Source organism: Neoarius graeffei, chromosome 17 (genome assembly GCF_027579695.1).
Source record: "Neoarius graeffei isolate fNeoGra1 chromosome 17, fNeoGra1.pri, whole genome shotgun sequence".
In the NCBI taxonomy this organism is placed as follows: Eukaryota; Metazoa; Chordata; class Actinopteri; order Siluriformes; family Ariidae; genus Neoarius; species Neoarius graeffei.
This window is the reverse complement of record NC_083585.1, coordinates 21,328,496-21,385,364: the sequence shown is the minus strand read 5'-3', so window position 1 is coordinate 21,385,364 and position 56,869 is coordinate 21,328,496. Positions and strand designations below refer to the sequence as shown.

The 56,869-nt window shown below is 42.3% G+C and overlaps 1 protein-coding gene across 2 annotated transcripts; it reads right to left on the bottom strand.

The window, feature by feature from the left end:
• Window positions 1–1,950: 1,950 nt before the first annotated feature.
• Window positions 1,951–16,098, bottom strand: ankk1 (ankyrin repeat and kinase domain containing 1). 2 transcript variants are annotated; one of them, XM_060943844.1, is made up of 8 exons: window positions 15,817–16,098; window positions 15,260–15,539; window positions 8,836–8,987; window positions 8,691–8,740; window positions 8,449–8,604; window positions 5,219–5,340; window positions 4,989–5,043; window positions 1,951–4,904 (listed from the first exon to the last, which is right to left on the bottom strand). In XM_060943844.1, exons 1-8 carry the CDS (start codon window positions 16,014–16,016, stop codon window positions 3,652–3,654), a joined length of 2,268 nt encoding a protein of 755 aa, XP_060799827.1. In that variant the 5' UTR covers window positions 16,017–16,098; the 3' UTR covers window positions 1,951–3,651. The 2 variants fall into 2 exon arrangements, with proteins under 2 accessions (XP_060799827.1, XP_060799828.1); XM_060943845.1 differs by having other exon boundaries at window positions 1,952–4,904; window positions 4,989–5,019.
• Between the last annotated feature and the right edge of the window lie 40,771 nt (window positions 16,099–56,869).

The window sequence follows — 56,869 nt, the reverse complement described above, 5'->3', positions numbered from 1 at the left end:
CAGATTTTCACACAAGTCCTAAAAGTAGATAAAGAGAACCCAGTTAAACAAGTGAGACAAAAATATTATACTTGGTCATTTATTTATTGAGGAAAATGATCCAATATTACATATCTGTGAGTGTCAAAAGTATGTGAACCTCTAAGATTAGCAGTTAATTTGAAGGTGAAATTAGAGTCAGGTGTTTTCAATCAATGGGATGACAATCAGGTGTGAGTGGGCACCCTGTTTTATTTCAAGAACAGGGATCTATCAAAGTCTGATCTTCACAACACATGTTTGTGGAAGTGTATCATGGCACGAACGGTCATATTTATGCAGAAATATAGAAAATTCTAAAGGGTTCACAAACTTTCAAGCACCACTGTATTTCCCACATTAATCAATACAAAGTACTTTGTGCCTGCTGCATCTTTCAGTTTTTTTTAATCAACGCTGAATCCTTTCTTCTTTGCCGCTGCCTTTTATGAAATCAAATTTGAGACTTTTGATTTGATTTCTTTCAGTGCGACTGCAATGCATGATGGTTAGTGACCATCAGTTGTACACTACTTTTCACGATGCATTGTGGGATACTATGAGTCCACTATATAGGGTGTAATAATTCTCACTATAAAATCGGACAGCACTACAAAATGGTGAACTCACTATATAGTGAGTAGGGAGGGATTTTGAACACAGGCTTTATTTATCACATGTACACTCAAGCATGGCAAAATTCCTCCTCTGTATTTAATCTATCTGAAGCAGTGAACACATGCAGGCATGAGTACACACACATACCCAGAGCAGGCCAGCATGGTGGTATAGTGGTTAGCACTGTCGCCTCACAGTAAGAAGGTTCTGGGTTTGAGCCCAGCGGCCAATGGGGGCGTTTCTGTGTGGAGTTTGCATGTTCTCCCTGTGTCTGTGAAGGTTAACATGGTTGGGCTGAAGTGCCCTTGAGCAAGGCACCTTACCCCCAACTGCTCCAATGTGCTCATTGCTGACTTGTGTGTGCATGTGTGTTCGCTGCTTCAGATGGGTTAAATGCAGAGAAGACATTTCACTGTGCTTAAGTCTGTGCTTGAGTGTACTTGTGATAAATAAAGGGTTCTTGTCTTGTGGGCAGCTATGCTACAGCACCCAGGGAGCAGTTGGGGGTTAGGTGCCTTGCTATGATGGTCACTTCAGCCATGATACAGATGGAGGGGAAAGTGCTGTTCATTCACTCAACTCCCCTCACTTTCCACCCGTCCATTACCCATAACCACTTATCCTGTACAGGGTCGCAGGCAAGCTGGAGCCTATCCCAGCTGACTATGGGCAAGAGGCCGGGTAGACCCTGTACAAGTCGCCAGGACATTGCAGGGCTGACACAGAGACACAAACAACCATTCACACTCACGGTCAATTTACAGCCTCCAATTAGCTTCCACCAATTATAGGTGGTGGCCAGAGCACCCGGAGGAAACCCACGCAGACACGAGGAGAACATGCAAACTCCACACAGAAAGGCCCCCGTCGGCCACTGGGTTCGAACCCAGAACCTTCTTGCTGTGAGGCAACAGTGCTAACCACTACACCACCATGCCACCCTCCCTTCACGTTATAAAAAACTCACTTTTTCAGAACTCGTGCAAATACATTTGGGTATTTTTGGTGGGAGGTCTGGCATGGGCGGCACGGTGGTGTAGTGGTTAGCGCTGTCGCCTCACAGCAAGAAGGTCCGGGTTCGAGCCCCATGGCCGGCGAGGGCCTTTCTGTGCGGAGTTTGCATGTTCTCCCCATGTCCGCGTGGGTTTCCTCCGGGTGCTCCGGTTTCCCCCACAGTCCAAAGACATGCAGGTTAGGTTAACTGGTGACTCTAAATTGACCGTAGGTGTGAATGTGAGTGTGAATGGTTGTCTGTGTCTATGTGTCGGCCCTGTGATGACCTGGTGACTTGTCCAGGGTGTACCCCGCCTTTCGCCCGTAGTCAGCTGGGATAGGCTCCAGCTTGCCTGCGACCCTGTAGAACAGGATAAAGCGGCTACAGATAATGAGATGAGATGAGAAATTTCTACCTGATTGTGGCTCATTATCATTTAAAAGAACAGAGACTCAAATCAGCCGTTTTGATCAGGGTTGTTTAGCCAGGGTGAGAAGGGAGCTGTGGTGCTTTATCCTTGTGCTATTTTGACCAAAGCATCTCACAGACATTTCATTAAGACCTCAGGGAGCTTTGTCAACTTGTCGAAAAGTGGTATAATATGTCACCTTTAAAATTTTACTGTGGCTCATATTACATTCCTTCCTCCTTTTATACACTACTCCTGCTTTGGGTCTCATTCCAGCACCTTTTCTCTGTACAGCAGCAGCAGGCTGTACATCATGCATAATAGATGCTTGATTTTCCATTAAATGAACAAAAAGAGAACCATTTTATTGATTATTATTATTATTATTATTGTGCATGAATGCTTCTCTGATAAAGCTTTTTTTTTTATTTTTATTTTTTTAATGAGCAAGCCCTACAAAAAATGAATCAGCAGGATTTGTCTTGTACGGGAGCTGCTATGAGTCAGTGTGTATCCCTGCATGTTTCAACATGTTCTCACATTTGATATTAGGAACAGTTTGCTTCATTAGAAAAGCTAAAAAGGGGTAAATGTGTTGTACGATATCGCTCGTATCAACTCACACATTGCCGTTGATCAGAATTTGTTGATTTTTCATTAGTTCAGGTTTACACATTTAACCAGTGCTTTTCTACATCTACAAACTTTTCAGAAAAAAAAAAAAAACAATGCTGTTGTTTAAAGTAGCTTATTGGCTGTCTGTCTAAGAGGAAGTTGAAGAGGGAAGAATGCAGTCAGAGTGATTGTGAACTCTAGTATGTACATACTTTTAAAGGAGAGGAATGTTATGAATGCCAGTCATTCCTTTTCAGAAGAAGAGGTTGTCTCGGTGGATCTGTTCAGAGAGTCCAGTGGATATTTGTTCATGCAACTGTGTCACTACAAAAGTGCTCCGAACTCAGATTCAACTATCAATCAATGCAGCTTAGAGGAAGTGCTAATAGAAGACTTTCTTCAATTATAACGGGTGAGCAGAACCCGAGGAAGGCTTTTTCATCACATTATGAAAATGTCCCTGAACCAAATCAATAGGAATACTTTTAACAACAACAGAAAAAAAAACAGATGCAGAGCTACGCAATCAATATTCAAGATCAATGCAGCCCTTCATCCTCTTCCACTGCCTGTTGGTATTTGCCATTAAGTGTGGATTTGAATGTCTGTCCTGATGATGTTTGTCCTTCAGAGTCGAAGATGACCATGACTTCAATGTGTGGGTGGTGGTTGTGGGTCCGGAGGTGATTGATGAGGCTAATCCGGGCTTTGAAGGTATGCCATGTTGGGTACATGTGGGTAGGTGCTGTAATGGGGGTGGTGATAGTTCAAGCCGTCTGCGCAGCTTGTTTCTTCCGGGCCTCGGCGATGCGTTTCATCTCTGCTGCACATGCGCCACTGGTGAGCTTTGCTTGCCATGCTGGACGATCCTGAGCAAGTGACTCTCAGGAATTGAGATTGATTTCTAGAGTTTTGAGGGACAATTTGAGATTGCCCTTGAAGCATTTCTTCTGCCCCCCAGAATGTCTGTCCTAGCCACCTTGTCTCACCTAGTCTTCTAATGCTTCATTAACTGAATCATCTCCTCATTGTTGGCTTGCCGAGCCAAATCTAATGCTGTGTATCCTTTGCAGTTGACTATGCCCTTATCGGCATCATTCATCAGCAGGGCTTTGACAATCGGGATGCTGTTTGACTGCACAGCCAGATGCAGTGGTGTGTTCTTGGTGTTGTTTTGCACATTGACATTGGCATGCCCAGCAATGAGCAAGAGAACATTGGCAAAGCCGCTGTTATGGCACGCTAAGTGCAGCGGTGTCCAACCTCCATCCTCAGCCACGTTTGGATTGGCGCCAGCGTTTATCAGCACCGAGACAATGTCATCATGTCGGTGGTGGCATGCGAGATGTAACGGCGTCCACCCTCTTTCACCTTGCGCATCCACAGAGCCACCATTCTCCTCCAGAACCAGCAGTGTCTCGGAGTGTCCCCTGAGCGCCGCCAGGTGCATGGGTGTCCAATTCTGCAATGTCCTGACATCAGCATCCTCGCCGTGATTCAGTAGGAGTCTGCAGATGCCTGTGAAGCCTTGGAGGGCTGCATAATGCAGGGCTCTGTAACTATGTTCATCTTTGCACTTCACGTCTGCTGCGCTGGTCACAAGCAGCCGTGCTACCCTGAAGTGACCTTGCTCAGCTGCTAGGTGCAGTGACGTGGTTTGAGCATTATCTGTCCTATTTGGGTCAGCTCCTTTAGCCAGTAAGATCTTGGCTATACGCAGGTGACCATACTCGCACGCCGTGTGGAGTGGCGTCCTTCCAGATAGTTCCTCTTGCTCATCTACATCGTTCAAGCGAGACAGAAGATGGCGCACAACATTCTCATGACCATTTTGAGCAGCAAGGTGAAGAGGCGTCCATCCGTCTTTGTCTTTCACATCAGCTTTGGCTTTGGCATCCAGTAAGAACCGAACAGCCCGGTCATCTCCACTCTGTGAGGCGAAATGCAGCGGCGTCCACAGGTCTTGTTCAGCAAGGTTGACGTCGGCATCACATTCCACAAGCAAGCAACAGATCTTGTGAAACTTATTCAGCAATGCAACAACAAGCGGAGTGTATCCGTTAGCATTCTGGCAGTTCACAGACGCCCCGTGATTTAATACCAGCCTAACGCTTTCAGTGTTGCCACTGGTGACAGCATGGTGAAGGAGTGAGTTGTCGTTTTTGAAGAGCATCGAGACATGTTCCTTCTTTAAGATGTTCTTGAAGGTTTCAAAGTCCTTGCGTTTCAAGCAAGACACAATGTCTTTGTCTGTTAACAAGATGGATACAAAAGATTGTTTTAATCTTTGAAGCAAATTTGAAAGACAGAATGGATTATATTTGAAAAACCAACCTGAATGTCCATCAGGTGTATCCTTTGAGTCCTGGAAGGGCAAAAGTGAATTTTTCTTTATGATAGAGAAAAAATAGAAAGGGAAAAACAAGTCTGAAAAATACATCTATCTGGTCTACAGTGTATTAGGTCTAGACAAGGGAACTTGAAGGAAAGTGGCAGTGATTTAAGTTTAATCCGAGATTCCATGTTTCTGCTGATGGTGCACAACATCTCCAAACATCACTTACTCCACTCTGTAATGCTGACAGAGACTTTTCAATTTTACGTGATCGCTGCTTCATCTCCCTGCCTGGAATCTTGTCTGGGAGTTTCAGGACATCACTTAGAGCTTCAGTCATCCACACTGTCTCTGAAGAAAAACAGATGTCATCCTGCTTTGTCTCAGTTTAACTTTCTAGAAAGTCAGGTCCAATCCTGTGTTAGTGACTTCACTGCATCTGCACTGGTGGTTACTTTAATAGCTCTCATTTCACGTTCATTATGGTACATAATATCTAACTGGCCTTCAGATGAGGTGTAACCGCTGAGCTGCTGGATCATCTTAATCAAACAGTGCTCAACATGAAGCATAAAAGTGTAGTGCTGAGCAAATAACTGTGTTAATCACATTTTAGTAAGCTGATATCCAGGTTTAATTATGTTCAGCTGATTATACTTAACTACGCTGTAATGAGTAAAATCGGATTAAATCATTTTCAGGCATTAAACAGTGATCAAAAGTCCTTCCCACGCCATGTGGCGCATAGGGCGGCGCCAATCTCCGTTTCCGTAGCCCTCAGCCTCTCGCCTATTACATAGCTAGGGTTACAGTGGGGGGCTAGTCCTCTGGTAACCGCGAGAGTTTGACTCCCCACTTGCATCTGTATTGCAGCATGCCTTGCCAGACAGCAGTAGGTACCATTTTTACGGTATGATGGTCTTTGGTATGACCCAACCGTGAGTAGAACTCACGATCGAGAGGCGGACACGCTAACCACTAGGCCACTCACCGGTTATGTATTAAAGGTACATTACATTTTTAAAGCTAGACTGCCTTTCAGATTTTTCAAGTGTAGGTCATAAAAAGAATTTTCCCTGAAACTTAATTATTTTTGTTTAGTGGACCGAAAGCTACTGAATTCGAATCACAGACTTCCAATTTTATTAGTTTAACAGAACAACTAATGAATTTAGGGCCACTTGGTCCTAAATTATCCGCTATTTTTTCCTGCTTCACCATGACCCAATTCAAGATACATCACGTGGTGGGCTTTCCCTGTTCGTGCAAGGCATTGTGGGATACAAATTTGAAACAGTACAGTTTAAATTTAAATATCAGCGCTCAGCGAGCACCTCGGTGTGATCAGCTGTTCGTTTAGCGACAGAATGATGGAACTGTCAGTGCATGCTCAAAGGGAAACCTGCGCATGCGCACACACACGGACTTCCTCTGTCTGCTTGACTGCGCGAAACCAGCGATTTTATGCACATTATTTGCTCGGGAATCCCCTCAAATTAAATAACTTCCCAGCCGCAGAATGGCTTGATATTTTGTGAGATATTACAGAAATAAACATCACAATGACCACATTTCAGAGGGAACTAAATTTCACCAATTTTATGCAATCGAAAGGCCGTCTAGTTTTAATACAAACCATTTGTTTTTCAAGATTAGGTCTCTAACACTAAATAGGTGGGTTCACATTTTAATGTGTTTATTTGTTTGTTTGTTTTTTACTCCTTAAGCCCATTCCTGCCCATTTTCACAAAACTCCACCCCCAGGATCTACAGCATGGTGGCCTGTACAGTGGTGCAGCCAAGGTGGGCCATGAGCCAAAGAACAATTGGTTAGATTTTGATGCAAATCCAGATATATATGTGGATCCAGGATTTGTTTGTCTGTTCCTAACATAACTCAAAAAGTAGTGAACAGATTTTGATGATATTTTGAGGAAAGGTGAACCATGGGCTAAGGAACAATTAATTCAATTTCGATGCAAATCTGAATACGTGGCTTGGTGGAGGTATGCACTCTATCACGTGCCCTTCTAGTTTAGTCATGTTCGACATACAGTATCTTCCAGGATATATACACACAAGTAAGGAATAAAAAATGATATTGCACCTTTAATACAATGGTAAAATCAAATATCTTAAAGAAGAACTGAAGTCATTTTTAAACATGCTTTATTTCTTAATTAACGTATTATTTAATTACGTTTTCGGTTTTAGTAACCTTATATCATGACTCGTACTGGCAACTCATTGCAATTAAATATTACACTTATCGGCCTATTCAGTTTTTCGCCATGTTGAATTTAGTTCGTTTGGTCCACAGCAGGGGCAGCACGGTGGTGTAGTGGTTAGCGCTGTCGCCTCACAGCAAGAAGGTCCAGGTTCGAGCCCCGTGGCCGGTGAGGGCCTTTCTGTGCGGAGTTTGCATGTTCTCCCCGTGTCCGCGTGAGTTTCCTCTGGGTGCTCCGGTTTCCCCCACAGTCCAAAGACATGCAGGTTAGGTTAACTGGTGACTCTAAATTGACCGTAGGTGTGAATGTGAGTGTGAATGGTTGTCTGTGTCTGTGTCAGCCCTGTGATGACCTGGCGACTTGTCCAGGGTGTACCCCGCCTTTCACCTGTAGTCAGCTGGGATAGGCTCCAGCTTGCCTGCGACCCTGTAGAACAGGATAAAGCGGCTAGAGATAATGAGATGAGATGGTCCACGGCAGGCGTCACTTATCCGCACGATCTTCATAAGACTTGTGCAAGACTTTGAAACGTGAAGTGTCAGCCAGATGTCAGTGCCACCATTTTGAAAACTGTTTTCCAAACGAAATATTGCACAAAAACGCGTTTAAATGACGATTCCTGCCTACTTTTTTCAAGCTTTCCTGACTGCTATCAAAACAAACAAAACTTCCAGTTTGATTACGTCAGCATTCGAAAGAGGGCGTGAGCGTCTTTTGACAACATTGGCAGATGTTGGTCACTTTGATTTCCACTATACATTTTACTTCCGTCCTACGATGTCTCACACAGGTCCCAATGAATCTCGTTTACGGCCATTGCTTTGACATATGGGCTGATATATTACAGAGCATATTTCAAACACTCATAACTTGCTCTAGCAATGACAAAATAGCTATCAAAAATGCATTCCTCTATTTAATGAGAGAAATAGAATTTTGAGAATAAAAAAATTTGCCTTCAGTTCTCCTTTAATGAGATTTTTCCCTCAAATTTAATTCAATACTTCACCAAACACAGAATCAAAACAGAGCATGGATAAGATTCAACAATGCTTTCTTTTTTTCTTCTTCGCTGAATCCTATCTCAAAAACAAAATACATTTTAAAAAAGACGTTGAAGGTTACAACCCAAGAATTTTTTTCTCATTGCTCGTGTTTGTGTACTTTGTTTCTGTGAATAATTAATCTGCACATTAGAGTGAATATCAAAGCAAACACAGTCATGTATTACCAGAAAAAGCTGGCCGTTCGCTCAGGTCTTGGTGCCAGCATCGTTGCATGATGCTAATCATCTCCTTATACTCAGGAGGCTTGTCATCTGGGACATTCTCCACACTGGGCCTTTTGCCAGATGTCACTCGAATCAATATTTCAGTCATATTCATTCCTGCATCAAAGAGCAGAAAATTGAGGATCAGTGATACAAAGGTTTACACACAAACACTTTGAGCTGAAATTAGGATGTAGATGTACCACAGTACGGTCTCTTCTGGGTCAGAATCTCCCACATCACGATGGCGAAGCTGTTGTTAAGGAAGAACAGATAGAGTTGTTAGTCAAATGCATAAACACGGTGTGATTTAATGTGATTATATCTGCATGCTGTTCGGCTTCACACCTGTAAACGTCATATTTTAAAGTTGGAGGTTCAGGGTTCTGACTGAAAGTCTCTGGTGGAACGTAGCTAATGTTTCCCCTTTCTGCCAAATGTTCAATGAATGCCATCCTGTCAGAAGAGTCGTCCCATTTGATTATCCCAAAATCTGAAATCTTACAGAAGCAAATCAGCAAATCAATCATTTGTTTCAGGAAATATTCTGCTAAGTCTGTTCTCGTCTCTGTGAATTGGAGATTGTGAGTACAAATGAAGCATCAAATGAAATATAAGCAAACAAACAGTTATATAAAAATAATCAATGACAAGGAGATGTGAGGCCACTTTAAAGATGGACTATTCTGGAATGTCAGCACGTCCCAAAGTGCTTTATTCACCTTGTACCACAGCAAATTACGAACAATTGCTTCTTCTTTTTTTATTTACAGTACCAGTCAAAAGTTTGGACATCTTCTCATTCAATGGTTTTACTTTATGATGGATGTCGTTTCTCTTTACTTAGTTGAGCGGTTCTTGACATAATATGGATTACTACAGTTGTGGAATCGGGCTATTTACTGTACTGTCGCTGTGTCCGAAATCATTCATTACTCACTATACAGTGGACTATATAGTGAGTTCACTACTTTGTATTGCTGTCTGAATGTACAGTGAGAATTATTACATCCTATATAGTGGACTCATACTATCCCAAAATGCATCGTGAAAAGTAGTGTATAACCGATGGTCACTAACCAAGCAATATATACCATCATGCACTGCAGTAACACTGAAAGAAAAATGACAGATGACAGAGAGGAGCACCAGGTACAGCAATGAGAGAATATGTATAAATGTAAGTAAATTTCCATTTGACATTCGATGATCTGTTGAATATTTTTTAATTTTGTTTAACTGTTTTTCATGTAGTAAACTGTATGCATTACGCCATTATGGCAGAAAGCACGGCTAGTGATCATGGATGCATTACATCCATGCTAGCAATCCAGCTCGTTTTCCCTTGTACAGTAAAAAAAAAAGCACAAAAAATACCTTCTACAGTAATTTTACTTTGTATTTATTAAATGTGAGAAATATGCTCAGTATAAAATGTATTTATCACAAAAATACATGCGTGTATTTATTATTTTGAAAACCCACCAGCCAACTGATCCAGCACATTTTAATTGTGCGACAGTAATGAGTATGGGGACCCTCAGCCAGACTAGAAGACTGCAACTTTGCAGGTGACATCGCACTGCTCTCACACACCCAGAAGCACGTCCAGGAAAAGACGAAGAGAGTTGACCAACAAGCAAGTAGCGTTGGACTCAAGATATATCCAGATAAGACAAAAATAATGAAAATGAAGAACAGGACCCCCCTCCTAGAACTGCCACCTTATTGTGGTGGAGGGGTTTGTGTGCTTGAATGATCCTAGGAGCTATGTTGTCGGGGGCATTATGCCCCTGTCAGGGTTTCCCAAGGCAGACAGGTCCTAGGTGACAGGCCAGGCCAAGAGCAGTTCACCAAAACCCCATGGAGAAAAAAACGAGGACCGTGACGTCGCCCGGGATGACGCAGCCGGGGCCCCACCCTGGAGCCAGGCCCGGGGTTGGGGCTCGTATGCGAGCGCTTGGTGGCCGGGCCTTTGCCCATGGGGCCTGGCCGGGCTCAGCCTGAAGAGATGACGTGGGCCCGACCTCCAGTGGGTCCACCACCCACAGAGGTAGCAGTAGGGGACTGGTGCAGTGTGGATTGGGTGGCAGTCGAAGGCAGGGGCCTCGACGACCTGATCCCCGGACACAGCGGCTGGCTGTTGGGACATGGAATGTCACTTCGCTGGGGGGGAAAGAGCCTGAGCTTGTGCGGGAGGTTGAGAGGTACCGGCTAGAGATAGTCGGGCTCACCTCCATGCACAGCTTGGACTCTGGAACCCAGCTCCTCGAGAGGGGCTGGACTCTCCACTTCTCTGGAGTCGCCCGTGGTGAGCGGCGGCGGGCTGGTGTGGGCTTGCTTATAGCTCCCCAGCTCAGCCGCCATGTGTTGGAGTTTACCCCAGTGAATGAGAGGGTCGCCTCTCTGCGCCTTCGGATTGGGGAGAGGGCTCTTGCTGTTGTTTGTGCCTATGGGCCAAATAGCAGTATAGAGTATCCAGCCTTCTTGGAGTCCCTGGGAGAGGTACTGAGGGGTGCTCAGACTGGGGACTCCATTGTGCTACTGGGGGACTTCAATGCTCACGTGGGCGATGACAGTGACACCTGGAGGGGCGTGGTTGGGAGGAACGGCCTCCCCGATCTGAACCCGAGTGGTGTTTTGTTATTGGACTTCTGTGCTAGTCACGGTTTGTCCATAACGAACACCATGTTCGAGCATAGGGGTGTCCATAAGTGCACATGGCACCAGGACACCTTAGGTCAGAGGTCGATGATAGACTTTGTAGTCGTTTCATCTGATCTCCGGCCCTATGTCTTGGACACTTGGGTGAAGAGAGGGGCTGAGCTGTCAACTGATCACCACCTGGTGGTGAGTTGGATCCGCTGGCGGAGGAGGAAGCTGGACAGACCTGGCAGGCCCAAACGTATGGTGAGGGTCTGCTGGGAACGTCTGGCCGAGCACTCTGTTGGGGAGGTCTTTAACTCCCACCTCCGGGAGAGCTTTTCCCAGCTTCCAAGGGAGGCAGGGGACATTGAGTCTGAGTGGACCATGTTCTCTACCTCCATTGTGGACGCAGCTGTTCGGAGCTGTGGCCGCAAGGTCTCTGGTGCCTGTTGTGGCGGCAATCCCCGAACACAGTGGTGGACACCAGAAGTAAGGGATGCCGTCAAGAAGGAGTCCTATCGGGCCATGTTGACCTCCAGGACTCCTGAGGCAGCTGACGGGTATCGGCAGGCCAGGCGTGCTGCATCTCGGGCAGTTGCGGAGGCAAAAACTCGGAACTGGGAGGAGTTCGGGGAGGCCATGGAGAAGGACTATCGGTCAGCCTCGAAGAAATTCTGGCAAACCGTCCGGCGCCTCAGGAGGGGGAAGCAGTACTCTGCCAACACTGTTTACAGTGCGGGTGGGGAGCTGTTGACCTCGACTGGGGACATTGTCGGGCGGTGGAAGGAATACTTTGAGGATCTCCTCAATCCCACCGTCATATCTTCCACTGAGGAGACTGAGGCTGATGACTCAGAGGTGGACTCGTCCATTACCCAAGCCGAAGTCACTGAGGTGGTTTGCAAGCTCCTTGGTGGCAAGGCACCGGGGGTGGATGAGATCTGCCCTGAGTATCTCAAGTCTCTGGATGTTGTGGGGCTGTCTTGGTTGACACGCCTCTGCAACATCGCGTGACGGTCAGGGACAGTGCCTCTGGAGTGGCAGACTGGGGTGGTGGTCCCTCTTTTTAAGAAAGGGGACCGGAGAGTGTGCTCCAATTATAGGGGAATCACACTTCTCAGCCTCCCAGGGAAGGTTTACTCCAGGGTACTGGAGAGGAGAATTCGACCAATAGTCGAACCTCAGATCCAGGAGGAACAATGAGGTTTTCGTCCTGGTCGCGGAACACTGGACCAGCTCTATACCCTTCATAGGGTGCTTGAGGGTTCATGGGAGTTTGCCCAACCAGTCCACATGTGCTTTGTGGATCTGGAGAAGGCATTCGACCGTGTCCCCCGTGGTATTCTGTGGGGGGTGCTTCAGGAGTATGGGGTTCGGGGCTCTTTGCTAAGGGCTATCCGGTCCCTGTACGAACGGAGCAGGAGTCTGGTTTGCATTGCCGGCAGTAAGTCAGACCTGTTCCCAGTGCATGTTGGACTCCGGCAGGGCTGCCCTTTGTCACCGGTTCTGTTCATAATTTTTATGGACAGAATTTCTAGGCGCAGCCAGGGGCCGGAAGGAATCCTGTTTGGGAACCACAGGATTTCATCTTTGCTTTTTGCGGATGATGTTGTCCTGCTGGCTTCTTCAAACCAGGACCTTCAGCATGCACTGGGGCGGTTTGCAGTCGAGTGTGAAGCGGCTGGGATGAGAATCAGCACCTCCAAGTCCGAGGCCATGGTTCTCGACCGGAAAAGCGTGGCTTGCCCTCTCCAGGTTGGTGGAGAAGTCCTGCCTCAAGTGGAGGAGTTTAAGTATCTCTGGATCTTGTTCACGAGTGAGGGAAGGATGGAGCGTGAGATCGACAGGCGGATCGGTGCAGCCTCCGCAGTGATGCAGTCGCTTTACCGGTCCGTCGTGGTGAAGGAGGAGCTGAGCCAAAAGGCGAAGCTCTCAATTTACCAGTCGATCTACGTTCCGACTCTCACCTATGGTCATGAGCTTTGGGTAATGACCGAAAGAACAAGATCGCGGATACAAGCGGCCGAAATGAGTTTCCTTCGCAGGGTGGCTGGGTGCTCCCTTAGAGATAGGGTGAGAAGCACAGTCACTCAGGAGGAGCTCGGAGTAGAGCCGCTGCTCCTCCACATCGAGAGGAATCAGCTGAGGTGGCTTGGGCATCTTTTTCGGATGCCTCCTGGACGCCTCCCTGGGGAGGTGTTCCAGGCATGTCCCCCCGGGAGGAGGCCCCGGGGAAGACCCAGGACACGCTAGAGGGACTATGTCTCTCGGCTGGCCTGGGAACACCTCGGTGTTCTTCCCGAGGAGCTGGCCGAGGTGTCTGGGGAAAGGGAAGTTTGGGCTTCCATGCTTAGACTGCTGCTTCCGTGACCCGGTCCCAGATAAAGCAGAAGAAGACGAGATGAGATGAAGAACAGGACCACAACAAAGACAGATGTACGTGGAAAAGAACTCGAGGAGGTACAGGATTTCAAATATCTTGGCAGCTACATCTCGGCCGACAGCAATATTGAAAAGGAAATTTCTACCAGAATTGGCCTGGCAGCACAAGCCTTCAACAAACTGCGAAACATCTGGAAATCATCATTCCTGCAGTTAAAGACCAAACTGAGGATATATAACTCAAATGTTCACTCGGTCCTCCTGTATGCCGCTGAAACATGGAGAACAAACAAAAATCTTGAGAATCGCCTCAGGGGCTTCGAAGGCAGATGTCTCCGGCGAATCCTTAGAACTCACTGGGAACAGCGAATTACCAACAAAGAAGTGAGCAGACATACAGGAATTACAAATGTAGTAGAGGAGGTGAAATACCAATACTGGAAATGGCTAGGTCAAGTCCTATGCATGAACAACAAGGACAAGTCACCAGGTCATCACAGGGCTGACGCAGAGACAAACAACCATTCATACTCACAGTCAATTTAGAGCCACCAATCATGTCTTTGGGAGAAACCAGAGCACCCAGAAGAAACCCACGCAGACAGCATGCAAACTCCACACAGAAAGGCCCTCGCCGGCCACGAACCCAGGACCTTCTTGTTGTGAAGCAATGGTGCTAACCACTACATCACCATGCCTGGAGAAGGGCCATCGAGGGGGAAATGAAGGCAGCAGGAAAGTCATGGAATGAAATCAGCTGCCTGGCTCAGGATCGAGATGGCTGGAGGCAATTCGTCAGTACCTTATGCTTCAACCAGAGCGAAGAGGACTAAGTAAGTAAGTAAGTAAATAATGGCAAGGTGGAGTAGTGTCCAAAAGTGTTCTTTTTTTTCATTTTACCAATGAGCTCACTATATCGTCCTCTATATAGAATTCCCTAGATAGTGAGTAGGGAGTAGTAAACAAGTGAGCGATTTCGGACACAGCGGACATGTTTATTATTTACTGTTTGACCTCAAACACATGAAGGAGGCAAGAAATTACACTCATTAACTTTTGACGAGGCACACCTGTTAATTGAAAAGCAATTCCATATATGTTCCAGATGTTATTTCATAGTTTTGATGTCTTCAGTATTGTTCTACAATGTAGAAAATAGTCAAAAAACAGGAAAACCTATGAATGAGTAGGTGTGTCCAAACTTTTGACTGGTACTGTGATAATTAACAACACATCACAATTGTTATCCATTTAAGGGTATGTTTAATGTTGTGGAACATCCGCAAATCAAGTTATTATTTCATTATAGCAGCTATTAACCGTCCTTCCTTCATCAGTCTCTCTTTCTCGTCTCTCTTTAAGATTGAAAAGACAAAAATGCAATTTGTCATGTTACCACAACAAAGCCCTGACTCTATCCTCAAGCCTTTCCATAGCTGCAAACTTAAAGTTACAGCTTTACTGTTACAAAGAACCAACACTGAAGACTCCTTCCAAAAATGCTAAATAAACCTGTCCTGACAGAAAGATTCACCTTATCGATAATTATGTTTTTAAATTATGTGGAGCATACACCATAAAAGTCCCTGTGTAACTTGTTGCTATAGAAACAATAAGATATGAGAACAAGAGTATTAATATCAAGCTGGCAGTTCTGTTCAAGCCATGCTGATACAGAAAATTAATCAACACCTCCTGACCAATCGCTGTGAATTCACCAGCACTACTGATTATATTTATGCACCTTAACATGAAGATGATCATCAAGAAGGATGTTGGAGAGCTTCAGGTTCAGATGAAGGAGAGGTGGCTTCATGCTGTGCAGGATGTTCATGCCCATGGTCACCTCATGGATTATCTGGAACTTCTTGGGCCACATAAGAGCATGAGTTGTGAGAAGATTATCCATGGATCCTTTGCTCATGTACTCCATCACCACCGCAGACAGGTCTTTGCACAGCCCGTAAATAGTCATCAAGTATTTAAATTTTATCTTCCTTATTTTGGAGACTTGCAACATGTTCCTGGGAGAAACAGATCACATGATGTAAACTGATCCACATCCAAACAGGAGTGGTGACTGGTAAGTCTGGATCTAACGAAACAAATGCTCTCAAATCGTCTCAACATTCAGAATTTGAAACCATGATGTAAATATAATCGAAAGGTAAATCGACACATTTCTGTCAAGCTTCTTTGTGTCAATATTAAATGAGCTATACAGATAAAACTGAGCTGAATTCAACTGAATGGAAATCATTTGCAGTTTTCAGAGTTATGTCAGTGACTGAACAGCCGTACCTGTAATCAGTGGACGTAAGAAAAGTTTTAATGGCACACTTTTCCCGCCACAGCTTGAGCTTGACTTTGTACACACGGCCAAAGTTGCCTTCAAACACTTTCTCCCAGTCAACTTCAAATTCTTCTTTTTTAAAATATGGAATTCGTTCCTGAGTGATGTAATCGAGACGATCACTTTTCCATGAAGTAGATTCTGCCATTTTAAGGTTTTCTAAAATCCAAATTCTGTAAAATTCTGTAAATATCAATCTTGAGCTGTATCTTCTCTTCAGCAACTTCACAACTACAAACTGGTCTGGGAGTTAGGAGGAGTTTAAGGTGCTGATTATTTGCATAAGAATGTTACTTAGCCGGTTTTTAAGCTGTACAAGTCAGACTGTGTAGATTTCCAGCTTCTGACAAGCCATGACCTGATGGTTAGAGATGTAGCTTTGGGACCAAAAGGTCACTGGTTCAATTCCCTGGACCAGCAAGAATGGCTGTAGTACCCTTGAGGCAAGGCACCTAACCCCAACCTCACCCCCAGGCTGTTCTGGGTGTGTTACAGTATTGAGGTATGTCACGTGACGCCCCGGTGTCCGCCATTTTTAACATCAAGCTACATACTAACGCTGCAGACAGAGAGGGAGAACCGGCTTGAAAAAAAAGTGTTACAGACACCTAGAATAGATTAATTTGCCAGTAAGCACTCTATAAATAACCATGGTGTTTGCTTGTTGTGCTGTGGGCTGCCACAACAGACAGGGACAGCGTGCAGGACGCTCCTTTTACCGGTTTCTAGTGATGGGAATTTCGGCTCTTTTTCGAGAGCCGGCTCTTTTGGCTCTTCTTACTATAAGGAGCCGGCTCTTTCGGCTCCCAAACGGCTCCTGAGATTTTATTTTTGATTTAATTGCTGCAATTAACTAGTTAATTAATTACATTATTTATATTTTATCAATAGGATGTTTTCCATTTTATTTTTTAGTTTTTGTAGCCATTGTAAAGCTTTGTAAAGTATAGCAGTGTAACAATGTTCTAGCTATAGAAATAAAACTTACTTACCAATTAATAAATTATTTTCTCACAAACATAATGCAAAACTGTGTTATATTACCAATATAAAATACACAGCTGATTTTCCCCTCCTCAGGTGCCTCACAGATTCCTCTCCCCTGTGCTCCGCAGCTTTAAGCATTACACCAGTTTTCGTATTTTCGCAGCTGTGAATGACATCAACCAAAAAATGTAGGCGTACACCATGCTACTTTTTTTCCTTTGAATGGTAATAGACAACACAAAGACGCAATCGGACAGCAACTTTTTTTGTGAAAGTCTCTCTCTCTCTCTGAGGCACCTAAGGACAAAAAACTAATTCGGCTCCCCAACTCGGCTCCCACCGAAGAGCCGGCTCCCGTCGTTCACTTCAAAGAGCCGGCACTTTGAACCGGATCGTTCGCGACCGACACATCACTACCGGTTACCTACTGACCCAGACAAGAGGGCCAAATGGATTGCAGCTGTGAAGAGACAGGATTGGGAGCCAACAGAGTACTCCAGACTTTGTAGTGATCATTTCATTTCAGGTCAGTTTATCAGTTAACACAATTTTGATAAAATATATAGCAAAAAGTAAATGGGTCAGTGTTTGTTAACCCATCTGAGCAGTGAAACAAGGCAGTGTTAATTTGTCTAGGGTTGCATGTAGCAGACATCAGACATAAAACTCAATAACAGAGGCTAGAAAGAAACGAGACACAGAAATAAACAGGGAAATTAAGTAAAAAGAAAGAAAGAGAAAAAAAAAGAAAAAAAAAGAGCGCGGATCTCCAAACACATGAGAAGCCTATCTTACGCACATATCACGCGGACTCCACACCTCCACACACGCATCGCGTCTGAAGTCATAACTCATCAGGGGAAATCGTGTCCGCATTGGCATGTTCAAAAAACAGCCTCGCATCAACAATGATACCACACGCAAGAAAAAAAAACACAGTCAGGCTACTCAACAACCAACCTGGCAGCAGCAGTCGTTGTCATGTAAACACAACACTTCGGATATGCAAATGCTTCCCGTTACACACGATCGCTATGTCAATAAACATTATTTTGCCAATATTTTAGAGACCCCCCAACATTTCCCAAATCATGTTTTCAAAGGATCTCATGTCTGTTTCAGGGGATCTCGGATCCCCCGAGTAACAAGACAGTGTTGTGAACATAGCCTACTGTACCTTGTACCGTTTCAAACTGCTGGGGTCATCCTTCATCAAACTGTTGACTTCTGTCGACAACCTTGGCTCCATGCCAAGGCTGGGTACAGTGTTTGTGATAAAAGACAGATCCAATTTAACACGAATCACAGCTTACTTTCTTGTTAAAATGTGCAAAGGTCTCCACCATCTCATACTGCCTTGCACTGAAGGACTTAAGTGTGCCGTCCAAAATGGCTGCATCACGTGACCTGGTCACGTGGGTGAAATACCTCAATAGTGTCTGCAAAATGCCTACAATGTAGTGATTTGAAAAGAGTGGCGAAGTTTATGTGCTCATCCAGGACAAAAAAGATTTGAACTATATCCATAACTTAATTCCATTATTGCCTATATGCTCATAACTGCAAGGTTTACTATATTTTATCAGGAATTGACTGAATCACAGTCAATTCTGGCAAATTTAATTCTACCTTTACCAATTTCATTCATAGTGTTCACACTTTGAGGCAGTTTTTACAAACACCTAACATGTAATTCGCCTCTAAATTTCTGATTTCTGTTAATTATTTTTTTTTTAATCTCCAGACTCCAGACAGACACAGCAGGTTTGTGGTATATCTTTATGAAACTTTCCCTACATAAAATCCTATACATACAGTATTTTGTGTGGATTCCAATAAATGCTTTATTTATTTATTTATTTATTTACTTACTTTTTTTTTTACTATTGAAGATATTTTTACCGTCAGAAATCATCTGAATCAATAAATCCTACTTTGCATTAATTGAGGTATTCCTACTGTCAAAAAATATTGCGACATTCTTATTTAACAAGTTATAATTTTTTTTTTTTCATTTTAGTCATCGGCATTAAATGTTTTAGATCTGAATATTATCGATTTTGGGTGGCACGATGGTGTAGTCGTTAGCACTGTTGCCTCACAGCAAGAAGGTTCTGGATTTGAGCCCAGTGGCTGATGAGGTCCTTTCTGTGTGGAGTTTGCATGTTCTCCCCGTGTCCGTGTGGGTTTCCTCCGGGTGCTCCAGTTTCTCCCACAGTCCAAAGACATGCAGGTTAGGTTAACTGGTGACTCTAAATTGACCGTAGGTGTGAATGTGAAGGTGTGTGAATGGTTGTTTGTCTCTATGTATCAACCCTGCGATGATTTGACGATTTGTCCCGGGTGTACCTTGCCTCTCACCCATAGTCAGCTGGGATAGGCTCCAGCTTGCCCGCGACCCTGTACAGGATAAGCGGTTACATATAATGGATATTTATTGATTTTTGTTTATAAATAGACTGGAGTGGGTTTTTTTTATTATTTCAGGTATTACATTAGATTACATTACATCGCATTGAGCAGACGCTCTTATCCAGAGCAATGTACAGCAAGTGCAAAAGTAAGTGCAATAAGATAAAAAGTGCAATACTTCACTGTTGAAATACCCATACTCAGCAAACAGTCATGGAAAACAATTCAACCATACAAATGAACTGACAAAGTACAACTAAATAGAGAAAAATAAAACTCCAACAGCTAACCCCAGACTGGACAGTACATAGCCTGGGTTGGTTGAGCCTGATATGCAGTATATTATTTGATATTTAGACAAGATCAATATCACCGACAATTTCAAGCTAAAAAAGGAATTTGGATAAGTTTTTAAATAATTTATGCATGTCAGGGTTAACATCATAAATGTTACTTCTTGTTATATTGTCATACAGTGGTGCTTGAAAGTTTGTGAACCCTTTAGAATTTTCTATATTTCTGCATAAATATGACCTAAAACATCATCAGATTTTCACACAAGTCCTAAAAGTAGATAAAGAGAACCCAGTTAAACAAATGAGACAAAAATATTATACTTGGTCATTTATTTATTGAGGAAAATGATCCAATATTACATATCTGTCAGTGGCAAAAGAATGTGAACCTTTGCTTTCAGTATCTGGTGTGACCCCCTTGTGCAGCAATAACTGCAACTAAACGTTTGCGGTAACTGTTGATCAGTCCTGCACACCGGCTTGGAGGAATTTTAGCCCATTCCTCCGTACAGAACAGCTTCAACTCTGGGATGTTGGTGGGTTTCCTCACATGAACTGCTCGCTTCAGGTCCTTCCACAACATTTCCATTGGATTAAGGTCAGGACTTTGACTTGGCCATTCCAAAACATTAACTTTATTCTTCTTTAACCGTTCTTTGGTAGAACGACTTGTGTGCTGAGGGTCGTTGTCTTGCTGCATGACCCACCTTCTCTTGAGATGCAGTTCATGGACAGATGTCCTGACATTTTCCTTTAGAATTCGCTGGTATAATTCAGAATTCATTGTTCCATGAATTGTTCCAATTGTAAGAGAGTTCTATTTTAGTCTCATCCGTCTACAAAACATTTTTCCAATAGCCTTCTGGCTTGTCCGCGTGATCTTTAGCAAACTGCAGATGAGCAGCAATGTTCTTTTTGGAGAGCAGTGGCTTTCCTCTTGCAACCGTGCCATGCACACCATTGTTGTTCAGTGTTCTCCTGGTGATAGACACATGAACATTAGCCAATGTGAGAGAGGCCTTCAGTTGCTTAGAAGTTACCCTGGGGTCCTTTGTGACCTCATCGACTATTACACGCCTTGCTCTTGGAGTGATCTTTGTTGGTCGACCACTCCTGGGGAGGGTAACAATGGTCTTGAATTTCCTCCATTTGTACACAATCTGTCTGACTGTGGATTGGTGGAGTCCAAACTCTTTAGAGATAGTTTTGTAACCTTTTCCAGCCTGATGAGCATCAACAACGCTTTTTCTGAGGTCCTCAGAAATCTCCTTTGTTCGTGCCATGACACACTTCCACAAACATGTGTTGTGAAGATCAGACTTTGATAGATCCCTGTTCTTTAAATAAAACAGGGCACCCACTCACACCTAATTGTCATCCCATTGATTGAAAACACCTGACTCTAATTTCACCTTCACATTAACTGCTAATCCTAGAGGTTCACATACTTTTGCCACTGACAGATATGTAGTATTGGATCATTTTCCTCAACAGATAAATGACCAAGTATAATATTTTGATCTCATTTGTTTAACTGGGTTCTCTTTATCTACTTTTAGGACTTGTGTGAAAATCTGATGATGTTTTAGGTCATATTTATGCAGAAATATAGAAAATTTGAAAGGGTTCACAAACATTCAAGCACCACTGTATCCTCGATTCATTAGGCTTTAGTATGATAAGTGAAATACTGCTGTTCATAATCATTTTGTCATCAAAGACCAGCTTTTTGAGCTGATCATATATCTAGCTGTTGTACACATGAGCTACATGATGCTTTGTTATTTTATTTTACTTACTATTCCACTTTATTTTTAATTTTATTTACTTTTTTTGTTTTAAACTTTAATGCACAAACCTCCGGTTCTCTGTTTTCATTCTGTAAAATGGAATATATCTTGCTGAAGGGGATAACTGTTTGTGATGAGAAAAATTAATAATTCAACAATGTACAGATCTGAGGAATTAGAATTTGTAACGCTGCATGTAGCCACAAATTTCATCTCATCTCATTATCTCTAGCCGCTTTTATCCTGTTCTACAGGGTCGCAGGCGAGCTGGAGCCTATCCCAGCTGACTACGGGTGAAAGGCGGGGTACACCCTGGACAAGTCGCCAGGTCATCACAGGGCTGACACATAGACACAGACAACCATTCACACTCACATTCACACCTACGGTCAATTTAGAGTCACCAGTTAACCTAACCTGCATGTCTTTGGACTGTGGGGGAAACCGGAGCACCCGGAGGAAACCCACGCGGACACGGGGAGAACATGCAAACTCCGCACAGAAAGGCCCTCGCCGGCCACGGGGCTCGAACCCAGACCTTCTTGCTGTGAAGCGACAGTGCTAACCACTACACCACTGTGCCGCCAGCCACAAATTTTTTCCACATATTTAAAAATTTACCATCTTTTTTAATTGCATTAGTATCTTTTAAGCCTGAATTTCAGTTGGCTTGTGACCTTACGATGTGATTGCAAAGGAAATTGAAAATAACACTGGAAGGAGACATTAATATTGTTGTAGCTACAGAGCCCTTCACAATTATTAGCACCCCTTGCAGGCTTGTAGTACTTGAGTCCAGGACTCGGACTCAAGTCTGACTCATGCCCTAATTTTAAGGACTCATGACTTGACTTGGACTTGAGCACTGATGACTCGGACTTGAACTCAGACTCGTACATTGGAGATGACTCAAATTTTTTCTTTATTTTCTGTAACATGCTATAATAATTTGGCATAAGATATTTATATCTACATTAATTTTTATACTAATTTTGTGCAAGAGAATGCACATTCACCTGTTCATACGTCATGTTCAGGAACAAACTAACGTTAATGGCGCTAAAATGCCTGGAGAGACGCCGCTAGGATTGTCCGCTTTGCTTATACAGACTTCTCATGCAGTGGGAAAAAATGCACTGCTGTGTGTTCCATATGTAGAAGAACTATCGAGGAGACGACGGGGACAACCTTGAACTTTAATCATCATTTGGTAAGACTCCACCCAGAGAAGGAAGTGACACACTGTGTTCATTGCTCTGTTGATAGTGGGCGGGGCTTGCTTATTGAGTGATGAACTAGCTAGTGTTAACCCTCTCTCATGTTATTTGCCCTGTTGATAGTGGGCGGGGCTTGTTGAGCGATGAACAAGCTTTTTAATCTGTAGCCTATTAACTAAAATGGGGCAGTCGAGCAGTAACGTTAGTCCAACACAGCAGCAGAGACGCTTTCACATAAAGGCAGCAACAGACACCGTCAAATGGTGCGGTTGGAGTCTTGTTCTCAGACTCGACTCGAAATTTTCTTTAATGACTTGGACTTGGGGCGGCACGGTGGTGTAGTGGTTAGCGCTGTCGCCTCACAGCAAGAAGGTCTGGGTTCGAGCCCCGTGGCCGGCGAGGGCCTTTCTGTGCAGAGTTTGCATGTTCTCCCCGTGTCCGCGTGGGTTTCCTCCGGGTGCTCCAGTTTCCCCCACAGTCCAAAGACATGCAGGTTAGGTTAACTGGTGACTCTAAATTGACCGTAGGTGTGAATGTGAGTGTGAATGGTTGTCTGTGTCTATGTGTCAGCCCTGTGATGACCTGGTGACTTGTCCAGGGTGTACCCCGCCTTTCGACCGTAGTCAGCTGGGATAGGCTCCAGCTTGCCTGTGACCCTGTAGAATGATAAAGCGGCTAGAGATAATGAGATGAGATGAGACTTGGACTTGACTCAGATTTGAACACCGTGGACTTCGTACTGAACTCGGCCTTGAGGTTTAGTGACTTGACTACAACACTGACCCCTTGTAAAGGTTGGCAAAAAGGGTTAGAAAAAATCCACCTTTTGGTGAAGTAGCTTTATCTCACACTGAAGAAATGAGAAAAATCCTATCTTTAATTGACCCTGAATGATTGACTGGATGATCTGGAGAGATTGTGTCAAGAGGAATGGTCTCAGATGCCCTGCTCTGTATCTTCAACCTTATAAAATGTTATAGGAGACTCGGTGCTGTTTTACTGGCAAAGAGAGGTCGTACAAAGTATTAAAAGCAGGGGTGTCAATACTTGTGACAGATGTGTTTTTGTTGAACATAATTCACAGAGTTGCATTTTTCTCATTTTTTTCAGTGTGAGATGAAGCAATTTCACTAAAAGATTTTTTTTTCCTAAACCTTTTAGTGGCCTGATGGTTAGAGAAGCAGCTTTGGGACCAAAAGGTCACCGGTTCAATTCCCTGGACCACCAGGAATGGCTGAAATGCCCTTGAGCAAGGCACTTAACCCCCAACTGCTCCCCAGGCTGCTCTGGGTATGTTGTACGTCGCTCTGGATAAGAGCATGTGCTAATGTAATGAATGCAACTAATCTTCAAAACTAATCATGGCGGGCACTCTACATATTACACTCACCAATCACTTTTTTTTTTTAAGAACACATGTACACCTAATTTTTATAAAATTATCCAATCAGCCAATCATGTTGTAGCGGTGCAATGCATAAAAACAGAGAGATACAAGTGACGAGCTTCAGTCAATGTTCACATCAAAGATCACAGTAAATAACTGAATTTGACCGTGGCGTGGTTGTTGGTGCCAGAAGAGCTGGTTGGAGGATTACAGAAACTGCTGATGTCTTGGGATTTTCACACACACACACACACACACACACTAGAGTTTACACAGAATGGTGCGGGGAAAAAAATAATTCACTGTCACCTCATAGCAAGAAGGTTCTCGGTTCTACTCTGGCAGTTACCCAGAGTGTTTCTTTATGGACTCTACATGTTTCCTCCATGCTTGCATGGTTTCCTCTAGGTGCTCTAGTTTCCTCCTACAGTCCAGAGACATGCAGATTAGGTCAGCTGGCTGCTCTAATTTGCCCATAGTTGTGAATGTGAGTGTGAATGGCTGTCTGTCTCTCTGCGTTACAGACCTGTCCAAGGTGTCCCTCCTTCTCTCCTGAAGTCAGCTGGGATTGGCTCCAGCTCACCCACAACCCTTAATTCTTCGTTTGCATGTGACATCATAGCTAATTATGCATGAGGCTTTGAACTGGAAGTGGGCCATGTTGGAGGATATACACAAACTCACACGGCGCACATTTACTCTAGAAGATTTTCTCGAGAGGTTGTTACGCTCAAGAATTCCTTTTGTTTCTTTGCTATGCTACTCTTTGTGCTGTAATTGGATGTGGGAACAACTCTATTCGAGACAAGAGGATTTAGAAGTTCTTTAGAATCCAGCAATTATAAATAATCAAGGAGAAAAAAAACAAGAGTTGTCTACGGAGGGCGGCATGGTGGTGTAGTGGTTAGCGCTGTCGCCTCACAGCAAGAAGGTCCGGGTTCGAGCCCCATGGCCGGCGAGGGCCTTTCTGTGCGGAGTTTGCATGTTCTCCCCGTGTCCGCGTGGGTTTCCTCCGGGTGCTCCGGTTTCCTCCACAGTCCAAAGACATGCAGGTTAGGTTAACTGGTGACTCTAAATTGACCGTAGGTGTGAATGGTGTCTATGTGTCAGCCCTGTGATGACCTGGTGACTTGTCCAGGGTGTACCCCGCCTTTCGCCCGTAGTCAGCTGGGATAGGCTCCAGCTTGCCTGCGACCCTGGAGAACAGGATAAAGTGGCTAGAGATAATGAGATGAGTTGTCTATGGAGCGTAGACATCACTGGCTGTCTAACATAAACCGGGCTGATCTGAGCGATGAGAAAGCAAAAACCACATGAGTCTGCAGTGAACATTTTATCAACGGTAAGTGCTACAAACTAGTTATTAATGAAAGATCGCAAGGTACAGGGTGTTTCAAAAAATTTCATATTATTTGAGACTACATACACTACCGTTCAAAAGTTTGGGGTCACCCAGACAATTTTGTGTTTTCCATGAAAACTCACACTTGTATTTACCACCATAAGTTGTAAAATGAATAGAAAATATAGTCAAGACATTTTTCTGGCCATTTTGAGCATTTAATTGACCCCACAAATGTGATGCTCCAGAAACTCAGGTGGGGTTTACATTAGACCGTATCAGCGGATCATCAGATTAACGTTTTTAAAACGATTAGTGTGCATACAGCAACGCCAATACACGATTTGCGTGCACATAGCAACACCAATACACGGATACGCTCGACTCCGCAGGCATCCTGCGCTCCAAATCACTCCGCCCTGAACAGCGAGTGCCCTCTGGAGGGTGCGGACTCCGGCCCTGTGCAGCTCACAGAGCGCGCGAGTGGAGTGCACGAGCAGTGATTTGGGACTGAGCCGCTGTGTGTGTGATCTCCGTGCATGTCGGGTATGCGCGTCACTTACCACTTGCAAGTGGAAGGATGGCAAGCCTAAAGACAATCATAACTACACAATGGGCAGTATTTGCATCAGTATTTGCAGTATTTTCATACTTTTATACTCTTTAATGAAAGGTGATACAAGGCGGAAGTCCGCGCCGTTTTTCAGCAGTCGCGTCACATGACCAACGCCAGCGAATCAGGAAGATGGATGTCACAGTGACGTTGTCCAATGACGACGCCAGCTAGAGCTCAGCACAGCGTATCCGCGTATTCTCAATGTTTACACAGCACCGGACCAGACACGATCTGGATTGAACACGTGGACCCTGATGGATTCCCGTTTCCCAGCGTTTCCAAGCGTTTTAATGTAAACGGACAGTGCATCCGCGAAGAAAACGAGACAGATGCGGTCTAATGTAAACTTGGCCTCAATCTGCTCAAAGGAAGGTCAGTTTTATAGCTTCTCTAAAGAGCTAAACTGTTTTCAGCTGTGCTAACATGATTGTACAAGGGTTTTCTAATCATCCATTAGCCTTCTGAGGCAATGAGCAAACACATTGTACCATTAGAACACTGGAGTGATAGTTGCTGGAAATGGGCCTCTATACACCTATGGAGATATTGCACCAAAAACCAGACATTTGCAGCTAGAATAGTCATTTACCACATTAGCAATGTATAGAGTGGATTTCTGATTAGTTTAAAGTGATCTTCATTGAAAAGAACAGTGCTTTTCTTTCAAAAATAAGGACATTTCAAAGTGACCCCAAACTTTTGAACGGTAGTGTAGTCTAGGCCAATGAAACTGAACAGGCTTAATGTTGAGCAATATAAGATTTATTCCTCAAAATTTGAATGAGAAATTCAAAAGATATGTGGAGTCCATGAACGATTTCACAAATTTTCAATATGTGTGCCCCCTGGGGCACAGACGCACATCAAGTCGGTAGTCCAGCCCCTGCCAAACACGCTGCAGTATATCTTTGGTAACAGTCTTTTCTCATAACAGTGCATTTTTAGAGAATTTTCTCATAAATGCACACTGCACAGTCTTGTTCAACTGTGTCCGAGTGTACTCTAACACACAAAACGCCTTTTCTTTTCCAGTGAATGGCATTTCTGTACCTAAAAAGATAAAAACAAAAAACATCCATCCATCATCTGTAGCCGCTTTATCCTGTTCTAGAGGGTCGTGGGCAAGCTGGAGCTTATCCCAGCTGACTATGGGTGAGAGGCGGGGTACACCCTGGACAAGTCGCCAGGTCATCACAGGGCTGACACATAGAGACAAACAACCATTCAAACCTACAGTCAATTATAGCCAACGATTAGCCTAACCTGCATGTCTTTGGACTGTGGGGGAAACCGGAGCACCCGGAGGAAACCCACACAGACATGGGGAGAACATGCAAACTCCACACAGAAAGGCCCTCGCTGGCCGCTGGGCTCGAACCCAGGACCTTCTTGCTGTGAGGCGACAGTGCTAACCACTACAACACTGTGCCACCACGAAAAAACATTAAACATAAACACACATGCTGTTAAAATCTGAGGTCAATTGAACGAGAATTGGCAAAGTTATTAGATTGTGAAATTATATAAATTTTTTTAAACACCCTGTATAAGAAATATTTGATTGTTTAATAGCCTGGTCGTGCAGAAACTCGGTCCTGTCAAACGTGACAAAGCCGTGATCGTCGAGTGTGTGAGCCAAAAATCAAAGGCTTCTACGATTATTTCATTTTAAAAAGAGCTGTATATAATTTTTGATGACACCGCTTTTATTTTGCTTTTTCTTACCATTAAGGAAACCAGCTGATCTCGCCAATTTTACAGATTCAAACTGGGCTCCAACGCAAAATATGGGCCGCAACAAAATCAAAGATGGTAGCTATTAAAGCCGTAGCTCGAAATACTAGGCTTACAGAGCACAGAAATAAACGCAAAATTATTGAAGAATCTTCCCAAATGATCACAGAGTCAATCGACCAAGATTCATGTCAATCCACTACCTCAAATACTGCAGCCTCCTCGCCCGGTGAGGGCTTTTTTATAGCTAAATACGTTATATAGTGTGCTAGATACTGATCTTTTGAAGCAGTCAAAATGATTGTTTTTAAAACAAATTTGAGAAATGACTACAAGCTTCTAAATGTAACCCCTCTTTACCTTCCAGTCTGTACTCTTACCACTGTGTATATATATTGTATATTCTCCAACGTGGCGGCGGTCAATGACGCAAGGAATTTTGGTCACGTGGTTGCAAACAAAGAATAAGATAAGTGGTACAGAAAATGGATGGATGGATTCATGGATGAGCCATTCTTTACCACCATGGTGAGCAGAAAAGGATGTCAGAACATACAGTGGTGTTTGAAAGTTTGTGAACCCTTTAGAATTTTCTATATTTCTGTATAAATATGATCTAAAACATCATCAGATTTTCACACAAGTCCTACAAGTAGATAAAGAGAACCCAGTTAAACAAATGAGACAAAAATATTATACTTGGTCATTTATTTATTAAGGAAAATGATCCAATATTACATATCTGTGAGTGGCAAAAGTATGTGAGCCTCTAGGATTAGCAGTTAATTTGAAGGTGAAATTAGAGTCAGGTGTTTTCAATCAATGAGATGACAATCAGGTGTGAGTGGGCACCCTGTTTTATTTAAAGAACAGGGATCTATCAAAGTCTGATCTTCACAACACGTTTGTGGAAGTGTATCATGGCATGAACAAAGGAGATTTCTGAGGACCTCAGAAAAAGCGTTGTTGATGCTCATCAGGCTGGAAAAGGTTACAAAACCATCTCTAAACAGTTTGGACTCCACCAATCCACAATCAGACAGATTTTGTACAAATGGAGGAAATTCAAGACCATTGTTACCCTCCCCAGGAGTGGTTGACCAACAAAGATCACTCCAAGAGCAAGGCGTGTAATAGTCGGCGAGGTCACAAAGGACCCCAGGGTAACTTCTAAGCAACTGAAGGCCTCTCTCACATTGGCTCATTTTAATGTTCATGAGTCCACCATCAGGAGAACACTGAACAACAATGGTGTGCATGGCAGGGTTGCAAGGAGAAAGCCACTGCTCTCCAAAAAGAACATTGCTGCTCATCTGCAGTTTGCTAAAGATCACGTGGACAAGCCAGAAGGCTATTGGAAAAATGTTTTGTGGACGGATGAGACTAAAATAGAACTTTTTGGTTTAAATGAGAAGCATTATATTTGGAGAAAGGAAAACACTGCATTCCAGCATAAGAACCTTATCCCATCTGTGAAACATGGTGGTGGTAGTATCATGGTTTGGGCCTGTTTTGCTGCATCTGGGCCAGGATGGCTTGCCGTCATTGATGGAACAATGAATTCTGAATTATACCAGCGAATTCTAAAAGAAAATTTCAGGACATCTGTCCATGAACTGAATCTCAAGAGAAGGTGGGTCATGCAGCAAGACAACGACCCTAAGCACACAAGTCATTCTACCAAAGAATGATTAAAGAATAAAGTTAATGTTTTGGAATGGCCAAGTCAAAGTCCTGACCTTAATCCAATGGAAATGTTGTGGAAGGACCTGAAGCGAGCAGTTCATGTGAGGAAACCCACCAACATCCCAGAGTTGAAGCTGTTCTGTATGGAGGAATGGGCTAAAATTCCTCCAAGCCGGTGTGCAGGACTGATCAACAGTTACCGGAAACGTTTAGTTGCAGTTATTGCTGCACAAGGGTGTCCAGGGTGTACCCTGCCTATAACTCTGGGATATTGGTGGGTTTCCTCACATGAACTGCTCGCTTCAGGTCCTTCCACAACATTTCCATTGGATTAAGGTCAGGACTTTAACTTGGCCATTCCAAAACATTAACTTTATTCTTCTTTAATCATTCTTTGGTATTCTTTCAGATACTGAAAGCAAAGGTTCACATACTTTTGCCACTGATAGATATGTAATATTGGATCATTTTCCTCAATAAGTAAATCTCATCACATTATCTCTCGCTGCTTTATCATTCTACAGGGTCGCAGGCAAGCTGGAGCCTATCCCAGCTGACTACAGGCGAAAGGCAGGGTACACCCTGGACAAGTTGCCAGGTCATCAATAAATATAAGTAAGTATAATACCAAGTATAATATTTTTGTCTCATTTGTTTAACTGGGTTCTCTTTATCTACTTTTAGGACTTGTGTGAAAATCTGATGATGTTTTAGGTCATATTTATGCAGAAATATAGAAAATTCTAAAGGGTTCACAAACTTTCAAGCACCACTGTACAGCACACAGAGCCTTGAGGTAGATGGGTTACAACAGTAGAAGACCGCATCAGGTTCCACTCCTCTCCACCAAGAACAGGTGTCTGAGGCTCCACTGAGCACAGTCTCACCCAAACCGGACAGCTGAAGGTTAGAACAAGACCAGGCAATGTTTTTCTTCAACTGGGAGTATCAACTGAAATTCACGGCCTGTAGCTGCATGATTTCACATTGCGCTGCTGCCACATGATTGACGGTTTAGATAATTTCATAAACGAGTTGGTATACAGGTGTTCATGATAGAAATCATAGATGAAGCAGATGGAGTCCATTTTAAATCAAATATCTGCTTTTAACCTCTTCAGCCTGTAGTGATTTAGTTTATATAGCATGTTTAAACCAAAGTGCTGGATATACAAGCATAAATTGCAACAGCATAAAAAGATAAACATAAAGACAGACATTCGAAAATAGGCAGCCAGTTTAAATTCCTAAAAAAGCATATATAAATATGTTTCGCGTTTTGATTTATGTCTGGTACCGCGGGAGCAGACAATATCCAAGAGTAAGCTGTTTCACAACCTCAGCACTTTGACTCTATATTGACTGCTCACCCTTACCTAATGACCAGATACACCCTGTGTCGGACATTTAAATTCAATTTAAATACTGAGGGATTCACAGTAATTTGAATTGTATTTTTTTTCAGGTCTATAAATATGTGGACCTTGATAAAGTTCTTTTTATTTTAGCTGTCTATCACAGTGTATTGGAATTAAAATTAAACGAATACAAGCTCAAAGTGTAGATTTTTTGCTTTAAATCAGCTTTTCATATTCAAAGACAGCATCCATCCATCCATTATGGATACCATTTATCCATCAGGGTCATGGTGGAAGCTGGAGCCAATCCCAGCTGACATTGAGCAAGAGGGGAAGTACACCCTAGGCAAGTTGCCAATCTATCGCAGGGTGAGCACAGAGATGAACAACCGTTCACACTCACATTCACACCTATGGGTAATTTAGTGGAGTCAGCTGAACTAATCTTCACGTGTTTGGACTGTGGGAGGAAACCCACACAAGCACAGGGAGAACATGCAAAACTCTATGCAGAAACACCCCAGTCAACCATAAGGTTCGAACCCAGAACCTACTTGCTGCAAGGCAACAGTGCTAGCCACTGCACAACAGTGCCATCTGCAAGTTACATCATGTAACAATAAAACAATTTACCACATAATTTTCTATAACAGCGGCTCTGACAGTAGTGCAGACTGTAATTCAAACCACAGGTTTATTAATGTGCTCATTCTAGCATGTTATCCTTTCTAGAGTAACAAGTTATTGTATGGTCGACGCTCCACATAATCCAACCATATGTTAACAACAAACGTGACAAGACCGTCAAAATTCACTCTGGCTGCCCTGCCAGTGACACTGGTAAGTTCGTAGATGTTCTGTGATGGAGATGAAATAGGCGGCTACAAGGTCATTCAGAATGCTTCGTATTGCAAACTTTATTCAAAAGGATTTTGAACGAAATTGACACAGTTTCTGGGTTCGGGGGAACCCACCTGTTCTGCCGGAACGTCTGTGGAGGACATTGAAGTACCTATTCGGAACCATGATTACCAGACTTTTGCTGATTGGATTAGGCATTGCCCTGGTACATCGAGGAAATCGGACAACAGTGACAGCTGTTCAAAGCCCCACAAAGCTGCCCGATATGATTGGAGCGGTGGGCAAAGCTGTCGGCACTCAGACTGTGGCAGAACTTGAACCACAGACTAGCATACTTTATAAAGAAATAAACAAACACAGACTAGTATACTTTATAAAGAAATAAACAAGCACAGACTAGCTTACTTTATAAAGAAATAAACAAACTCAGACTAGCGTACTTTATAAAGAAATAAACAAATGTAGACTAGTGTGCTTTATAAAGAAATAAACAAATGTAGACTAGCGTGCTTTATAAAGAATTAAACAAACTCAGACTAGCGTACTTTATAAAGAAATAAACAAACACAGACTAGCATACTTTATAAAGAAATAAACAAACACAGACTAGCGTACTTTATAAAGAAATAAACAAACACAGACTAGCATACTTTATAAAGATATAAAGAAATAAACAAACACAGACTAGTATACTTTATAAAGAAATAAACAAACAGACTAGCATACTTTATAAAGAAATAAACAAACACAGACTAGCGTACTTTATAAAGAAATAAACAAACACAGACTAGCACACGGGGCGGCACGGTGGTGTAGTGGTTAGCGCTGTCGCCTCACAGCAAGAAGGTCCTGGGTTCGAGCCCCAGGGCCGGCGAGGGCCTTTCTGTGCGGAGTTTGCATGTTCTCCCCGTGTCCGCATGGGTTTCCTCCGGGTGCTCCGGTTTCCCCCACAGTCCAAAGACATGCAGGTTAGGTTAACTGGTGACTCTAAATCGACCGTAGGTGTGAGTGTGAATGGTTGTCTGTGTCTATGTGTCAGCCCTGTGATGACCTGGCGACTTGTCCAGGGTGTACCCCGCCTTTCGCCCGTAGTCAGCTGGGATAGGCTCCAGCTTGCCTGCGACCCTGTAGAAGGATAAAGCGGCTAGAGATAATGAGATGAGACTAGCACACTTTATAAAGATATAAAGAAATAAACAAACACAGACTAGTATACTTTATAAAGAAATAAACAAACAGACTAGCATACTTTATAAAGAAATAAACAAACTCAGACTAGCGTACCCCCCCCCCTTTTATTCAGGTTAAATGTAGAAAATATAAAACCAAGATGTGTGTAACAAACAATATAACAAAAAACATACAACATTGGTGAACCAGGACATGGGACATTCAATAAGGGCTAGGGACATGATACTGGGGGGGTTATTAGAATGTATGTGTGTGTGTGTGTGTGTCTATGAGTGTGTTGGGGGGGGATGTTTGAGTATGGGTGTGAGGGGGGTGTTTGAGTATGGGTGTGAGGGGGGTATTTGTGTATGCGTGTGTATGCGTGTGCGTGTGTGTGTACATGAATACATATGTATATTATCAGTTTAATTCTTTATAAAGTATGCTAGTCTGTGTTTGTTTAATTCTTTATAAAGTATGCTAGTCTGTTTGTTTATTTCTTTAAAAAAAAAAAGAACTTGAACCACAACATGGTTGTCATCTTGGAGACGCTTTCGGCTTTGCAAGGAATAAGTATTTCGGAGACCAAATGGAATTGAATTGAACAGAAATGGACAGAAATGGACAGATATGGCCGAAATGGACAGATATGGATGAGTGGTGTGGACGTGTAAAGACTGCGTCTGTTCGAAAGACCAAACAATCTCTATATTATCGACATTCGGCTCCCTGAACAGCACCGGCCTCGATCAAGGCCATTGCTGGGACAACATTTCCCCCAGAAGGTCACTGCTGGGAGACACTCGCACTCTTTCCCCAATTTTCCGCGGTCGCCGTTTTTCACCCCCAGTGTGACAAGCGGGTGCATGACCAGCGCCGTTTGCATGGCTGCAGGAGCAGACGGCTGCTTGCTTGCGCTGGGTTACCTCTACCTCCTCCCCTCCCCTCCCCTCCTACCCACTTTCCCCTTCCCCCCCTCAAGTCCCATGTTTTAAAGTGTACTTGTGTTATTGTGTGCTTGTGCGGAGGTTTTTAAATGCTCCCACACTGTACTCTTGATAGGAGCATAGTGTGTGTGTGGGGGGGGGGTCTTTTTTCCTCATCTTTCCTCATGTTACTACTGTGTTTCTTTTTCTTTTCTTTTATCCCTGTCTTCCTGTCCTGTTCCCCCTCTGTAAGGACAGGTTGATGGTCAATTTCACTGGTAACAGTGATAATAAAGGGTTCATTCATTCATTGCAAAGCAAATACAAGTCAACTGGTGTATTATATCTTCATAAAAATAATTTTAAAAAATAACCTAAATAATGCAAATAATAAATCGTCAAATAAATAAATTAATTAATAAAGCAAGCAAGCAAGCTTACAATTATTAAGGAAATAATTTGAGAAAAAAAAAGTTAATAATACCATTAGGGAGACGGAGTAAACATTTTGTTTTTACTTGTTGTTTTCTTTTTTGCCTTGTTGCAAAAATAAAAAATACAAAAATCAGCAAAAGTGACTGCTTTCACTTTTGTGAGACATGGACACTCAAAGCAGCAGAAGAAAAGAAATTGACAGCATTTGTGATGTGGATATACAGAAGGATCCTCAGGGTATCTTCCACTGAAAGGATAACAAATAACACCATCCTGGAAAGAATAAACATCAAACCAGTAATATTAAGTATGATAATCATGAGGAAGCTGTGCAACAATGGACATATCTCCAGAGACTATAATTACTGAAAGAGACATGTCTGAGAAGGAGGCGCTGAAGGCAGACACTCCAGAGGCAGACAAAGGCTAACATGGATAGAAAACATCTGGAAGTGGACTGGCCTCACTCCACAGGAGGCGAAAAGAAAGACAGCTGACAAGTCCAAATGGAGGAAAATGGTCTCCGAAGCTCTAGAAGAGTATAGAATAGGATGACTGCTTTTATTTTAACATATCCAACATACACCTGTCATCTCATAATAGCGGAGTAAAGATCCATACTTAAGAGAATATAGTAATGCATCGACCTGATTTTTGATGGCTTTTGAGACCGTACAATGTCCATACATTCGTATGTATGAATGACGTACATGTACCACCACAGGGAACCTGACCAGAAGTGCAAGGCAACTTACAGTATCTCAAACACTTGACCATCCAACAACGAAATGTGTATCTTTATTGACATAAGATAGATGGGATTTTATCCAATGCTTGTTTTTAATTTGCTTTTTAAAAAATGTGGGATTATTTACAAACACATTTTATGCTCATTGGGAGCGCCACTTTTAGGCAGTGCCTAAATATATATCACCTTCCGTTCAACTGCATCATTCAACTTACATGTAAGTAAATAGCCAACGCTTTTTTGCATGCTATGGCACGAGTTAGCATGCAATTCCCATTCATTTTCACAAAATATATTATTATGCACTCCACCAACTCACTTGAAACACCTACAATTTCAGACACCTTTTTCCATGATTGTTTTTTTTTTTAATTTATTTTTTAAAGTATAAATAATGGTGAAACCTAGAGTCACAATTATCAATTTATCCTCCATGGAAGGCAACTTGGTAACAGTTTGAATGGAAAATTTTCACAACTGTTTTCTCTAGTATTCTTTAGAGTGGAGCACTTCTAAATTCTGATTGGTTGCTGCCAAACCACCTCATAGCTCATTACCTTAAAGTTGCCTGGACTTCAACTTTATTCCATCTCCAGTGCTCAAGATGCACTGATCCACCAACAGCCTTGCCATTGAGAGACACTGGCTCACGTAGAAAATGAATGACTTCCTGTTGTTTTGAAGCTCTCACTGCGTTTGGTGTGAACATTGGGTAAGTGTAATAACGAACAATTAAAGAAAGTTGTTGTGATTTAACAAAGAAAATGCATAATCATCAATATGGTACATTTTTCTGGAAGAAGATATTTGTTTGAAGATGCCATATTATGAAAAACTCTTTTCAGTGCTTGCATACATACAGTACATTTGGGTATCTGGAGTCTACCAACCCACAAACTCTGAAATTAGACAACACAGTTAGTTTCTTTTGTTCTGTCTATTTCAGAAAACTTGTAATTCAACAGGTTGTTCAGATTCGGCTCCCCTTTCTATTTCACAAGAAGAGCTCATCATTATTATACCGCCCCCCCATCCGAGTATCTCCACTCACAGCATGAGACCTGCCTTTGTGAAGGAATATTCATGAGGAAAGTCATCATCGTCAGCTGTCCATCATTAGCGATGATGACTGCTTCATTAGGATGTGCAGAAAAGCAGATGGGCTGCGAGGCCCGCAGCAGAGCAACAAAGCCGTCCACACCAGCACCACAAATGGCCCGGCCAAGCCACCATGGCCATTTGACCATGGCTTGTGAGCTCTCGTATACTATCCCCCTCTCCTAACAAAGCACCTAGCACAGTAAGGTAAGACAAACGATGTCATGCCCCCATCGTGTTGTCTCTCTGGACTTCCAGACCTGATGCCAAGCGGTGTACAAAAGTGCCACAGACCTGAAGGGTATGGAAGTTTCCCCACAGTGACAACTGACTTGCCGAGTGATGCCATCCGTTGGCCATTTGAGCGGCTCTTCTGCATGCCATCAGGTGGTGTGCCATTGACTCTGTTGGGTTCATCTACCACATTGCACTGAAAAGCACCCTGCTTCCAGCACCTTATTGGTGATGTACTATTTAACCCATAGCTGGAACCCAGGCAAGTGCTGCCACTACGGGTCCAAGCAGACCTGGGAGCAATGGTGATTAAAGGGTAACTCCACTTTCCCCAATACTCAAGTCCTCCTGGACCTGAGACTCACCACCAGTTGCAGTTTAAAGTCATATCCAGGACTACATGAGGAAAGTGCTACCTGACTTGCCAGTGGAAGAGGGGTGGGTGGGCTGAACAGTAGCTCATTATCATTTAAAGGAACAGACTCTCAAATCTGTCATTTTGAACAGAGCTATTTAGACCGGGTGAGAAGGAGCTGTGGTGCTTTATCCTTGTGCTATTTTGACCAAAGCATGTCACAGACGTTTCATTAAGACCTCAGGGATCTGTGCCAACTTGTAGAAAAGGGGCATAATACAACCCCGATTCCAAAAAAGTTGGGACAAAGTACAAATTGTAAATAAAAACGGAATGCAATGATGTGGAAGTTTCAAAATTCCATATTTTATTCAGAATAGAACATAGATGACATATCAAATGTTTAAACTGAGAAAATGTATCATTTAAAGAGAAAAATTAGGTGATTTTAAATTTCATGACAACACCACATCTCAAAAAAGTTGGGACAAGGCCATGTTTACCACTGTGAGACATCCCCTTTTCTCTTTACAACAATCTGTAAACATCTGGGGACTGAGGAGACAAGTTGTTCAAGTTTAGGGATAGGAATGTTAACCCATTCTTGTCTAATGTAGGATTCTAGTTGCTCAACTGTCTTAGGTCTTTTTTGTTGTCTCTTCCGTTTTATGATGCGCCAAATGTTTTCTATGGGTGAAAGATCTGGACAGCAGGCTGGCCAGTTCAGTACCCGGACCCTTCTTCTACTCAGCCATGATGCTGTAATTGATGCAGTATGTGGTTTGGCATTGTCATGTTGGAAAATGCAAGGTCTTCCCTGAAAGAGACATCATCTGGATGGGAGCATATGTTGCTCTAGAACCTGGATATACCTTTCAGCATTGATGGTGTCTTTCTAGATGTGTAAGCTGCCCATGCCACACGCACTAATGCAACCCCATACCATCAGAGATGCAGACTTCTGAACTGAGCACTGATAACAACTTGGGTCGTCCTTCTCCTCTTTAGTCCGAATGACACGGCGTCCCTGATTTCCATAAAGAACTTCAAATTTTGATTCGTCTGACCACAGAACAGTTTTCCACTTTGCCACAGTCCGTTTTAAATTAGCCTTGGCCCAGAGAAGACGTCTGCGCTTCTGGATTATGTTTAGATACGGCTTCTTCTTTGAATTATAGAGTTTTAGCTGGCAACAGCGGATGGCACGGTGAATTGTGTTCACAGATAATGTTCTCTGGAAATATTCCTGAGCCCATTTTGTGATTTCCAATACAGAAGCATGCCTGTATGTGATGCAGTGCCATCTAAAGGCCCGAAGATCACGGGCACCGAGTATGGTTTTCCGGCCTTGACCCTTACGCACAGAGATTCTTCCAGATTCTCTGAATCTTTTGATGATATTATGCACTGTAGATGATGATGATATGTTCAAACTCTTTGCAATTTTACACTGTCGAACTCCTTTCTGATATTGCTTCACTATTTGTCAGCGCAGAATTAGGGGGATTGGTGATCCTCTTCCCATCTTTACTTCTGAGAGCCGCTGCCGCTCCAAGATGCTCTTTTTATACCCAGTCATGTTAATGACCTATTGCCAATTGACCTCATGAGTTGCAATTTGGTCCTCCAGCTGTTCCTTTTTTGTACCTTTAACTTTTCCAGCCTCTTATTGCCCCTGTCCCAACTTTTTTGAGATGTGTTGCTGTCATGAAATTTCAAATGAGCCAATATTTGGCATGAAATTTCAAAATGTCTCACTTTCGATATTTGATATGTTGTCTATGTTCTATTGTGAATACAAAATCAGTTTTTGAGATTTGTAAATTATTGCATTCCATTTTTATTTACAAGTTGTACTTTGTCCCAACTTTTTTGGAATCGGGGTTGTATGTCACCATTAACTTTTATGAAAGGAGACTCAAGTATCAGCGCTTCCCTGTTTCTTGCTAATATGACCAGATGTAATTGTAAATGTTGACAACTTGCTGTGGTATAAGAAAAATAAAACACTTCACATCAGTTCACATGACACAACTTTATTATTGATTATTTTCCTATAACAGCATGGCATTTCATTCCTGAGATAATGAAGGTTATTTGTTTGATTTTGGATTCTTTTAATTTTTGTCACAATGAGAAAGAATGACTTCCACATTTACATGTAATGATTGTATTGAAATATGGCACAGATTAATCTCTCTCTCTCTCTCTCTCTCTCTCTCAATATTCTTTTGCTGCAAACCTCTTGTTTCAAACGAATGAGACACCTCAATCTCTTTTGTATTTCTGTGTTTCAGTTCTGTCTCCGCATTGCACAGGTTTCCAGATGGCTGAACATCTTACACTTTCAATTACAAAAACCTATTAAATGCTTTATAAATAATCATCTCTGTCACAGTTTTTCTTTGCTGCCTGAATCTGCCTTGTCTTTAGCTCATAACCATCACACTGGTGATTTACACACAGACATTTCCTAAAACCATTGCTAACTTGTTACAGTTTAATTATTGGACCTTATGTTTTTCATCCAGATGCTGGAGATGGAAAATTAATGATGGCAAACCTCGTGTAATAAAATACAGCCAAACCAAATGCTGTCTGTATGCATGTAAGACTGAGGGTGAGAGTATGCGTGCATGCGTGCGTGTATACCTTGTTGGATATAAGAGGGCTTGCAGAGAAACATTTATCATCTGAATTCATATTCCGTACATGTCGCACATTTAAAATGTCAAAACGTTATGAATGCAAATCAACTACAATCTACACTGCTATTATTACTCATATAACATCTACTCCAATGTTAAAACACCTTTTATGTCCTAATTAAAATTATTATAGCAAAAGGAGCTAATCATTTAATCAATGTTTCCACTTAATCAAAAGATAAGTGGTTCAGACTGATCCTGTGAGGCTTAATCAGATGGAAAGATAAGGATCTCATCTCATTATCTCTAGCCGTTTTATCCTGTTCTACAGGGTCGCAGGCAAGCTGGAGCCTATCCCAGCTGACTACAGGCGAAAGGCGGGGTACACCCTGGACAAGTCGCCAGGTCATCACAGGGCTGACACATAGACACAGACAACCATTCACACTCACATTCACACCTACGGTCAATTTAGAGTCACCAGTTAACCTAACCTGCATGTCTTTGGACTGTGGGGGAAACCGGAGCACCCGGAGGAAACCCACGCGGACACGGGGAGAACATGCAAACTCCGCACAGAAAGGCCCTCGCTGGCCACGGGGCTCGAACCCGGACCTTCTTGCTGTGAGGCGACAGCGCTAACCACTACACCACCGTGCCGCCCCAAGATAAGGATCTGATACATGAATAATTTCTAGTGTTGCTGTGTTTAAAGGTTCTAAATGCAAAGTTGAATTCTGGGCAAAATGTTCTATTTCTATTGCTGTTGGAGTTTCAAGATGTTTCTCTGCTGCACACAACATATATCCTGTGTGTAAATGTTTTGCCGAGATAAAATCCATCCTGCATTTTATGATTCCGGAGATTGCCGAAGCAAGCAAGCGACAATATCATGTGGCCACCATGGGGCGTGTTTGACCGACAGTGGATATAAAAAGATAAAATGATCGTTTTTTCTGATGTAAAAAAATGAGGCCATGATAAATAATTTCAAAACTTTTCTCACCTTTAATGTGCCCTATAACCTGTACAGTTCAATTGAAAAACCAACAAATCTGTTAGGGGGAAAAACATAAAAATAAAAAAAACAAAAAACGTACAATAAGCTGGTTGCATAAGTGTGCACACCCGTAAACTAATACTTTGTTGAAGCACCTTTTGATTTAATTTCAGCATTCAGTCTTTTTGGGTTCACACCTGCCATCAATTAAAATGACTCTGATTAACCCCAAATAAAGTTCAGACATTTACTCAGTTGCATCCTCCAGCAAAAGCCAGGGTTCACAGAGAGCTTACAAAGCATCACAGGGATCTCATTGTTGAAAGGTATCAGTCAGGAGAAGGGGACAAAAACATTTCCACGGCATTAGATATACCATGGAGCACAGTGAAGACCGTCAAGAAGTGGAGAAAATATGGGACAACAGTGACATTACCGAGAACTGGACGTCCTCAATGAAAAAAACAAGATGAAAACTGGTCAGGGAGGCTGCCGAGAGGCCGACAGCAACACTGAAGGAGCTGCAGGAATTTCTGGCAAGTACTGGTTGTGTCCTACATGTGACAACAATCTCCTGTATTCTCCATATGTCTGGACTATGAGGCAGGGTCAAAGAAAAACATCCAGGCCCGGATAAATTTTGCAAAAAAAAATACAATCAGCTCTCCCAAAAGCATGTGAGAAAATGTGTTCTGGTCTGATGAAACCAAGGTTGAACTTTTTGGCCACAATTCCAAAAGGTATGTTTGGTGCAAAAACACCACTGCACATCACCAAAAGAGCACCATACCCACGGTGAAGCATGGTGGTGGCAGCATCATGTTCTGGGTTTGTTTTTCTTCAGCTGGAACAGGGACTTTAGTCAAGGTGGAGGGAATTATGAACAGTTCTAAATACCAGTCAATTTTGGCCCAAAACCTTCAGGTGTCTGCTAGAAAGATGAAGATGAAGAGGAATTTCATCTTTCAGCACAGCAATGAGCCCAAAAAAGTTTTGGAACGGCCCAGCCAGAGCCCAGACCTAAATCCAATTGAAAATCTGTGGGGTGACCTGAAGAGGGCTGTGCACAAGAGACGCCCTCGCAATCTGACAGATTTGGAGCGCTTTCGCAAGGAAGAGTGGGCAAATATTGCCAAGTCTAGATGTGGCAGGTTGATAGACTCCGACCCAAAAAGACTGAATGCTGTAATTAAATCAAAAGGTGCTTCAACAAAGTATTAGTTTAAGGGTGTGAACACTTATGCAACTAGCTTATTGTACATTTTTTAATTTTTTATCTTTTCCCCCCGAACAGATTTGTTTGTTTTTCAATTGAATTGTACAGGTTATAGGTCACATTAAAGGTGGGAAAAATTTTGAAATTATTTCTCATGGTCTCATTTTTTTTTACATCAGAAAAACTTACCATTTTAACGGGGTGTGTAGACTTTTTATATCTACTGTACTTTTAACTGAAATAAGTCGGCGTGGGCAAACATGGCGGACTTGGCTCTCCCTCCAGCTAAAAGCCAGCAGAAAAGAAAAGGAAAGCCTGCCTAGTGAGTGCAACTGCAAGATAGAGCAAGGTTAGATGACGTGTCATTTTTCTGGACAGATAATTCATCATTCTAGCTAGCGCTTAGCTATCTTAGCCTTAGAATGCATGAGCTTGACTCTACAGTAGCGAATATGGAGTTATACACCTAATGTTTTGATCTTACAGAGAAAGAAATGATAACACAAAAGCAGTAACAGAAAAGATATATTCGTCTTTTGTTTCACGGCTCTATTCATGAATGTCAACCACAAATTACATCCCTGGGACTCAAAGCTCTCTGTAGTCGATGCAGAGTCACGATGTTTTCTGTATCGCCATCTTGGTGTGATGCAGTTCCATAGTTATGCTAATTAGTTAAAGCTCCTCGCTTTTGGACGTTTCTGTAGGGCCATACTGTTTACCTTAAGAGGTAGGAAAACGATCCCGAAACAGAGAAAAGCGATCTTCATGACATCAGAATGATCACATCTCGGCCACATGATATGGTTCTTGCGAGACAGAGGAAAATGTCATGCACAATAAAAAAAAAATTGAAAACTTCAGATGACTTTGCAGTCAGTACCTTTAACTGAAGTTTACAATCTGATAAGTCTGTCAAATCAATAAGGCGGAAAACTGTGCAGTGACAGTGTCTTGCAAAAGTATTCATCCCCCTTGGTGTTTGTCCTGTTTTGTCACATTACAAGCTGGAATTAAAATGGATTTTTGGAGGGTTAGCACCACTTGATTTACACAGCATGCCTACCACTTTAAAGGGGCACATTGTTTTTTTTTTATTGTGACACAAACAAGAATTAAGATGAAAAAATAGAAATCAGGAGTGTGCATAAGTATTCACCCCCTTTCGTATGAAACCCCTAAATAAGAGCTGCTCCAACCAATTCACTTCATAAGTCACATAATTAGTTGATTAAGATCCACCTGCGTGCAATCAAAGTGTCACATGATATCTGTATAAATCAACCTGTTCTGGAAGGACCCTGACTCTGCAACACTACTAAGCAAGCAACATGAAAACCAAGGAGCCTCCAAACAGGTCAGAGACAAAGTTGTGGAGAAGTATAGATCAGGGTTGGGTTATAAAAAAAATCCCAAACTTTAAATATCTCACAGAGCACCATTAAATCCATTATAGCAAAATGGAAAGAATATGGCACCACTACAAACCTGATAAGAAAAAGCCACCCACCAAAACTCACAGTCCGGGCAAGGAGGGCATTAATCAGAGATGCAAAAAAGATACCAAAGATAACACTGAAGGAGCTGCAAAGATCCACAGTGGAGATGGGAGTATCTGTCCATAGGACCGCTTTAAGCCGTACACTCCACAGAGTGGGGCTTTATGGAAGAGTGGCCAGAAAAAAGTAATTGCTGCAGAAAATACTTTTGGAGTTTGCCGAACAGTGTGTGGCAGACTCCCCAAACATATGGAAGAAGATTCTCTGGTCAAATGAGACTAAAATTGAACTTTCTGGCCATCATGGGAAATGCCATGTGTGGTACAAACCCATCATCCTGAGAACACCATTCCTACAGTGAACCATGGTGGTAGCAGCATCATATTGTGGGGATGTTTTTTCATCTGCAGGGACAGGAAAGCTGGTCAGGACTGAAGGAAAGATGGATGGCAATTCTGGAGGGCAATTCTGGAGAAAAACCTGTTTGAGTTGGCCAGAGGTTTGAAACTGGGATGAAGGTTCACATTCCAGCAGGACAATGACCCTAAACATACTGCTAAAGCTACACTGGAGTGGTTTAAAGGGAAACATTTAAATGCCTTGGAATGGTCTCGTCAAAGCCCAGACCTCAATCCAATTAAGAATCTGTGGCACAGCTTGAAGATTGCTGTACACCAACGCAACCCATCTAACTTGAAGGAGTTGGAGCAGTTTTGTCTTGAGGAATGGGCAAAAATCCCAGTGGCTAGATGTGTTAGGCTAATAGAGACATACCCCAAGAGACTTGCAGCTGTAATTGCAGCAAAAGGTGGTTCTACAAAGTATTGACTTTTGGGGGGGGATACCAATGCACACTCCAGCTTTCTGTTTTTTCATCTTAATTATTGTTTGTGTCACAATAAAACAACAATTTGCACCTTTAAAGTGGTAGGCATGTTGTGTAAATCAAATGGTGCTAACCCCCCAAAAATCCATTTTAATTCCATTGCAACAAAAAAGGACAAGCACCAAGGGGGATGAATACTTTTGCAAGATTTGAAAGAAGTTTGTCTAGCCTGTTCCGAACAACTAACAATAATCTGAAGGGAAAAAAAAACTTTCACATTTTTCACACTGTGTGCTGAAGAAAGCCACTGCTAGTCAGGCACAGACTCAGTGTGAACCTGAGAAAGAAATCTAAAGACAGATGTGTTACCAAGTTTGCATTTTGACTATTGTGTGTTTGCTGATTCAATTGTTGCCCAAGTAAATTTATTTATAACATGCCAGCATGCCAGCCAAAGTGTGATTCATGCACATCTAGGGGTAAATGCATTTGGCAAGGCTTGGATGCATTTCAGCTCAGGGTAAGTTGGTTTTATGTCGTTCTCGAGATTCACACAGGCAGTGTTGTATCCTTGAAACATGATGTCTGATAATCATCCAAAAAACACACAGAGAAGAGAATAACCTGATACTACATCCAGACTCATGACTCATTGCCATCTCGTCTGCTTCATTTCTTTGTAGGAAGGAAGCAAAACTAGTAATAATTATATAATGATCATAGTACACAGGTCTTACAGACAAAAATGATAATTGCCTGCTGTGTCTACAAAAGATCCATCTGCTTCTTTCAAAATACAGCCAAAAGAAATGCAGGTTCCTGTTTTGCCACACCTGCAGCACAGCACTTTTTGTGCTTCTGATACTGAAAAAAGCAGAGACCCAACAATAATTTTATGACATAAATTATATGCTAAAAACACAGCATGGGAAAGCTATTCACATGCAGAAAAGCTGACATTTCATATTATATTAGTCCTGTCAATAACTTTTGGAGTAGGGGGCGTTTGGAAAAGAGATGTAGGCAAACCTAAAGCATAAGCAACATAAGTGTAAGCATAAGCAATGCCACCACCGTGATACAAAAAAAAAAAAAGCAAGAGGCTTGGGGTCCTCAAATGGAAAATTTTTAAAATATAGATGCAAAATAGTGCAGTTTGAGTGATCCAGCATGTAACATTTTGCATCTCATAGTAACTAAAAGGCTCTTCTTGATCTCATGATTTAGGTGGGTAATATCTGAAAAATATAAAATTAATGAAAATGAAAGTAAAGCCTCCCTGATGATTTCATGGCAATTTGATTTATTTTCAAGTCTTATAGGTCAATCATGGGTCAACTTATATGTAGTAAATTCTTGAATATTTGAAAAAACAGAAATCTGGAGTCCGTAGGTGCTAAAGAAGGTAACTGGACTTGTTTGAAGTCCTTGAAAACATTTCACCTCTTAAAAGCCTTCTTCAGTTCTGTCTGACTAGCGGGAAGTTCCAGGTATTTATTCTCTCGTGGACCAAAAGCAACCAAGTCATTGAGGTCACGATCATCCTGTAGGTTGTTAGGGTCACTGGAGGCCGGGTGTGAACAGTGTTAGCAGGCTAGAGGGTTATTAGGGTGATCTGTGGGTCACTGGCTCTCTCTGCCATTATGTGACTCATTGAAGTCAGTTGAGTCTTGGTGTGGATGTGTATTCAGTTTTCTGGGAAGTGTGCCAAGGACTGTATTGTAGGTGGCTGATAAATGGTGTCTCAGACCACCTCCTCTGTTCAGTGATGGTCGTTCCAGGTTGACGAAGATGGCTTCTTTTACTCCTATTTCACACCACCAGTCTTCTCTGGCTAGAATGCGAACATTGCAGTCCTGAAACGAGTGTCCTTTGTTATTGAGATGAAGATAGACTGCAGAGTCCTGGCCTGAGGAACTGGCTCTCCTGTGTTGAGCCATGCACTTGTGAAGCGGTTATTTTGTTTCTCCAATGTACAGGTCCGTACATTCCTCACTGCATTGAATTGTGTACACTACATTGTCCTGTTCGTGTCTGGATATTCTGTCCTTAGGATGGACCAATTTCTGCCTCAGAGTGTTACTGTGTCTGACGTGTATAGGGATGTTGTGGTTGTGGAACATCCTCCTGAGTTTCTCAGATAGTCCAGAAATGTAGGGAATGACAATGTTCTTGCGTTTGTTGCTGTTTTCTTCCATGTCCATTATGTTTCTTTTTCTGGTCTTGATGTGACCCACATATCCACCCTAACAACCCTCTAGACTGCTAACACCATTTGCACCCGGCCTCCAGTGACCCTAACACCTACAGGATGACTGAGAGTGTCAATGAACCATGTGACCTCAACAACTCCCCTTAGGTTTGCTTTTGGTTCACTAGAGGATAAATACCTGGAACTCCCCACTAGTCAGACAGAACTGAAGAAGCTTTTTGGATGAGAGGTGAAATGTCTTCAAGAATTTCAAGCAAGTCCAGTTGCCTTCTTTAGTACCTATGGTTTATGATGGCCTGGATGACTGAGAACCTTCACAGGCAGAAATCTGGAGTGTGCATTGGTATTCAGCCCCCAAAGTCAATACTTTGTAGAGCCACCTTTTGCTGCAATTACAGCTGCAAGTCTCTTGGGTTATGTCTCTATTAGCTTAGCACATCTAGCCACTGGGATTTTTGCCCATTCCTCAAGGCAAAACTGCTCCAACTCCTTCAAGTTAGATGGGTTGCACTGGTGTACAGCAATCTTCAAGTTATGCCACAGATTCTCAATTGGATTGAGGTCTGGGCTTTGATTAGGCCATTCCAAGACATTTAAATGTTTCCCTTTAAACCACTCCAATGTAGCTTTAGCAGTATGTTTAGGGTCATTGTCCTGCTGGAATGTGAGCCTTCATCCCAGTCTCAAACCTCTGGCCAACTCAAGCAGGTTTTCCTCCAGAATTGCCCTGTATTTAGTGCCATCCATCTTTCCTTCAGTCCTGACCAGCTTTCCCTGCAGATGAAAAATCTCTCCACAACATGATGCTGCCACCACCATGCTTCACTGTAGGAATGGTGTTCTCAGGATGATGGTAAGTGTTAGGTTTGTGCCACACATGGCATTTCCCATGATGGCCAAAAAGTTAAGTTTTAGTCTCATGTGACCAGAGAATCATCTTCCATGTGTTTGGGGAGTCTGCCACATGCTGTTGGGCAAACTCCAACTTTGTTTTCTTTTTTTTTTTTTCTTTAAGCAATGGCTTCATATTTTCTAGTTCTAGTAAGGACTCTTGCTGCTGCATTTTGAACTAACTGGAGCTTGTTTATGCACTTATTGGAACATCCAGACAGTAAGACATTACAATAATCCAACCTGGAGGTAATGAAAGCATGGACTAGTTTTTCTGCATCATGCAATGACATTAAATTTCTTATCTTTGCAATATTTCTGAGATGAAAGAAAGCTATCCGGGTGATGTTATCAATGTGAGTTTCAAATGAAAGACTGGGGTCAATAATCACTCTGAGGTCTTTTACTGCTGCATGTGAAGAAACAGAAAGGCCATCCAGAGTCACTGTGTAATCAGAAAACTTACTTCTAGCTGTATGTGGTCCTAGCACAAGTACTTCAGTCTTGTCAGAGTTAAGCAGAAGGAAATTAATAAGCATCCAGTGTCGAATGTCCTTAACACATTCCTCAATTCTATTAAGCTGGTGTCTCTCATCAGGTTTTGCAGAGACATACAACTGTGTGTCATCAGCATAACAGTGGAAACTAATACAATGTTTAAGAATAATATCGCCCAGAGGTAACATATATAGAGGAAAAAGCAGTGGACCCAAGACAGAACCTTGTGGAACACCAAACTTTACCTCAGTACGTCTAGAAATATCACCATTTATATCAACATACTGATAACGATCAGTTAGATAAGACCTGAGCCAGGAGAGGGCCATTCCCTTAACTCCCACAACATTTTCTAGTCTATCCAGAAGAATGGAATGATCAATGGTATCAAATGCTGCACTAAGGTCAAGCAGCACAAGTAGCGAGACACAGCCCTGATCAGACGCCAACAGTAGGTCGTTTACTACTTTAACCAGAGCTGTCTCTGTGCTATGATGAGGTCTAAATCCTGACTGATACATTTCATGGATGTTATTCCTATGTAAATATGAGCATAACTGCTGTGCCACAGCTTTTTCAAGGATCTTGGAGATAAAGGGGAGGTTTGATATTGGCCGATAATTGGACAGCTGACAGGGATCAAGGTCAGGTTTTTTAATCAGGGGTTTGATAACTGCTAGTTTAAAGGATTTGGGTACATAACCAATCATAAGAGAAGAATTTATTATTTTTAGAAGCGGTTCAATTACTCCAGGCATTATCTGTTTGAATAGATGTGTCGGTAAGGGATCTAGTACGCAAGTTGAGGCTTTTGATGTAGAGATTAATGAAAGTAATTCAGTTTCTTTTAGGGGAGTAAAACATTCTAACTGATGATCTGATACAGTTATATTGTTAACTACAAGGTCACTTTCATTGTCTAACCTTAAATTAGTAGTTTGAATTTTTTGTCGGATATTCTCAATTTTGTCATTAAAAAAATTCATGAAGTCGTTGCTACTACATACTGCAGGTGTGCATGTGTTGATAGTGGACTTATTCCTGGTTAATTTTGCTACAGTATTGAATAGGAATCTAGGATTATTTTTGTTATCTTCTATTAGCGAGGAGAAATATGTTGATCTCACAGCACTAAGAGCTTTTCTATACTTCAGGAAGCTCTCCTTCCAAGCTAATTTGAACACTACCAATTTTGTTTGACGCCATTTACCTTCCAATTTTCGAGTGGTCTGTTTTAATGTGCGAGTGTCATCATTATACCAGGGTGCTAATTTTTTGTCTCTGACCATTTTCCTTTTTAGAGGAGCTACATTATCTAAAGTATGGCGGAATGTTGACTCTAAGCATTCAGTTGCCTGATCAAGTTCTGCAGGGGCTGACAGTGACCCAATCAAAGTTGACAGCTCTGGGAGATCATTTATAAAGCTCTGTGCAGTAGTTGACGTGAAAGTACGTTTAATACAGTAGCGTGGTGAGGTGCATATATTATTACTCAGACATATCTTGAATGAGATGAGACAATGATCTGAGATAACTTCAGACTGTGGAAGTGTGACTATATTATCTACGTTTAATCTGAATGTTAGTATTAGATCAAGGGTGTGACCACCATTATGGGTCGGTCCTATGACATTCTGCTTAATCCCGACTGAGTCTAAGATGGACACAAACGCTGTTTTTAAAGGGTCTTCTGGGTTATCGAAGTGAATATTAAAATCTCCGACAACTAAAGCTTTGTCTAAGGAAATAACCAGATCTGAGATAAAATCTGCAAATTCAGAAAGAAACTCAGAATATGGCCCTGGGGGCCTGTAAATAATAAGCAATGGAATTAACTGGGTAGACCTATTTTTCGAGGCTACATACATTATATGAGTATGAAGAACTTCAAATATATTAAATTTATAACCAGGTTTTTGTGTTACACCTAGATAATCATTATAAATAACCGCGATGCCTCCTCCTCTGCCAGTTAGACGAGGCTGGTGTATATAACTGTATCCAGGAGGACTCGCTTCATTTAATGCTATATATTCATTTGGCTTAATCCATGTTTCTGTTAAACATAGTACATTAAACTCCTGATCAGTAATGAGTTCATTAACCATTAGCGCTTTAGATGTAAGAGATCTAATATTTAATAACCCCACCTTTAGATCAAAGGTGCTGGCAGCAGCTGTACAGTCAGTATGATCTAATTTTATATTGATTAGGTTACTAGAACAAACTCTCTGAAAATTTCTACCTTTTTGTTGAGCTCGGGGAACAGACACAGTCTCGATGTAGTGGGCCCTGAGTGACGACTCTGTGCAGCTAGCAGACAGTCGGTTTAGCCTGTTCGTCTGCTCCCTGGCCTTGGCTCTGGATTGTCAGAAATTAACTAGGCCTGTTCTGAGACTATGACCTGTGCTGCAGGAAATGAGAGCAGCACCTTCCCGAGTGGGATGGATACCGTCCCGCCCTAACAGGCCAGCAGTGCCCTCAAAATTAGCCCAATTATCTATAAAGCCCACACTGTTTTCAGAGCACCACCTGGACAGCCAGCAGTTCAGCGACCATAACCTGCTGTAAGCTACATCGCCACGCCGCATTGGGATGGGGCCAGAGCATACTACAGCATCGGACATCGCCTTCGCTAATTTAAACATCTCTACAAAGTTACTCTTAGTAACCTCAGACTGACGAAGGTGTATATCATTAGCTCCTGCATGGATAACTATCTTTGAGAACCTGTGCTTGCCTAGGACCCTAAGATTACCTGCTATGTCCGGCACCCTGGCTCCCGGTATACACCTGACTAAAGCTGCTGGTGCCCCTAAAGGCTGAGCTAATTTCACGTGCCGTATGATACAGTCCCCTATAACCAGAGCTCTTTCAGGTTTCTCAGTGGGTGCATCACTAAGGAGAGCAAACCTGTTCGACACGTGACGCGGAGAGGAGTGGTGCTCCCGTGGGCGAGCCTCAGCGGTAGCTTTGGCTCTACGCTTATGCCGCCGAGCCGTCACCCATTCGCCCCGCTGTAAGGGCTCTAATGCCGGAGTTGGGGGATTGCTAACTCCACCTAGGGCGTCCAGATTTTCCCTAACAGAAACTACACTGTTCTCACGCTCACTAACCTGCTCTAAAGCCTGGACACGTGCTTCTAGCACTGTAATCTTCTCCGTCAGAGAGCTAACTAATCTGCACTTATCACAAGTAAAGCTAATAGAGCTATCGCTAGTGACGGAGGAAGAATGACTAAACATCCTGCACTCAGCACACTGAACAGGCTGAAGGTGTGCCATGATGAAAAGATTCACGTACCTTAAATGAAGATCTGTTGATATTAAAGCAGATCAGATGTGGATGGCCTCCGCTTGTGGTCTTTACACAGGAGGAGAGAAAAAGAAAGCTTCCGGTCTCGGCGTTCTTCCGAAAAAAGAAAGAGAAAAAAACGGGGGAAAAAAAACGGAAAAAGGAAAGCGAAAGTGAAAAGTACAAAAATGAAAGCGACAGTACAATAAAAATGAAAAGGATACTGGAAATTTATTTGTAGAAAAAAGTTAAAAAAGGATTAGTAATTAATGCCGGCACTCGCGGGAAAAAAGGACTCGGCGCGAACAACCCGAGTTTGTGTCATAGCACAAACTCGATTCTTGCCGTCTAAACAGATTGCTCTTCTTAGTGAATAAGAGCAAATAAAGCATGTCATATAAAAATGCAAGTATTTTTATTTTTTTTTTTAAAAAAACCACTGTGAGTAACTGCTGATGGAGCATTTATAGGCAGCAAAATCTTCAGCTGCTGACAGTTATTGATAGATAACTGATTATATACAATGTTGTGAAAATTAAGAACTTCCCTGAATTTATTTATTTTTTCTTTTTGAATGTCTCTCAACCACCAGTTGCAACATTTCCCTTTTAAAGCTAGACTGCCTTTTAGATTTTTCAAGTGTAGGTCATAAAAATAATTTTTCCCTGACTCTCAATTATTTTTGTTTCGTGGACCGAAAGCTACTGAATTCGAATCACAGATTTCCAATTTTATAAGTTTTTTTTTTTAAATAGAACAATTAATGAATTTAGAGCCATGTAGCCAAAATTCTCCGCTATTTGTTCCTGCTTCACCATGACCCAGTTCAAGATACTACGTCATGCATCACGTGGTGGGCTTTCCCCGTTCACGCAAGGCATTGTGGGATACAAATTTGAAACAGGAGAGAAAAATGGAGGACGTGAATGTGCGAATGAAACGTGAAAGAGCGACTACAGTAACGGAAAGCAAGAAGTAAAAAAGACGTTATGTTATACACAAAGGAAAGGAAATGCAGGACCAAACTAATAAATATCGGCGCTCAGTGAGCACCTCGGTGTGATCAGCTGTTCGTTTAGTGACAGAATGATGGAACTGTCAGTGCACGCTCAAAGGGAAACCTGCACATGCGCGCACACACACACGGACTTCCTCTGTCTGCCTGACTGCACGAAGCGAGCGATTTCATGCACATTATTTGCTTTAATCCCCTCAAATTAAATAACTTCCCAGCCACAGAATGGCCTGATATTTTGTGAGATATTACAGAAATAAACATATATCACAATAACCACATTTCAGAGGGAACTAAATTTCGCTGATTTTATGAAATCGAAAAACCGTCTCACCTTCAGGACTTCATTCTGACGTCGACATTTTGACAGCTGGTATTATGGTTTCTTAAAGCTGTGGCAAAAAGTCGAATGCAGTTTTGGCCAAAATTTTGCTTTTAGAAAATTCAGTCCCAGCATCACTTGATGGGATCTCCCAGACTGCTACATCATGACAGGAACATATTTTCTTATTTTAAAACACATTTAGTGTAAAAGCCTCTTCACAGCCCTCTCAAATGCTATATGGCTGAGAGAAATTGATAACTCCGGGCTTGCCTTTTTACATTTGATGGAGTAGAAGGCGAGAAAAAGGTCAGCCAGATGAAAACTGAAAAGAGAAAGAGAGGTGGCATTGAACACAGTAGAGTAATGATGGGTAAAATTTGTTCGGCGTGAATTATTGAGAGGTGCTCAGGAGTGCTGAATGATCTCCAGGCTCTCTCAGGGAGAGCGAGGCAACAGAGACTCACCCTCGCACGGTTCCCCCACACACTCAGATCATGGTGTAGGTAGGCAGTGGCGTAGTTAATCATCTAGAAGAGAATGATGGTAAAGCTGGCTCTGTTTGACAGGGCCATGGGAAGCAGGCGGCTGCTTTATGGATCTACAGGTAACCTGGCAAATGGTATGGAGGACAAACAGCATGGAGGACAAACAGCAGGAGAAAGAAAGAACTTCAGATATTGAGTGCATTCAGAAAAAGTTTTCAGACCATTTTGCTTTTTCCACAGTTTATGTTTTAACACAGAAGTGGCTATTCTGTCTGTTATAGTCTGTTATCCCAGTCCTAATTCATGGACTTGCTCTCGATCCAATCCGACGAAGCTTGAGAGAATCTAAAGAGGAATGCAAGAAGATCCCCAAATCCCAGGTGCCATGTTCGGAGCATCATCCGGTCATGAAGCAGACAGACAGATGAATGCAAGTTTTTGGATTTTACTAGAACCATTACAGTAGGCAAACAGGGCTAGGCAATACTCCGAAATATGCAGCAGACAAATAGTCAGGCGATCAGCAATCAGGCATAAACTAGGCACGACTAAATCAGTAAACTCATCATAGAAACAATGCTGGAGTGAGACTTTGCAAAATGTTTTTGTCAGATCAGGTTCTTTAAAGGTGAAAGTGGGATCACAAAACAGATGAGTGTCAGTGAATGAGTGACTATGAACAGGGATAAGACATTGATGAGAGGTAATGGGCTGAAGACCAGGGCAGGTGTAGTCTATAATTTCAGGATTTGCACACACAGACATCAAAACACCAAAGAAGTCTTAAGGTTAAAGTGACTGCCAGAGGTGCAATAGCAAAGTATTGAGTAAGTGCTTTTAAATGTGAGAAAAGTGTAATATTTTCGATTCTTCAAAGTAGCCACCATTTACCCTGATGACACTTTACACACTATTGGCATTATCTTAACCAGCTTCATGAGGATGAATGCTTTTCAGTTAACATGTGTGCCTCGTCAAATGTTATTTAGTGGAATTCCTTGCCTTCTTAATGCATTTGAGGTCAAACAGTAAATAGTAAATAATAAACATACAGTAAATAGCCCTATTCTACAACTATAGTAATCCATATTATGTCAAGAACTGCTCAGCTAAGTAAAGAGAAACAACATCCATCATTACTTTAAAGCTAGACGGCCTTTTGATTTCATAAAATTGGTGAAATTTAGTTCCCTCTGAAATGTGGTCATTGTGAGACATGTTTATTTCTGTAATATCTCACAAAATATCAGGCCAATCTGTGGCTGGGAAGTTATTTAATTTGAAGGGATTCTCAAGCAAATAATGTGCATGAAATCGCTCGCTTTGCGCAGTCAAGCAGACAGAGGAAGTCCGTGTGTGCATGCGCAGGTTTACCTTCTTCTTCTTTTGGGTTTTACGGCAACTGGCATCCACAGTGTTGCATTACTGCCATCTACAGGTATATCTTTTACCGTGCGCTGACAGTTCCATCATTCTATTGCTAAACAAACAGCTGATCACACCGAGGTGCTCACTGAGCGCCGATATTTATTAGTTTGGTCCTGCGTTTCCTTTCCTTCGTATATAACATAACGTCTTTTTTCTCGCTTTTCGTTACTGTCGTCAGTCTTTCACATTTCATTCTCACACTCACGTCCTCCATTTTTCTTTCCCGTTTCAAATTTGTATCCCACAATGCCTTGCGTGAACAGGGAAAGCCCACCATGTGATGCATGACATAGTATCTTGAATTGGGTCATGGTAAAGCAGGAACAAATAGCGGAGAATTTAGGGCCACGTGGCCCAAAATTCATAAATTGTTCTGTTTAAAAAATAATAAAATAAAATAAAATTGGAAGTCTGTGATTCCAATTCAGTAGCTTTCGGTCCACGAAACAAAAATAATTGGGTGTTGGGAAAATTCTTTTCATGACCAACACTTGAAAAATATGAAAGGCAGCCTATTGAAAAATATGAAAGGCAGCCTACCTTTAAGACATGAAGTAACTTCTCATTCTCATTATCTCTAGCCGCTTTATCCTGTTCTACAGGGTTGCAGGCAAGCTGGAGCCTATCCCAGCTGACTACGGGCAAAAGGCGGGGTACACCCTGGACAAGTTGCCAGGTCATCACAGGGCTGACACATAGACACAGACAACCATTCACACTCACATTCACACCTACGGTCAATTTAGAGTAACCAGTTAACCTAACCTGCATGTCTTTGGACTGTGGGGGAAACTGGAGCACCCGGAGGAAACCCACGCGGACACGGGGAGAACATGCAAACTCCACACAGAAAGGCCCTCGCCGGCCCCGGGGCTCGAACCCGGACCTTCTTGCTGTGAGGCGACAGCGCTAACCACTACACCACCGTGCCGCCCATGAAGTAACTTGTTAAAAAAAAAAAACACTGAATTAGAAGGTGTGTCCAAACTTTGGACTGGTCCTGTAAATGGGGAAAAAAAGCAATTGTTGGTAATTTGCTGTGGTACAAGGTGAATAAAGCACTTTGGGACGTGCTGACATTCCAAAATAGTCCAACTTTAAAGTGGCCTTACATCTCCCTGTCGTTGATTATTTTTCTATAACTGTTTGTTTGCTTATATTTCATTTGATGCTTCATTTGTATTCACAATCTCCAATTCACAGAGACGAGAACAGAAGTAGCAGAATATTTCCTGAAACAAATGGTTGAATTCTTGATTTGCTTCTGTAATATTTCAGATTTTGGGATAATAAAATAGGACGACTCTTCTGGCAGGATGGCATTCATTGAACATTTGGTAGAAAGGGGAAACATTAGCTACATTCCACCAGAGTGTAGTGGTTAGCGCTGTCGCCTCACAGCAAGAAGGTCCGGGTTCGAGCCCCGTGGTAGGCGAGGGCCTTTCTGTGCGGAGTTTGCATGTTCTCCCCGTGTCCGCGTGGGTTTCCTCCGGGTGCTCCGGTTTCCCCCACAGTCCAAAGACATGCAGGTTAGGTTAACTGGTGACTCTAAATTGGCCGTAGGTGTGAATGTGAGTGTGAATGGTTGTCTGTGTCTATGTGTCAGCCCTGTGATGACCTGGCGACTTGTCCAGGGTGTACCCCGCCTTTCACCCGTAGTCAGCTGGGATAGGCTCCAGCTTGCCTGCGACCCTGTAGAACAGGATAAAGTGGCTACAGATAATGAGATGAGATGAGACGTTCCACCAGAGACTTTCAGTCAGAACCCTGAACCTCCAACTTCAAAATATGACGTTTACAGGTGTGAATCCGAACAGCATGCAGACTTTATAATCACATTAAATCACACCGTGTTTATGCATTTGACTAACGACTCTATCTGTTCTTCCTTAACAACAGCTTCGCCATCGTGATGTGGGAGATTCTGACCCAGAAGAGACCGTACTGTGAGTCTCAATACATTCTGTACCTCACTGGAAATGTAATTTTTAAAGGCTCTAACTCAGGAAAGTATGAATTTTGATGTTATGATTCACAGGAGACTTTGAAGTGAGTTTTCATAGCTTTACCTACTTATTTATTCAAATCAAACTGTTTCATGTAAATAAATAACTATCTTAGAATATAACTGTAGTTGTTTTGATAAAAAAATATTGAAATCTTAGTGGTTGGAATGATATTTTTAAAAAAACGGAAGTCAGAAACACGAGTGTCAATTTCAATTCAGTTAATGTGAATTGTTTATTGGATGTGGATCACAGTTATTATTGTTTCTTTTGAGGTTCGCCTTGAAAGCTGTGAATGTTATCATTTATATTCTTTCATATAAACACGTACGCCCTACTTTTGAGAAATACAAAGGCCTACAGAGCACAAAGAGGGTATTAGAAATCAATCTTTTATTACTTTTTAGTGAGTTTAACAATTTAACATTTTACCTAATTATCATTATACTAATTAAATACTAATTTACATCATTGGGTTTTACTAATTTTTCAAACTTTGTATTCAGTATACAACCATCCATGTGCCGCCAGTTTCCAAGTAAATATCTTGAAAAAGAGGAAAAAAGTTACGAAGAAAAAACATTTGATCTCATTGGTTAATGAGGCCCATTTTGGACCATGTGATCCTCAGACAGAATATTACGGCAATTTTCTAAAAATTCAGGCATTTTTTCAATCTTTGATTTGTAATATCTCAAGAACGGATAAACATATTTTAATTCTGTAAAAAGTATGTTGTTCTGCATTCAATTCTGAATTCAATGAGAGCAGTTTGGATTGAATTTTCACCTGATATGCCTCCTGTTAAGTACATTTGGCTAAATTTGATAGCAAGGCCATAAAACCTTCATAAAGCAGCGTTTTACTTCCCAAAGAGCAGTTGGTCTAATTTTATGGTGGGTTAGAAATAAGTAGGGCTTAATCTCCAGGTTCATTTGGGTGTTATTTGTTATCTGAGGATAACACACAGGTTAACAAAAGCAGGGATGAGATCCACAGGTTTGAT

What these genes read in the sequence shown, in the direction of transcription:
- ankk1 (XM_060943844.1), bottom strand. Translation starts at nt 16,016, where the DNA reads ATGGCAGAATCTACTTCATGGAAAAGTGATCGTCTCGATTACATCACT. An exon ending in TTAAAATATGACGTTTACAG is followed by an intron (nt 8,741 to 8,835) that starts GTGTGAAGCCGA and finishes CCTTAACAACAG; the next exon opens with CTTCGCCATCGTGATGTGGG. An exon ending in CCAGAAGAGACCGTACTGTG is followed by an intron (nt 8,605 to 8,690) that starts GTACATCTACAT and finishes TCTTTGATGCAG; the next exon opens with GAATGAATATGACTGAAATA.